Raw genomic sequence first — 72,089 nt, forward strand, 5'->3', positions numbered from 1 at the left:
GAGATATCACGCAGACATTTAGTCACGAATGTTTTCAAATAAGTGCTTACGCAACTTGCTTTTGAAAGAAAGCTTGCTCTGACCTTGTCTGATAGGCAGAGGGAGAGCATTCCACAGACGTATTGCTTGGCAAGTGAATGAGTTGAACAAGAATCCAGTCCGATGAGGGAGGACAGCCAGCTTCAGAGTTCGAGAAGCACGAAGAACATAACCAGGACGGGCTGTTATAAATTCTTTAGACCTGAGATAACTGGGTGCAGCTGGGTCAAATAAAATTGAATACAAAGTACATAAAATTCGCAATGACCTGCGTTCACGAATTGCGAGCCATTGGAGTTTACGGCGAAAAGCAGAGACATGGTCATATTTGCGGAGGTTAAAAACGAATCTGATGCAATTGTTGAGGAGACGATCAAGTTTGGAAAGCGAGGCCTGTGTAATGTTAGTGCAACACACATCAGCGTAGTCAATGATTGGTAATATTAGGGACTGAACAAGTAAAATTTTAGTACTTGCCGGTAAAAAGTTTTTATGCCTGTAAAGCGCCCGCAATGTATTGGTCACCCTGCGACTAACGTCAGACACATAATGTGATATGATATGATGCTAAACCTAATTTTCACACTCATTTAATAAAGAATAAACCTTTTTCTTAAATAACCCTAACGAACTGTCAAATATATCCGCGTTCATAAATCTTTCATTATACAACCGGCATGCGCGTTTAATGTACGATTGCTGTGCATATTTAGTTCGACATATTCCAACACTGAACAGCATTTTACTCCGACAGCTTCGTTACTCGAAAAACCTAGGTATATTATGTAGAAGTTCAGGAGCATCTACAAGATTATTAAATACTTTGAATAAAAATACCAGTTCATTACATGAGCGCCTTAATGACAGAGGTAGAAGATTGAGTCTTGAAATTGAGGAGGCATAATTTTCATAGTTACCCCTTATTCAGAATTCAAGAGCTTTAACAAATATTTTATGAATAGAATCGATCCCTGCATTCAAAACCCATGGTCCACTGACCGTGGCACTTAAGTTTACCACCACGATTATCTATGGTAATTACTAATTGCCGGCCGTTCTCCTACTTCAGGACATCACACTAAACGCAAATCACCGCATAGCCAGGTCAATCGTTACGGTCCTGATAAATCAGAGAGGCGCGTAACAGCTTCATTACCATTAATTAAAGACGACAGCCCAGCGGTGGGCGTTTTTGTTTATCGCGGCGTGGGAACCGCGGCCGGTACTGTTCTCATATGGACGGCCATTCATGCTGTCGCTTGTTTTAACGGGCTATTGCGACAGTTCGATCTATATGACTACGTTTATACGTATAAGGTTTAAGCGCTGACGGTAGTCTAGCAGTCTAGCGATAAGAGCGCGTGACTTTTAAACCCGCACGGTCATACCCCGGTTCGTTCCAAAGAGCTTTTCAGAATTTATGTATGATAATGATTTGATCTTTACCAGTCGATATTCTCTGAAGGAAATCATGATTATCCCAATAAGGCTTTTCCTTTCTGGGTGGGAAGGTTAGACCCAGTCGCTTTCGTAAAGACTAGTGTCCACGTCAATTCTTGAAATAGTTGCCAAAGGGACGCGGACGGAGTAGGTTTAATTCTGGCACTAGCATTTGCTCAAAACTTCGACTGCTCCCATACAAGATGCAAATTTCCAAGATAAAAGAACATAATCATCCAGATGAGGAAAACACATAAATACATCAATAGGGTTGACCGGTTGAAACCTTTTACAGATGGCACCGGTATAGGTTTCCTTGTCTATCCTACCAATAGTGTCAAATTCTTGTTTTTTGGAATTGTATGCCTAATCCATCAGAACAAAACTAGAAACATGGAAAACCTATGCATGCGCTATTTTAAAAAACACCTTTAAAAAAATCCCAGTTATGAACAACTTTGGCATTCACTATGTTATACGAAATTGTTACATGAAATAAATAGATCAGTAGCAAAATTTTCATTGATTGATGACCAATCTTCAGTTTTCTTAATCAATCTACCTTAATATAAAATTGGAAAATTCACCACCTGTAGTGCTGTCTATGCTCAAGCTTTAGTATTTAATTTATGTAGGTAAGATAAGTCAGACGCCTCTAAAAAATCGCATCGTCGAGCTATATTTAAAAAAGCCACGCATAGACATCAAGGCAAATATGTATTGTCTTATTTCTATAGAAACAACAATAATCTTTACTTAGGTACCTTAATCCTTGAAACTTTAAAATAAACAATATTTCAGATAATCCTTAGACCCTTTAAGCCTTTGAAAGCAAGAATCACAAATGGCACGTGCTAAAAAGCTTATTTTGTCGTTTTATAATACTATAAGTAAGTATATCTATTTGAGAATCATAAGGGTTTCCAAGATAGGTATATTTTTAGTCGTTATTATTGTTTTTGTTTTTTTTTTTGACAGTTACATATTACTACTTTCTTATGATATAAGAGGAAAACGAACAGACGAATCGCCTGGTAAACAATACTGTATCCTGTACCGCAGGCAACAGTTCATTCCACAGTTTAACTACCATCATCATCATGATCATCATGTCAGCCCTTTATCACCCACTGCTGAGCATAGGCCTCTTTTCTAGTACGCCACATGTCCCGGTTCTGAGCTAATCTCATCCAGATGTGACCCGCAATCTTCCGAATGTCGTACACCCAACGAGCCATTGGACGCCAGGGGCTTCTTTCATACGAAAGCAGCCACCAATTCGTTAACATCACTTTGCCTAGCAACATGTCCTGCCCAACTCCATTTTAGTTTGGTAGTGACGCAACCGACGTCTTACCACAGAATAATAATCTTACACCTTGCAGCGACGGATCTTGACATTCCTTACTCTATCTTGAAGTTTAACTGTGCGAGGCAGCAAGTAGACTATTGCAGCTCGTAATCAAAAGCAAAAGTCAGTCGCGTATATTGAACTGGTGGACTATAGAAAACATTTATTTTTGTAGGTACCGTATTAAATGCATCGTCGTCATCATCAGCCCAGGCCTTCTCTAGCATTCTAAATAACGACCATTTATTTACTTACTGATCCAACGGATTTTACGACTTAAACCATAGCAGAATTGTAAGTATACAATTGAAAGTATACTTACAATTCTGCTATTGATATAAAAAATTGTACAAAGAAAGTTCCCAAAATCGCAAACAAGACAATATCGTTTTGTTCCGCCCACTACGGACAGTTAAGTTTGCGTTCGGAATCGTTTTGGTCGGAATAAATTGACTGCGGGCAATAAAGGCTTACGACTAGCCCGCTCGAGCCTAATTGAAGACCACTCCGGTAGCGACAGCAAGCTAATTCGCGAATTAATTTGCATTTATATGTTTTTTCATATTTACGAATCGATTCTTGGTGGAAGAAAACATTGAGTGGAAACCGGACTACTGACTAGACCCAATAAGATTAAGAACACTGATTTAAACTTTCATGATTTGTACACATTATTAACTAAACGTCGGAGGTAAATTTAAAACTTATTACACGATTTACTCCCGTTTGTATTAGCCAATAAGATCTAGTTTTCCCTCTGGGGCTGGTGGGAGTTGGCAGGTCAGATGACAACTGCTTTACAATATCAACCTGTCCCCGAAGTTAACATTGTACGAAACATTAGTCAAAGAAATATGGCAGCGACATTAAGTCATTCATGAAAATATGACGTTTATAATGACACAATCTCTTTTTTCTGGTCAAGTGGGCGTAAAAGTAGCTCAGACGGCTTTTGATCAGCTTGGCGTTATTCAGCCAGCCTTAAAGCCATAAGTCCCGCGAGTTCTAACACGTCCTACGCTGCACTGGCAGGACAGTTATACTTAACATCTTTTCCAGCCAGAAGTTTCGTCCCAAAGACTCATAAGAAGAGCTGACACTCGAAAGACAGGTTATTTATATTTTACACTCGTTTTGCGTTTTCATAAACGGAAGAAGCCAGAGAGAAACCAAACGCAAAAAGCGCGGACTAATTTGCCAATTCTACACCGCCGCATCATTCGCGACTCACTGCGCGAACTAAATTAAATCAACTGCAGCACTTGCTGTCCCTACCAATATAGTTAGTAATCCGAAGTTATCTGTCAAAATTCGCCTCGCCGGAAGCTCGGCGTGGGAACGGGAGGCGGGCTGTTTTCTCAATCGCGCCGACTGTTTTAAATAGACAGCTCCATTCTTCGCGAGTGAGGCTATCTCACCAGTGATGGCTAAGCGTGTCTATGCTCTATGGACATAGATGCTTTACTTTTCCTGGGAGGATAGGGAACGGCCTTTCCATGCTAATGTAGCCCCCATTTTTTCTCTCTGGATACTGACATTATGGAAAATATTTTTACGTAATTTGATTTATATATATTGTAAAAATTAGAAGCGAAAAATAGATTTCTTACAATAGTACATTGTGATACAAATGTGCTAAGTTGATCATCACACACGAGGCGATATTGTGCGCGCGAGCTGCAAGCGAGCCGATGTGTGTAATGTAAAAAAGTAACTTTCATAATTAAACATTTGAAAAACAAACAAACGTAATCAAAGGAGCATAGCTGTGGTCGATATGCAATAAATGATGTCAAAATTATTTCGATAATGTTAATATCCAGAGAGGAAAATGAGGACTACGATTGTATGTAAAGGCGATATCGCACAGGTTCTCCGTTTTCGTCTTAAGAAAGTTAGAGTATTCGAAGTATGAGCCAAAACAACGTCATAATGCAATATTTAATAGGGGGCTTAAAGCTAGAAAATTTGAAAGAAACAAAAGATTTGGCTATCGCGCGGGTTTTAACGTTTTACCTGAATAAATCTGAAAGTATACTTCGGTTTATAAATTTGCTATCGAAATTCTCAGTTACATTATATCTAATATAATATTAGAAATCATTGGACTTGGGTATAAAATACCTATCTTAATTTGATTTTATGTTACGGTAAGTATATACTTATAGCGTTATTCTTCACATAAGTGGATTGCCAGCTTTATTTGGAATCAAGAGCAAACATTGTCCACCGCCTTCATGTTGAGGAAAGACCTTAACAATCTTTGACTAAGTAAATGTTTTTGTTCAAATCCGTTTCTAGTTCGATCTCTATTATGTTGATTTTTACTGGTTTCGGTAAATATTGAATCGATTGCACTTATTTTACATTTCTGCTCTAAATTACTTATCTTTTGTGTTTTTTCCTTCATTTGACCTGCTTACGTGTACATCTGCATCTGCACGTACTTGTTTCAGCTCAACTCTTTCATTTCACTGCTTGTTATGCTAAGCTAAAACTTAACTGTTAGAATGGTTTCCGTATAAGATCAATGTCATAGGGCAAGGAATCTCGTATCTATAGTTCGTGTCATCCTCGATGACGCACAGATTTGTCAAAATCTAACCTTAAGAGGATATATCTGAGCCCCTTTTCAGATTTGACACTTAGGTCAATATCTCCATCGCGCTGACGGGGACGGCTCCTAAAATTAGTGCGATAAGGACAACTGCAGCTCAGACGAAAATCCTGCGTAAACATCTCAGAAATCGAGGTTTCGTTCTCGACATTTTCCTCCTCCAAAACATAACCAATAATAACGAAATTTTGGGAACGGAATGAGAAAAAAGTTATCTGTGTCTAACCGTTTTGATTTTTGCGTTTATTGTTGCCAATATTGTAAGGCGTCTATTTACGGCGCATTTATTTGGCCGTCTTTAGCGCTGTTTTTAGTAACCTTGTTCTTATAAAAACAGAATATCAAAGAAAGCAAAACGTACAGACACAGATACTGGTAGTATTGAACTAATATAAAAAATATTAATCTAGGGCCAAAATTCCGAGAGAAAAATGTCGAGAACGTTTATATGGAGAAATTACCACTAATGTTTCCTCTTTAATAACATGACATGACAATACAAGTCAAGGCACGCGTCTTCGTGAATGACAAGATCTATACCGACCTTCTGCAACTGGAGTATCTGTACAAACGTAAAAGTTAGAAGTGACGAAAGAGCTTGTAGACGGTCACAACACTCTTAATTGATAGACGGTATTCTCCACATTGACCTTTTATATTTTTTTTATTAGAAGCAAGGAATTAGGGGCCCATTTTTCGAACGGTATTACACTAATTTTATCAGTCCACAAACTGTCAAGTCGTATGGGTATGGCGAAACACTATTAATATTAGACTAATATACCATTCGAGAAATGGGCCCCAGGTTAACTACCGTTGCCATATAACAATTTTATTGCTAAATATTATCCGCTCTCAAATAAATCACATACAATTTGCTGGACTAATCAGTGCGCCGAATTCCAATTCTGATCGTCGACTGCCTTATCCATGCTGAACTAAATGGCAGTCGGTATGTTAAGTAGAAAATTGACTAAGTACTTATCTTTATTGTTTAATTTTGGATTGGAATTACTGAGAGGTCAAGAGAATGTATTTAATGTGATGTTCTACGCTAATTAGCCATTTCTAAGCACCATTAACCATAATTTGTTATTACTTTACTCCCAAACTACCATTACCGCTATTTAAAATTAAAAAAAAACACGCACAGTCTTATTTATTTTATAAGCGTAGATAACAAATCGATTTAATGCAAATCTAATGGTCGTCAATGTTCTGGCCATGTTTTACCAGTAGACACTACGAGGTTGATCTATTAAGAAACGAATTGGCCATCGTTTTCTCGCGGCAACCGGGCAACCTGTCTGGTTTAAGAAGGCGTATGGCGTCTTGTGTTGTTAGTTTTGATTGGAGCTTGTTTCTTTGGCAGTGTAATACGGTAGGCAGTGAGAGGGGTGTGGTGGGGCGGAGGGGAATGCAAATGGCAGAGCTATAATACTCGGCCGCGGAGCGGGTCGGCTGCGAGCGTGGGAAAACTATCGCCTGTGGCGAGCCAAATGCAGAGACGGACTACGGAGAAACAATAATTCCATAAAAGGCGCTTAATAAATCAGCTGCCTCAGATTTAGATTCAACCTCTATTTTGTAACAGGGACACTGTTGCTGCTAAACCTGGCTGCGATAATATTGACTACGTTCACAACAATGCCGCTACGTGACGTTTATCTTGCAGATGAACCAAGATGGCATAAAATCACATACTCACACAATCATACTGTTAAATCTCAATTCTCACCATCATACGTAACGGTCGAATGACCTCCACCACTGAACAAAGGTTGCCCTTCAGCCCTGCAATCTTAGCCAGATCCGTTCACCTATTAGGCTTTGCTGAGTCCTTGGACCTCTGTCTATTAATTACTCGTATGTCTGAAACCGAAGTAACCTCTTTAAAACTCGAAAAGGTTAATAAGGATTTAGACATACATACCATGACGTAAAAATGTGTCCAATCTGCTGACACACGTCAGACCTTCTAAAGTAAAGAAAATCAGCCAAGTCCGTCCCCCGGCGCTCGTGCAGAGCGCACGGGCGCGTGACGGCGGCGCGCGCCGCAATCACGACTCGACGCGCGACTCCTTGACGCAACAAAGCCGGAACCCGAAAATGCCGTGTACGAATCTCTCAGGTAGAACCTGAACATCTCTCGATTACCTTAAAATGTGCGTCTCAATGCGCGACTTCTTGACGCAACGCTGCTGGAACCCGATTAAGTAGGCCGTGTAGTAGGTGCGAACCTCTGGACTGCCTTGAGGGCCGCTAGTTAGACCAGCAGTAGTGTGCGACTCGACGCACAACTCTTGACGCAATACAACCGGAACCCAATTATGTCTCGTGTATGAATCTCGCAGGTAGTCTGCCTTGGAGGACTTGAGACTAGATCCAATCGAGCAGTGTGTGAAGATAATTGATATTAACTGCAATTGCAATGCAAAGTAAACGATATTGTATTCGATTGTTAAGATGGACAGTAAGAAAAATATATGGAGAGTAATATCTCAGTAAGAATTTCTAGACTACTTTGAGGGCCTTGAGATCACTTTCGACTTTTTATACCAATTGAACAGTGTGCGAGCAATCGTAACCTTTCACCTTTAACATTTCTCGCCTTGTCTCATAACTATCACCCGTACCAGGGATATCAAATCACATCATCTGGAGAAAGACTAAGGCTGGCTAAGAAAGATCTAGAGATCTAGAAATCTATAACACGCTATTTGACACAATGAGGCCAAAACCCGAATAAGTGTCTTTACTTTCCGCTTCGAATAATCTTCTCACGGGCGAGAACCTTTATACTGCTGACCAGAACATAAATTACGTACTGCATGTTGCCACATAAATTTAAAGCAACTAAAGTTAAGAAGGACATAGAAGCTTCTGAAATTAAAGGTTACTTTTATTCTTTGGGAACTTGCATAGCTCACTGCTGAGTTCTGACTGACGTTGATCTTTCTAAATATTATCTGTGACTTACTTTCTGGTACCACACCACTTATAATAACTTGTCTCCCTTCCTTAAAGTTAAGTCTGATAAGTTATAGTCAATACCATCTTTATTAGAAACAAATGAAAATGATTTTCTACAAAAAAATAGTTTGTCGATTGCTGTTTCGTCGTCTGGCTAGTTGACTAGAACGCGATAGACTTTGTCTTGATCTACTATCGGTCGGGGACAATCCATATACTTAATAATCGTAAAATCATAAACATAAACGACGCAACGTGCACCGTAACTTTCGGTTGCTCGTGCCGTCTTCTTAGCCTAGTTACATGAAGGTCAAGTGTGGTCGTGCCTTTCTCATACGTTCACGAGTTCACGTCCGTGGCAGACTTATCTAGCTTAGTTCGACGGCTCTTAAATATAACATGGTATTGCTGTACTAACAGCACCACAAGTAACGCAACATGAGTAGACCTTAACTCGTTACAGCAAGGGTTACGAATGGTCAGTTAATTAAGACAATGGTACGTTTCCTTCCAAAGTGAAAATAGGTTAAAATGTCTATAGAACGAGGCAGTACAACTTCTGCTACTCGTGGTAATTTTCTAGTCGTTTTTACGAAATGGCCAATACATACATAGTCAATTAGGCACCTTCTTGCACCTATGTTCTTTTTACCTGACTTGCGAGGAAGATAATGTTCAAGTGATGTTTGTGTATTATTAATATTACCTGTATTTAAAAGAATCGTAAGATAGGCACATATCTGCTTATCTACCTACCAAACCTGACAACGCCACGTTATAAACTCATAAAATTTTATCATCGACACTGAGAAACAACGCGTGAAAACCCAAATTAGTCACTATCACTTATCGTAGAAAAATCTTTCAACACTCAAAGACAAAGAAACGTGATAGGTATTTATCAATTATTTGTTATAGTGTACTCTAAATGGAACAATACCATAGCAATTTTTGTTTTTAAATTATTGTTATCTTATCATTGTACATAGAATTTGATATTTATCACCGGGACGCTTCCTTACATTTATTTCATAGTAAACGTTTCCCTTATATTCTAATTGTTTAATCTGATCTTGGTTTGATATTACTTTCTTTATATCTTGCTCATGCTGATCCTTAGCAAACTCGGCGCCGTCGACTGGACAGAAACGTCTTTGGACAGAGAAGCATGGCGGTCTTTGGTGTTGGAGGCCGAGATCCACTTCGTAAGTCGTAGTAATAGTAAGTAAGTATATCTTGCTCATACTTATAGTTGCATAGTGCCCTAGAGCAATCTAAAGTGTTTTTACCTACCTGCTATTTACACATCGTCATCGACGATGTATCCATTAATTTTCTTGATAAAATGAGTAACGTCGCCGCTGCATTACCGCGATTATGACGTTTTATCAAGGAAAGGCAATACAGCGCCCGCGTCAAGGCCACAGCAGTAATGTCGCAACAATAATATAGCTGCAGTTGCCTTCCGGTCGTCACCTTTACTGTGACTAGATTGATTTATGAAATATTGTCCAATAGGTATTTGCTTATCTATCTATTCTGGAAGTATCAAAATTCCAAATATTCTTGATACATAAAATATTTTTTTGGAAAAAAATCATTTGTGTTTCAAGCTTTTGTCGCTAACTGTACCTTTATTACCAAAGGCAAGTAATACTCATCGAGATAATTCTAAACACCCCAAACACAATTAGGTTTCGTTGTTTGATCACAGAGTTCCTATGGGCACCTCCTGTCTCCATCATCAGATCAGCTCGATGGTATCATAGTATTGCATTGTCACTCGACTTACATATGTATGCAAATTGTCAGCTCAATCGGAAATCGGGATGTGGGTCAAATTTAGCTTCCAAAATTTGACACGAACAAATTAATATAAGTACCTACATACTAACAAGGCTAGTTAAATAAAAACTTGTAATGATGTCGATGGTGTACAACACGGGCATGCGCACCAACTTTGCGTATCACATTACACAATCCGCATCTCGGAATCTCTGCGTTCATTCCGCGAAATATTACTCACTCATTTATTGCTACCGGATGATTCAAAAACAGATCAACGTGCCGTGACGTCATCGATCGTGACTGCTTCCGTAAATTCACAGCTCTATTTCATGATTCATTATACATTGATGACTCCTTAACCAATTACAAAGTAAAGGACGGTACAGAGTCCGAATTGGACGGCGAGTAGATCATGCTTGCCGAGTTATGAATGTTATGATGCTCAGGAAAGCTGATGTAAGGTATCTTTCTACTGACGAGATGAAAGGCGAATTGAAAGAGTTACATAAAGAGGCAGATTCGATGCAGTGTTGGGCACGAGTTCAAGTCAAACTTTTACTTTTTATAGCATAACAAATACTTTGTGTAACTTAATTGTTTGAAATGACCCACGGTATGAAAGTAATTTTTAAATCATTATTTATTATAAGTACTGTTTTTTTCACCAAGAAGCCTCATCCCTTGCCTTCAGCAAGTTACTACATTCATCATACATCATCATCATCATATCAGCCTTTAATCGCTCAATGCTGAGCATAGACCTCTCTTCTATACACCACTTGTCTCGGTCCTGAGCTAATCTCATCCAGGAGTGAGCCGCAATCTTCCGAATGTCATCCTCCTAACGAGCCAACGGACGCCAGGCGCTCCTTTCGTCCGAAAGTTATGTCGTCGTTATTAATTTGCTGTAGGTACGAGTATAGGTACCATCCTTAATACGCGGGCAATAATGAAAGTTTCTATAACGAGCCACTTAGAGATTGTCCACTTCATCAAATGTCACTTTTTTAAATGTAAATGCTTGATTTGTTGATGAAGATACAAAGACCATTATATAAGTATATATACATATGCCTTACACATTTGAAGAGTTCCCTCGATTTCTCATGGATCCCATCATCAGAACTGAGTTTTGACAAAAACAGGACCAATCTGTATACATATAAATTCAATCAAAAATAATAATTTTCAAAATCGGTTCAGAAATGACGGAGTTATAACTTATGAAGTAACAAACCCCCTTTTGAAATCCTGAAGTCGGTTAATAAAATTTGTACGCATCGTCAGAAAGATTTAAAAAAGCGATTATAAAAGAAAAAGTTGCATATCTGCTACAGCTTTTCAGGTTATACGAACTTTCAGTACGACCTAAGTATTACAACATAAGAGTTGCTTACAACGAACAAATTAACATAGTACAATATTTCAGATGATGTGGCAAGGCTGCATGTAGTGTAACTACATCGATAAAATTAAACAGGATTCTAAATTCTAACACATTACCTACACCTACCGTACTAATGCTTCATAGAAATATTAAGCGGCATACTTACAGGCATTTTACGATGGCTATACTGACTTAACCTCCAACTAACGAGTAACTTGTAACTTTGTAAGGAAACGTGTAATGATGTCTCCAACTTTGTAAGCAGAACCTTCAGGAGGACATTTTTAACGCTTATTAAATAACTTCCCACGATATATAAAAAAAAACCGGACAAGTGCGAGTCGGACTCGCCCAACGAGGGTTCCGTACTTTTTAATTGTTGTTGTTGTAGCAGCAACAGAAATACATCATCTGTGAAAATTTCAACTGTCTAACTATCACGGTTGATATATTATTGATTTTCATGAATCATGAGATACAGCCTGGTGACAGATGGATGGATGGACGAGTCTTAGTAATAGGCTCCCGTTTTACCCTTTGGGTGCGGAACCCTAAAAACAAAACTTTGAGCCTCGAACCTGCATCAGCTCAGCTGCATATCACTCTGCTCTGATAGGGACAAGTAAAGTGTGTTACACCTGCTGGGGTGGTTACACGTTGTATAGGTCATATTGAACAACTTTTACTAATGGACCAATCCCGAAATCTCGAAAAAAAAAACTGACATATATTTTGGCTGGCTGGTTGATGTCTTGTAGGTGAGAGTCCATTTTTTTATCGCGATTTCGGGAGTTCTCGGAAGTTGCTCAGTTTCACCCATACAACGTATAATCACCCCTCTGTCAGTGGCTAATGTAACACGTTGTATAGCCACGCAAATGTATACGGAATTTTCTTTGGAAACTTATTATAATGCTTATCCATTATCGCAGTATATGACTGTATTTTTTATATTTGCTCTGTGCTTGAATTTGTCAACAATATTTGAATTGTATTTGTCCAACTTGTTTGCAGTAGTGTCAAGACCACCAGCTTTAAAAGAAAATCCTCTCTCATTTCTAACCTTACTTAGGTAACCCCTTCATTGGGTTCGGCTCTCATAGCGAGCTTCGGTCGTCTCGGCTGGTACAGTCAGCATCAAAAGTGGCGGATCAGACTTCATGTCAGTTAGAAGTATTCTCTTATAGCTTAAGAGATAAGTTTTTTGTAGAAATCGCAAAGCGTCTGGTTGCCGTAACCGGTGACCGAAGAGCTGGTGGCTTCCTCGCGCAACGTATCACTATGGCGATACAATGAGGAAATACCGCCAGCATCCTTGGTTCAATACCTCAAGGGCCTTATAAATTTAAGCTAGTTATAGTAATACCTCTGTATATATCCATTAACAACAAAAAGAGATATGTCTATATATTTATGTGGAACAATTATAGACTGCGACGGATACATTTGAACGTGAACTGTAGAGATATCTCACTTGGAAAAGTATTCCAGGGTGGAAGATACATCTGGTCCGATGTTTTATTCATTACTATTGATGATGATTACCTACATCATACCTACTTGTGATTTTTTTGAGACCAAGGCTAAAGTAGCATGCTTGGCAAGGTTTCTTGCCGCTTTAGCCGTGGTATTGCAGCATTTTGTGTCATGGCATGGTCTTATTATCAAATCCAATGTATGTAGACCCTACGAAAGATTAGCGCTGGTTAAAGCATTATACTGAGTGTTCTGTTTCTCCACTTTTGTTGTCTGAACATGTTCATACATGTTTGTGTTTGTCACAAATAAATGTCTTTTATCTTATCTAGAATAGTAATGTAATTTGTAATCTATAACTTACCTTCATGTTTGCTATATTGACAGTTAATAGTAATGTATGCTGATTAGTAAATAAATAATGGCAATTTGTTTTCAAATTTCTCAGTAATAGGCAACACTCTGAAGCTGTCTCGGATACGCCTTGTATCGGCCTAATTCGAACAATGCTTATAAGATGTTACAGCGATACGATGTCAATCTGTCAGTGTCAAAAGTGATATTTCTTCAACAATAAACGTCACTTTTGACACGGACAGACCGGTATTGTATCGCTGTGACACCTTATAATCATAGTTCGAATTGGGCCGTATGCTATGATTACTCACCATCCCCAATAGCCAGTTTCACTTTCTTCAGTTTGTTTATTCGAGTGACATTGAAATCTATAAAGCAACTTACACAACTTAGAACTTAAATAGATAGATAGTAATTACTATTATTGACAAGTTCAAGCAATTGAAAAGTAGTTACATTTTATCTTTCTTTTGCGTGCAACACCGTACGATTCTAATCGGGCTAAGGACCGAGCCCTACAATAGAATTACGCACCAAGGTGGGGTAAGAATGCATAAATAATCTAAGACAATAATTATCTAATTAAGATTCACTCTTTTAAAAAGGTCATAACAGTCAACTTTCGCGAAATAGCTTACGTCTTTTGTTAAGAAGGGCCTGTTGACTCGATATTGTTCAACCAAGTGTAACAGAAGTCTAGGAGAGCCGTGACCTATTCGTTGAAGCCCTGCCCGTCATTATAGTTAATTTAAACATCAAAGGCCATCGCAGTAGTTAAAATAATTTGAAATCGTGTCAGCTGGAATAATGACTATAATTTATACTTATATTAGGATCTGAGAAAGCTCTAAGACTGTGAGTAGACATTTTTAACTTTTAAAAATTTCGGGTCCTGTCCCCGCGAAGTTTACGGGTGCCTGGATCTGTGAGGTCTGTGGGATGTTTTACCTATATCTCTAATGAATTATGTGACACTCTGTTGTGTTGTTTTGATGATGGTGATAAATATTAAGATGTGAAGATGTTTTGGAAGATGAGGGGTATAGATTAGATTTATGTATTTTGTGTGAGTAGACTAAGTCTAAAACATCATATTTAGGTTCTCATTTTCACTTGTAAAAAATGCGGTAGAATTTATATCTATGATCTGTCATGAATTCATGATGAATATAAAATTAGGATCCAACTCGTTTCGCTATGTTGATCCTAATACTCATGTATCTATTAGGTGCACTTCTGCTAGTCTCCTTTATGGTTCTCTTTATATTACAAGTATGACCGTGTTGATTAATACGTATTAAATAAAACACCACTTCAGGTAGGTAAAAGTAACCAACAAATTGATCCATTATGGAACTCGGCTAAGAACTACTACGAGGCCTGAGGCTCCAGAAAAAAGGTAACAAAGCGCTTTCGGCCATAACTAAATTCAAATTGCGGCGATCCGTGGCATTTCCAGCTTCCCACGGCAGCGCACGCAACAGCACCCAATTACTGCCCGAACTAATTCTAGGTGCGCGGGAGTCGAGAGTGCGAGAGTTTAGATCGCGATCTTGACTTGTATCACTTGTAGACTACCCTTAGTAGATGTTGTACTTCGGTCCGTTTAGTGATAGAATACCTAACTCTGCACAGACTTTGCACTGACAAAGTAACCGTAATAAACGCGATATCTTCATATATATTTAATGTTTATGCTGACCCTTTGTCACGTGTCACGTCAAGTCAAGGTCGGTGGGTGAAGAGTTACCTTGGTCCGACTTTACACACTTTTTAATTAAACTTTTGTTTTCGTTGTTATTTCGGCTCCCAGTTGTAAATAAGTATACAATTTCTGTCACGGTTTACCCGTGACAGAAATTGTATTAAGGGTATTGAGATTAATTATTGTAATGAACTCAACAAAAAGCGAGATGAGATTAAGATCCGATCACTAACAACTTTACTGTACCACTAAATATGTCAGGAGTGTCGACATGTCCAAAATACGACCACACCTTATACGGGAAGATCGGGTGAGCAAGCTACCTAAAATCTTACTTATTACTTATGGCGTTAAAACCAGGTAACCAGCTCAGCGAGTGGTAGTGGGCAGATACAGAAAGGTTCTTCAACGGTGGGAAAGGTCCTAGCAAGGTAGACGAATGATCTCGTCAAGATGACTGAGAACTTTAGCCGTAGCGAAGGGAAAATCAAGGTAACCGAGACAGCTCAGCGAGTGGTAGTGATCAAATACAGTAAGGTTCTTTTATGGTGGGAAAAATCGAGAACAGGTAGACGGATGATCACGGCAAGAACAGAGAGAACTTCATAAACAAAAAAATCATAAACTTCTCGCTATAGATAAAATTGGAGAATAGCTTTGTCCAGCAGTTGATGTATTTTGGCTGTGAAGGGGATTTTGAAACTTACCAACTTGTTAGAAACATTTCAATAGTCTTAAATAATAACGTTAATTAGAATAAATTATGATTATGTTTAAGAATAGTTAAAAAGTATTTTTTACTTTTTAATCCATTTAATGCATTTTGAGTATAAAATATTACACACAGTTTTAATCAAATATAACAAAAGTAAAAAAAAATACTTCTTGATAAAGTGAATATTTTCGGAGATAATTGCTCCGAAAGAAAAAAAAATGTGTCCCCCACCCTCTAACTTTTGAGACATAGATCCAAAAAATATGAAAAAAATCTTGGAAGTAGAGCTTAAGAAAGACATTAAATGAAGTTCATCCCTTGGTTAACAATCTACCATACTTTAAGCTCCAGTTTAGCTTATTGTGACGGAAGAGTAACTACGGAACCCTACTCTGAGCATGGCCCGACTTGCTCTTGGCCGGTTTTTTCTAACTCGTATAAATATTATCGAACAAATCAATGTAATAACAATTATCATTTTCACCGGCTTCCCACGGCCGCGCACGCAACGGCTCTCAATTAGAGTGAAGCGAACTAATTCCCTGCGCCATGTCGAAGATAGCACCACGGTCATGGGTCTTCAGGGTTACTGCTTTTCAGGTAGGCGCGAAATTTAACTTCAAACTTAAAATCACTTATTGCCAAAACATGATAGGTTGACAGGTAGGTAGGTTACAGAAATATGATAGCAATACAAACAATATAAAAATTCTAGCTTAAATACGCACTAACAACATAACTACCTATGTCAAAACAGGACTTTAAATTGGCAGATTCAAGATAAAGTCAAAACTAATATTTTCTTTGGTACAGTCGCCAACAGATATATCGGAGCGGCCAAGGCACTCACAAATATCTGAATACGCTTGTATTGTCAAGGCGTTAGAGTAAGTGTTCAGATATTTTTGAGCACTGCGGCCGCTCCGATATATCTGATGACTGTACCTTGAGAATATCAATTGCGTCAAGTTATCAGATGAACAAGCAGAGATTATTAATGTATATTTCACAAAGTCGCCTTTAAAAAGTCGCTCGTGACAAATGACAATCGTGTTATCCGTTTCCTAATTAAACGACGACGCGACGCGATGCAAATGCAACCTATTCCTCAGCGATGTGATGCGATGCGGCTTTATCATTTATGCGCACTGATCTACACGACAAGATAAGACAAGTGACAGCCGTCTTTAATATAGTCGATGTATACTATATTTTCCGATGAAATTTATGGAATCGACTGATACTTTATTATTCAATGTGGAATAATTTTTTTTATGCAAATTATTCTATATAGGTTAATATAATAAATAACATAGTATTGCTACGCCCCTTCGTTAAATTTTTCTCGATTTTTTGATTATTTATAAGATTAGGAATGAAAAACAAATTTCATACATCATTTTAAAACATCTTAACACCAGCATGTATAGGTAAAAATCAAACGAAGGTAACATTAAATCACAATAAAATACGTCAAATTGCGTAAAAATATTTTTTTTTAATAGATTCAGGGAAAATCGGGACTTCTTTTGTATGAAGAAGCGGCCACGACACGTGGTCCCCTTTCCTAACATATTACGTGAATAATTAAGTCATAAAATTCAAAATATGGCAACAACCCCGTCGTAAATTACGACTCGTAATGTTATGCAACTAATTTTGTAAGAAGGTCTTCTTCCTCCTCGCGTTTGTCCCGGCATTTTGCCGGGGCTCATGTGAGCCTGGGGTCTGCTTGGCAACTAATCCCAAGAGTTGGCATAGGCACTAGTTTTTACGAAAGCGACTGCCGTCGGACCTTCCAACCTAGAGGATAAACTAGGCCTTATTGGGATTAGTCCGGTTTCCTCACGATGTTTTCCTTCACCGAAAAGCGACTGGTAAATATGAAATGATATTCCGTACATAAGTTCCGAAAAAGTCATTGGTACAAGCCGGGGTTTCAACCCGCGACCTCCGGATTGCAAGTCGCACGCTCTTACCGCTAGGCCACCAGCGCTCAATTATTGAAGGTAATAAGTTAATGATATATCCTAATCTTAATTTGTGATGATGATGACTTTTAAAAAGCCTAATTGATAATGACCGTTATTGGTGCTGATTTTTACGTTCCCAAATACCTATTAATTTGACACGTCCTGCCATACTACTTACTACCTCCTCTATTTATCTCACAGATCTACAATGCACAATATTACTTGCCAAATATCAAAAGTGGGACCAAAATCAGAACGATCTCAAAGTGTCATTGAAAGTACTGAATTCATAATGAATACGTGATTGCGTAAATAATCTTCCTAATGCAGTTTTTCGTATTATCCAGGCCGCTAAGCTTACGTTTTTTACATTGAAGTCGGCCGATTTGAGGCTAAAAAGTGGTCACATTTTTTTCGTTTGTATTTTGAAACTTTCACACCCATGAAATTCATACACGTGGTGACTTCCCTTTTAGTTACTTCAATTATCTTTCATTATTGGATTGGGCATACACTCCGAAGGGATCCTAAACACATACCGAGGCAAGCCCTAGACTGGAATCCCCAAGGAAAAAGGAAACGTTGCCGTCCAAAGCACACCTGGCGCGGGATTATAATTGCAGAGGCGAAGGCTATTGGGAAGACTTGGAGCGAACTCGCACGAATCTCAAGACCGATCCAGATGGCGGCGCACTGTGGACGCCCTCTGCCCCATCTAGGGGACATAGGACAATAAGTCAAGTAAGTCAATTATCTTTCAACGTAAGAGTTATACAGCTCGGTAATCCGGCAGTTAGCGTCTTAGATGGCCCGCTATACAGGGTGATTCATGAGACGTGAGCTGGACTAAGCCTACACAATCAGTAAATGTTAATGAATCGTTCACCATCATATTTAAGTAAAACAATCACGCTTTTTATCTGTTATTTAACTTTTTCTTAAGGACAAATTTGATTATCTACAATCATGGACACCCTACAACACTTAATTAACAAAGATAAAACCTCTTTAACCGTTATGACAGCACTTTGATTATGAAGAAAATAAAATGTCACACTTGAGTGAGATACGATTTTATAAAAGTAACCAGACTCCGATGACATTCAATTTGTCACTTATTATGGATAAAACAAAGAGGGTGACCATAAATATCGTAAATAAAATAAAACTCTTTTTTTTGAACACTAAAAATTAAATTAACGTTAATCTCACAAATACTGGTACGAAACAGTTGCTGATATTTTACCGAATATGCAGGCTTGATCCTGCTCACGTCTCCTGAATCATCCTGTATAATCCCGCAGTTAATACAGACAAACGCGAAAATTACAGAGCGGGTGCATTGTTCGGAAGTCCCACATGTTTGTTTTCGTATTTTCATTTCCCATACAAATCCACTAATCCGGCAGTTCCAACAATCCGGCGATCTCAAAGATCAAGTTCGCCGTAGATTTACTATGGAGAATTTGGTCTTAGAAAAGCGGGTAGACTATTATTTAGATTTGTGATTTATCTTGATGCTCAGCGCAATCTTAGCGCTACTGGGTGGGCAGCGCGTGAGAATGAGAACTGACATTTCGCTTACACAATGAAGTCTCCTTACACCATTTCAATTTCATCAAAGATCTATCGCCCTAATAATTTTATCGCCCATTGTACTGCAAGCTGTTAAACGACAGGCACTGGGAGCTGATAAATTAATTGCTGAATTATCATTGGATGATTACAGAGTTACTGAGAAACGGTTAATGATAATGATAACGGTACCTACCTAATTTATGTGGGATCGATATTAGCCAAGCCAAAGTAGGTATGACAGCAGATTATTCCTATTGATAATATTTAAAGTTTTGTCTAGTTTTTGTTATATTATTGTATGCCTCGTTTCAGCCTGAACAAAAATATGCATGTGATGTGATATACTTATAAAAACTATTTAATTTTGAACTAAATTATTGTTTTATATGTAATTTAAATTATAATTGTAATATAAATGATATGACATGTAAAATTATTATTTTATAAATAAATAGAAATAAAAATGATTTAGAAAAATCACGAAATTTATTGTTAAATGAATTTGCCAAAGTATTTTTTCTCTAAGTTAAAATTATAAAAATCTAATCGAATTATTACTTTTTGTACAAAACCAACTACAGTACTGGTAAATATTAGTCATATTTACCAGGGTTTTTTTTAAACATTTAAAAGTGTTTGCAATATCATATTCAGGTCGGTAGTTTGTAAATTGTTTCGTTCTCAGCCTTCTAACCGGTTATCATTTATCTTATCTTATCGGTATTAAACAAAACAAAAGTTTAGGAATCATAACAGGATGTTTATTTTTCTTAATTAACAATTGCGAATCAAACCTAGTCGTTACTATTTCATATTTAAAACTTTCCATGATTTAAGACCATTTAATATCACAGAGTTAACTTAGGTACTATCTAATCTACCATTAAGAGTCTATTCTATGTAACTAAACATGTATTAAATGCTATTTCCCGACGCGGAAGACGTGTTGAAGTAGGATATCAAATAACAAAATTATTAATTAAAAACAAAAACCTTATTTATTAATTCCAAACACAAACTTCAACAAGCGTAAGCGAGCAGAACGACTAACCATGCAAAGATTAACCATAACACACATCGGTTCTAGGAACATACAATAAATAAACAACAAAGTTCGTATCACACTAAACTTGGGTCACACAGTCCTGATGTCTTCATGCTTGGGCCGTCACCAGGGCCGCCACATCGACTGGGCGGGGTCGGGCTCGGAGGCGGGGCTGTGGGGCGGCGACGGCGGCGCGTACGCTCGCTTCGCAAGCGCCGCTTCCACGTCCACCAGCGCCTCTGCTGGCCTCTTCAACCCTCGCTCATGTAACGATGTCCTCTCCGGCCCCTGCTGAGGTGCTTGCGGTTGCTGTGTTTGCGCTACTGCTGGTAACGGCGTCGGCCGCGCGACTCCATTAGGCGCGATCGGCTGAGGCTGCACAACTTGGGGATTCTCCAACCTCCGTATACAACCACTAAGATGCTGCAACAACCTCGCCCCGGCTTGGGGATCCACTGGGCCTTGACGCTGCATCGCGTTAGCGGCCAACGTCGCGTTCGCAATAAACTGTGACACTTCAGTAGCACACTGTGTAAATCCAGCACGGAAGCGCTCTGCATATGACATCTCCGGTTTCAACACTAGCTGACCCCTCCTCTTGAGACTGTGGAGGTGTCGGACGGTGAGTTCGAGGATGTCCGCTTTTTCTAGTTTGGAGACGTTTTCCCCTTCCGCTTGGAGGGCCGTGACCATGAGATCTTTGAGCTCGTCGAGGCACCGGTTGATGCGGGCTCTTCGCTTCCTCTCGAGCATGGGTTTCATGACTTTGCGATACTGGTAGGTACGGGAGACAGGTTCCTCGTCTGGGTGCGCGTGCGGCGGGTGGAAGGCGCCGTGCGGCGGGGACATGGTGCGCGGGAGGATCATTGGTGCGGCGCGCGCGGCGGTCTGTGAGCGAATGGAGCGCGCGCCGAGCATCGCGTCGCTTTTATGCGCCCTACACCGATTGTGGCAAAACGCCCGTGATAAAAGCAGGGGTGCCACGCACGAGAATATTACTATTTTTATTTCACGATTTTAGTACCAGCTGTCTCACGGAATATTATTAGATATTTTGCGGTACAAAGGTCATCAGTAATTTAAGATCATGATAATATTTATTTTTCGAAAATAGTTTCTCTAATAATCTAGTAACGCGAAATAAAAACAAGTTAACTGAATAAATTGTGTACCTATTTACTTGGGCTCAGTACTTATTATTAAAAAAAAAAAACTAAATCTACAACATATAAAAATCACGAATAGAATAATGATTTTCAGTACTACTAGCTACCTATTTAATGGAGCTAAATATTTTTTTACATTGATGATTACAGAAAGTTGTTGAGTGTTAGGTATAAATAACTATTGGAGTTTTAGAATAAAACTAAAAAAAGGAAAAAAAGTAATACGTAGAAATTTATTCATTAATAAGTAATTTAAATTAGACGCCCACTTTATTTTGGTACACTTCTCATCATGTAAACATAATATTGAATACTCTAGTAAATTCAAAGTAATTAGGATACATTATTATTAGTAATACTTAGTTTCATTTTTTTTTAAATAAAGTATGATCATTCTATTACACGATAGCCTGGTGATTATTGTGGTGGTAATTTATGTTTTTTTTTCTAGACTTATTATTAAATCAAGTTTTAGATTTATTATTATTACGACATTCTCAAAACGTACCTTAAAGTCCAAACAGCTGTCAAGTCTCAGCTGGCCACGCGTTCCCACGCTGCGCCGGCGCGGCGCGCGATCCCCTCGCGACGTGATGTCACGTCCCCCAAGACAGTGACGTCACAGACTCGTGGCAATTTATTAAAGCACTGACAATGCACGCACTTCCCCTTCATACAAAAAGACGTTACAGTAGAATTTAAGTAAAGAAAGAGTACATAAAAAAATAAATAGGACTTAATACAATTATAATTTTTCGTCAGAAAAATGGTCCGTCTTTTGTATTTTTTCTTGGACATGGCAAGATAAAAAAGGTAAAGATAGAATTTTATAGTACTTTTAAAATCACACGTTAGTTACTATTTTCAGGCTATGTCGCTACTGCTTTTTCTGGTACATTTTTTATTGTTTCTTAAAAGGATAGGTCTCAATACAAACGTAGTCCCCATTTTTCTCTCGGGATATTGACATTATGGAAAATGTTTTTAGCTATTTTGTTAGGTATATATTAAATATAGATATGCCTCCTATCTTTAACTTATTTCGATTTATTATACAAAATTTAAAATGCTCCTTACTCTTATAATAATTAAAGATTCGAAAAAATCAATCTATCATATCTGTGGTTGATGTACAACAAACTGTGTCAAAATATTTTTAATAATGTTAATATCTAGAGAGGAAAATGACGACTATGTTTGTATGGAGACGCGGCCGTGGCTTATCCTCTTAACTAAACATTATACATTCAAAGTGATGTTATCAAATGTGTAGTAATATAGTACACGTTTCGTGTACAATGACACTTTGTCAATAATTTTAACAACGTGAGTGTGACAACCCTAGCGCTCGGCGGCAGGCGCAAGTCCGCGCGACACTACGTTATCGCCTCCGCGGGCCATACAGACAACGGTGACGAATAGAAACGCACTAACTTTTTACTGCCCTGCCTAGGCTACCCACTTTACTAATTTATAAGTGAGCGACCTACTAATAAAACTTAACTCATGATTGTGTTGCAACAACAATGTAGCGGCTATTTCGTTAGGTAAGTGCACTTTGCTTAAATTTCATATTGTAACTGTGATGCTTAAGATTAACCGGTATTATATAGATAAAACATCACTAATTAGTCAGTCAAAACAATAACATTGACTATCACCAGCGGAGGTGTGAGACTCAAGACCGCTAGTCGCTCGACATCGACCATTGTGCGGTCGACACCGCCGTGACGCTACTTACTCCAATTCTGTCTCACCAACCACAGACATAGAACGTCTTAAGTGTTAACACGCGCCTTTCAAGCATGTAAAAAGCAACGACTTCGCCTCTCTTACGTCCTTTTAGCATTGGGGATTTAAAAACAGCGAAACGCGATTAGGCGTAAGAGACGTGACTTCCTTTGGAATCTGAGACGTTCCGCGCCGCGAGCAGACGTCGTGGGAAAGCCCGTGCCGCGCGCGTTCCCACACACTCGGCCGGCACAAGCCAACCGATAAATTATCATAATTCCATTGTGAGTGAGACGGTACTAAGAAATTTTATACTTCATCAATCGCTGCGTTGAATACATTAGCGCGTGGGCACCGCTTTGTTGACACGGTGACGTAAGCATGGGGTCGGACCTTGTCTCCTTATTTTTTCTATCACGTATATAGTTTATGACTGAAGCTATAAATTCCTACGGCTCGACGCAATGGCTAACGCAGAATCTACAAGATCGAGGACATCGACGGACATCGAATCGCCCACGCGACCACTTGAATAGGTATAAAGATTATTTACTTATCAATGTAAATTTCGGATTGAAGTCAGGAATGTTATTCATGTATTCGAAGGAGTCTGGTGTCATCGCTCGGAATGGCGACGCAGCAAGTTCGGTTCTCACAGGAAAGTTTTAAGTGACTCATCCTTAAGTATTTATAGTGACAAAACAATGTTCAGTAAAAGTGACGTATGGTCCTAGCTCAGACTGCCAGTAGGCATACCATACCTACATTTCAGAATCCTATGTTTCTTCTTTTGTTTTTCTCTCTAGTCAACTTGGAGCGATTATTAACTTTGTGGTATATTTTTTTCTTTTTGTCGTTGTTCTACTTGAATTCTTGGATTTTTTATTATTATTATTGATTTTTAAAAGGGTCGTTTGCCTTTATTTTGATATTTCCCTTTAGAAGTAATTGGATTCCGTAGTGTAGGCAAAAGACGTCCAGCCTTTTAAAATTTAGTTGCATTTATTGGGGGAGATAATCGTTTACTAGAAGTGTTAGAGTACATACCTAACTCTGCACTGCACCGACTTCGCAAGCGACGGAGTGTGAAAGGGTTTTGTAAATGAAAAAGTCCTAATTTGAAGTTTACAGTAGTAGCAAAGTCTGTGTAGAGTGAACTTAGACGCACGCAATGTACCTACAAAGAAGTTGAAACTGCAGAGTTAAATTGTAAGGCACTATCACGCTGCCACATGCAATGTGGAGGATTGATTTCAAAGGGTTCCAACCGCTCGGGTAAAATTTCATCACATTCCTCGATTACTGTCACGGAGGAATGACAAGTGAAGACATGCAATTTTAAGTAAAGAAGAGACGCTTTCCATATAGATTTTCGTACATCGTGGAGATAAGGAACGAAATCTCCATGTACCAAAAAGTGTCATCCAAAAACTTTAAAATAGGTGGCGCTACAATACCTAGAGTACTTGAACAAAAAAATCAAATCATAGACAGCGCAATTCACTCCGTCAATAACGCCTAGGTTCTTAGCTACTCTAGCGCTACTCTGGAGAGATTTGGAACTATTATTTATAGCTGACAGCTGGACACTTTTGCAACAGTTCTACCATAAGAGATGCCACTCCTCTTAATTCCACACTCCATACTGGTATTATTATACTACTGTCAAGCTCGCAAAATTACATTGAGAATGGCACGGCATCATGGGCGGGACAGCAATATAATTAGGTATGCAAGTGCAATAGATAAATAAATAAATATTATAGGACATTATTACACAAATTGACTAAGTCCCACAGTAAGCTCAATAAGGCTTGTGTTGAGGGTACTTAGACAACGATATACATAATATATAAATATTTATAAATACTTAAATACATAAAAAACACCCATGACTCAGGAAAAAATATCCATTCTCACCACACGAATAAATACCCTTACCAGGATTTGAACCCGGGACCATCAGCTTCGTAGGCAGGGTCACTACCCACTAGGCCAAACCGGTCGTCAAATAGAGATACAACATTTAAAAATTTCGCGTTTTGAACACATATTTAAAACCGGGTACTTCTAATTTTTTCATAGACTTTTCCGTCGTGTTACACAAATCTCTGTTTAGACATTTTGCTGGGATATCAGTTATCCGCTACCACGACCAGTGAAACCTTCGTCGAAATGTCGGAAATAAAGGCAACAAAATAGACCCGGTTTTAAATATTTTTTAAAATGCAATAGATATGTCAACAGGCTGGTTAATGTACGAAAATCTATATGGTTACCTATAATGTAACATCCAGTCAGTATCTACTCTGTGTTCGTATCCAGTCCGTACTTATTTAAATGACCGAAATTTTCATTAAAACATTGAGTGCCGGGAACCCGCTTTCCTCTACAAAGCGGGAAAACGCTGGGATCGGCTACGCGTGTCGCGCTACGAAATCGTTGGCAGTGAATGCGTTAACGATTTAATTATTTTGGAGAATGTCTTGCCTTATGTTTTTTTCTTATGTTGAAAAACTAAACTTTTTGCTGATACTATAGCCTCAAGGATTTTTTTAAATGACGATAAAGTAGATACCGAAACTAAACAGCGTCGATACCAATTGGAACCATTTCAGATAACACTCATAAGCTGATGGCAATATCAACCAGACCACCAAATAATAACAAAAATAAAAACATAAATAATAACATAAATAATATCCTACCAGATAGTAGTCCAAGTTAGGATTGAGTAGGGGTATAATAAAGTATAATATCATCCAGTCATATCTACTCCGTATCCGTATCAAGTCCGTATCTATTTAATTTACGGAAAATTTTCATTCACGATTAAAAAAAATGAAAGATATCTTACTTTTTTTTCTTATTTTGGAAAAGTAAACTTTTTGCTGATACTATATGGTCTCAAGAAAGTTTTAAAATGACGATAAAACAGATACCTATACTAAACTGAGTCGATACCATTTGGAACCATTTCAGATAATACTCATAAGCTAATGGCAAGATAGCAGTCCAAGTTAGGCTTGAGTAGGAGCAACTAAAACCGTTTTCTAGTAACAATACTCAAATATTTGTATTTTCGGGTATTGAACTCACGAGCCTAGCGATTTGAGCGATTTTTTTATTGACTCTGCATACAATATCGCAGTATAAACTGTTAAAAATCAACACGGCGCTGAACCAATATTTACAGCCGGCACTTGATATGGTGAATTTATTATCAACAGGTATAAACTTAAAAGAATTTTGAAATAAACAGGTGTGCAGTCAAAATAGTAAAGCCGATTTTGTGAAAAAATAAAATACTAATACTCTTTATTGCACACCTCTATAAAAGAAAACAATACAAAAGAAAACAGCAACACAAGTAGAGGTAAACAACAGGTGGTCTTATCGCTAAAAAGTGATCTCAATAGGTGTTGCAAATGCAATAAAGAAACCTATCACAAGTACACAGCAAAAAATATACCATGCATAATAAAAATAAACAAATAAAAATTCGTTTTAATCCATAGCGTTAAAAGTATAGACCAAGATAACTCTGCAGCGATTTTGAAAGCCCAGTGCAAGTGTTATTTATACGTCATAATTTCAGGAGTAGTAGTTGGACGTTTCAAAGTCGCTGCAGAATTATCTTGGTCTAAATCTACACATACATATATCTCATGTACCCATAAATATTTTATTGGAGAGTCTTCATAGTGGTTGGAACTCCTCATTATGTCGTTGGTCTTAAAATTGTATTTAATGAAACCAAACACACAAAAACAAACAAACACTTGTCATGTTAAATCCGGATGATATACTTAAGAAAATTAAAAACACGCTGTTTAGGTTGTAAACTCAGCAATGCATAGGCATTACAGAAAGAGAAATAAAAAATATTATTTTTATTACTAAGTAAATGATAGCATTTACTTACTTTTTTTACCAGGAATTAGACGTCTATAATCTCATAGACCTCTTTTAGAGGAAAGAGCAATGAAAAACAATACCTACAGTTTCTTTTGCAAGGTAATTCTGTAAAAACTGCACTCGTTTTCGAGCTTCAATTCAATTCAATTCTTTATTAATATTATAGATAACAAGTTATCCATATTACAATATAATTATTAAAATTAAGTTAAAATAGTAATAAGTAGGGACAGTTAAAAATGATTCAGTTTAAATTTTCCTGCGTGTATTTTATATATTGCATGATACCTACTACCTTGACTGTATATTTAAGCTGCTACCGACCTTCAAACCTGAAAGCAGAGGTTCTAAGTGCACACACAGTACTGTTGTTCTCAATAACCTTACAGCGACGCCTACCGCCACGCCCGCGCAAACAGCGCTGTACAAACATGCGCTGCGCAGCGAATGTTTACAGACCGGCCCGTTGCTTTGCTACCTACATACTCGGAATTGTATTAATCTCTGGTGAAATTTATTGTCTGATTCTTCGAAAAACTAGAAAACTAGCCAATTATAATCTATACTGTTCAATATGTAGGTAGGTACCTAATTAAGTATCAATAACAAGACCAAGGGCGGGTTTAAATCCAGCAAGCTGTACCCGCACCTTTTTCATTACTTACACAATCAAATTGTTGCACATTGTTGAGATAAATATTTACCTACACCTTGTACCTAAGATGGACTACTTACCTACCTAATACATATTTGTACCTATGAACTGCTGTAAAAATTAATGAAGCAAACGTATTTGTATTTGTATTTTAACAATGTTCTTTTTTAGTCTTCTTTCATTTTATAGTTCTGTACCACAAACAAACAAAATGGAACCCTTATAGTTTTAGTTTACTTATTTCTCATGTAGGATCACCTTGTTGTCCGTCCGTCCGTCCCTCTAGCTGTATGTCAAGACCCTTTAGCGTGTGGAGGTACCGAGTTGAAATTAAAACCGTATACGCAGGTTTACAGGTAACGTAAAAAAAGACGGCCGTTTATGCCGCAAAAATAATATATTTCGACACTCAACTTTTATAGAGTTTCCATTGACCTAGAACTATGAAATTTGGCATGTAATATGGTCTTACACTACAGTCTTACAATACAGGGACAAATCTGAAATTAGTAATAAAAAAAAATATATGTATATATACGCGTCGACTTGAGAACCTCCTCCGTTTTTTTTGTCTGTTAAAAAATAAATAGTTAAATTAGTACGGCCCCGGTGGCGAGTCCTAGCTCTCGTCTGTTTTTTTTTTTCTCTTCCATTTATAAAAATAATGTTGCCTTAGAACTGTGTCATTCAAATAGGCCTACACGAAGATATTAGAGTTAGTTTTGACCATTAGTTGTAAGACTTTGAACTATAGTGTGTGATTTTACTTCCCACCTTTTTTATGTGCAAAATGAATAACATAAAACCACGTGCCTTGGTCATGGCTCTAGCTTTCTAATATCGTGACATTTATGACTACCACGAGGGAATAAATAATGACTACTGAATTTTTTTTTTTTAAAGGCAGTAATAAGTTTCTCTGCTTATTATTGGCTTAGACAAGAAGATGCCTAACACCTTTCCTGTTTCGATCTGTAATTAACTACGTATTCTTTTATTTTCAATGGAACTAAAGGTCTGTTTATTATCACTTAAGCTTATATATACATATTAAAATGTGACTGTTTGTTTCCTAAATAAATTAAATATATATATATATATATATATATTATGGTGATATCTACATTGCTATGGATAATAGTGTCAGTAGAGGACGTCTGAGTAACTGTGCACGGGGTTTGAAATAGCAAATTGTGGAAGTGAAATTCATATGAAAATCATTAAAACTCAGTGCAGAGTTAGTTTGGTCTAATTTTACCAGAAAAAGAGAAAGATTCAGAATTAATCACAATTAATCTCCCTCCTCTCGGTTAAATGGAAGGAAAGCCTGTGATTATACAATATACCTATAAATAGAGTTTGCAATCCGGATCCGAAATGCAAACCTTACCTACAGATGAACATAGATTCCAAAGCCGTAATGCCTGAACACTAGCACGTGACATATTATAAATTATATCAACCTCGCTTGCACTGATTGGTGATAACTTCGATAACAAATCTGTATCATACTTATTAATGAGTCATAGATGGCAAGACAACTCTTTCTGCCGACCGACTCATTATAGCTACTTTATCATGAGTATTTAATATTGTGCTACTCAGATTTTAACTTAGACATGAATCTTTATAAACGTGAACACTGGGTAGCCCAAAAATACGCTGACAAAAACATTTTGGCATGTATTTTTATATTACAAGTCTTTTACATAATGTCAAAAAAAATTAATGGTACATACTGAATCAAAACGTATTAATCATCTTAAAAATATTCTTTTTTGGCACAAATGCAATAAAATTATCAACCATATGTCGGTATTTATTTGTGTGATAAGCACGGATATTCGTTCCTGAGTCATGGGAGTTTTCTATGTATTTAAGTATTTATAAAAATTTATTATGTACCTATTTATATATATCGTTGTCCCTCAACACAAGCCTCTTTGAGCTTACTGTGAGACTCAGTCAATTTGTGCAATAATGTCCTATAAGTAATATTTATTTATTTATGTTTATATGCACAGTAAAAAATCTTTCTCAATGTATTTTTGGACCACCCTGCAACGCTTATATGTATGGTATCGGCTTAAATGCGTCAAAGGCACTCACTAAATAACGGCATTATTTTACTGATAGAGGTATTTATTTATTATAATAGAAATATATTTGTAACCATCAATAGTGGAATTATATGTTTAATACACCTTTATATGGTTGGTTTATTAAGTCTTCAAAACCCTCATTGAAGACTTAATTGCTGCTCTTAAATGTTTTCCATTAAATGTGTTAATCCACGGATTTATAAACCTATTAACACGAGTAAGAAATAAATGTTGTTTTTTATACTTGTACTTAACGTGATTTCTAACAGGTATTACGAATGAAATGGTAAAAAATAACTTCTAATAGGTATTAAAAATCATGTTTTTAATGTTGGGTTAATCCGTGATATAAAAGTGTCTTTAAATTGCCATGCGACAAATAACACGTGTAAACGTATATCTCCTTTATTTTTAGGGTCCCGTGGCTAAAATGGAATTCTTATAGGTTCGTCACGTCAGTCTGTCCAACCGTTCGTCCGTCTGTCTGTTCGTATGACACAGCCATTATACTAGGAATTTAATTCTTATAAAATTTGGAGCATAGGTGTATTTTGTGACCCCCTTATTCATAAAAATTTACGGGCCTGATTTAGTTAAATTATGTTTTATCCCTTTCTTACAAAACATAAGTCAAAATGACATACATACATACATATAATCACGCCTATTTCCCGGAGGGGTAGGCAGAGACCACGGATTTCCACTTACTACGATCCTGACATACCTCTTTCGCTTCCTTCACTTTCAGGGCATTCCTCATACACGCACGTTTACTTTTTCGGTTTAGGGTGCTCTTGACCTGGCCTTTCTTCAGGATTTCCCCGATTTGATCAGAGAAAGTCCGCCGAGGTCTACCCCTTCTAGTTCCCTCTTCTACTTCTCCCTTATACACTCTCTTTGTTAACCTTCTTTCACTCATTCTTTCCACGTGTCCAAACCATCTCAACATACCTTTCTCAATTTTTGTCACTATATCTTCATTCAGTCCACACTTTTCCCTTATCACACTGTTCCTAGTTAATTCTATCTTGTAATTTTACACCACACACACTTCTCAACGCTCTCATTTCCACTGCATTCACTTGACTCTTGATATTTAAATCATTTAAACTACTAGGTCAACTTTGGTTCCGTTTCCGTATAAACGAAACTCACCACAAACACCTTCTTGGCTCTTTGAGTTCATACAGCTTTGCTGACTAGTAGTTACTGGTCACAGCTTTCTTTAAAAAAAAAAAACGTTACTTTTGACACTAACATATCCGATCCATATCGTATCTAGACCTAATATTTGAGGTATCTTAAAGTTCAAATCGGTTCGACTAATTAATAATCTACCCACGTATGCAGTAATTGAGTTTTTATGTGACTGTGGACTTTGTTTGTTAATCACATTTTGTTCATTTAAGAGGGAAGAATAGCTTTGCAATCCTAACGAAATAACGGTACTTATTCTATAAAATTCCAATTCTGGAGAAAACTGTTTCTATTGACTATTCACTTTGATTTTGAGGTTTCTTTTTAACGATTATTTTTGTTTTGCAAATTTAAAAAAAAGGCAAATCTTTAAACCTAGTTTTTCATTGTGTTAATAACATACTAAAAAACCATGGAGAAAGTAAAATATTTAGAAGTAGAAAAACATTTTCGTTCTTTGTATGGGCGAGTATGTAGTATACTTTCCTCTTAATCTCCTTTAATGGTATATTGGAACTCGAAATATCTATCAAAATATCACATACACATTATGTAAACCTTCTTCTGTATAAAAATATGATCACTCCGATTAATATATCAGCACTTGACTATTAAGACTGTAATTGCTGTATCAAGCTATAGCAACAAACGCTTAGAATATATTTCCAATTTATTTAAATTAATATTGTCGGGACAGTATAATAAAAGCGTGTAAATTTTTATCAGTTTTTAAAGTGGGTTTCTGTAGTAAAGTACACAGGATATCTGCTTTCATGCCTCGATGGTTCTTGTTCTGAACGTGTGAACAGTGAACACCGGCTCATTCATTCTATCTTACACTTCCAAGTTAGGTATTAAAATTGACACTTAAGTTTGTGTTAATAGAGATGAAGAGATGATGTATATCCCGAAATTAAAATACTATTATTACAGGTTCAAGGAAGAGATTAGAAACTCCGCACTAGTATTTATAAGGTGATAAATCAGTTATTGTAAGTGCGAAAAACAGTTAACCCTTATTCATCAAACTTCAAGTCTTTACTGAATTTGACCCTTTCCAACAAACGCAAATGTCAACATGACAGATAAGGACAAAATATTATCAAGGGTTTGCTAGACTTGACAGGCGTGACGTTCTGACGTTGATTAGTCATGTTCCAAAACTTCTGTACATTAAATTAAACAAACCAATAGTGACCGAAAACAAAATATTCGTCGGGTGTACATTTGGCTTTGAGCTGTGATTACACAAGTGACGCATACGTATGTATTTATACACATTTAAACAGTAAATACCTGTTCATTCCGTTTAATTTGCTGATATTAACTGCGAAATAAATCTGTTTACAGTATTAGTATCTTATCAGCGCTTAACATTCCATCTATTTGCGTAAACAAATAAGGTAAGTACGACAGAATGATAATGATTATCCAACATAACATAGGTATAACTCACTACTTTGAAATAAGAACCATACCAGAAAAAAGTGTACATAGACAAAAACCGTATACATGATAGAACTATGTAGCTAAGTCACTTCAAAATATGTTACGATTTAAAATAAAAATTAATAAATAAAATAAATATTATAGGACTAAGTCCCACAGTAAGCTCAACAAGGCTTGTGTTGAGGGTACTTAGACAACGGTATATATAATATATAAATACTTAAATACATAGAAAACACCCATGACTTAGGAACAAATATCCACGCTCATCACATAAATAAATGCCCTTACCAGAATTTGAACCCGGGACCATCGGCTTCATAGGCCGGGTCACTACCCACTAGGCCAGAGCAGTCGTTAAAAACGATTTGTAATGAAATATTAAATTCAACTCGATGTTTTATATTTTTCCAGGATGCCGTTGATCGGAATGACACTTTTTACTGGTGATTTCATGTGCACTTAGGCACCTGCTTAAGATAACAAGTTTTATATGTTTTTAATTGGTTTCATTACGGAAATTTTCTCATATTTAATTAGGCTGGTAGTCGATTTTTTAATGTACCTAAATATTCACGTGTCATTCGAACTATGGACTCAATCCATTTATTAAAATAAATGGAATTTGAATAGCTCGAATAGTTCGAATTTCAGCTCACTCACAGCTCACAGCTCACAGCAGCTAACTAAGAAAAATAAGTAGCTCATTTAGTACGAGGAGTTTTAAAGTTTCAACCTATTATTTATATTATATTTTCCAAAAATCTTATTTTAAGTATAATTATTTTGCAATTTCAAGAATTCAGGCTTTGCATTGTCTGTCAATATAAATACAGCTTAATATGTACTTTCTGTGATAAAAAATAGTCGTGATCCGTTTGAGGGCATAGTTGGTCTTGAACGTCGAATAGAAAAATATGCTTTTACGCATTTTATTCTTAAAATTATAACGAATAAACAGATGCATAAAAATTATGTATTACTATTACTGTTTGCTAGCATATCGTTTTCAAAGTATTTTTACCTTTTATAAGTTAGGTACTTAACGACTTAATACTAGCTCAGTTATAAAGCGATTCGATATTGCTCGTACATACGAGAGCAAGAACAAAGTCGTTAACGATCCCTATCTGCTCTCTGCTCACTATTTACGCATTAAAATATAATGGCATTCGACACAGGGCGGATTTTCTCGATCTGATAATACTAGTCTAGTAAAGCTGGTGTACACAGTAAAATATGAATACTGTGAAACTAATGTAGGTGGGTAAGTAATAGAACGTATACAAACCTATAATATATCACTCTGAATGTATAAATTCAATTTGTATAATTTTGATCTGAATAACATTCAATTGCAATAACATGCAATATGTATAACAACGAATTCTATAATTGTAAATTGTATAATAAACACTACATATATCATTGTTTACGATAACATTAGAAAGGTATAACGTTGAAATAATATAACATACAAAACAAATATCAAATATAATTTAAATATATTTTTGTGTGTTAGTTAATGAACAGATACAGTTTTTAAATTATTATGAAATGAGCAATATATTTGAAACATCTATACTATGCGAATTTATGTTTCAACGTAGTTTGCTCCGTATTTATCTATTGCAGCTTTTTTCTGTGGTAATTCTGGTGCTAATTTCTTTATCTAGAGGGTCACAGTTCTAACCTAACCTAACCCACTTTTCTGTTAACAGTTTCTTTTTCCGAAGCCTCAGAGTTCTAACCTAACCTGCTACCTATTCTGGAAACAATTTATTTATCTAGGGGGTCACAGTTCTAACCTAACCTAACCCACTTTTAGCAGTTTTTTTTCTAGTAGTGTGTTCTATGAGGTTTGAAATTCTAGGTCATCCTACTAATTTTACTACTTAATTATATAAGATGATATTTATATTTTAATATGTATATATTATGACAGTTATATGAAATGAGCTTAACTTATATATTGTATATTATACCAAACAGCCATATGTATGTCGTATGTTATATTATTTTTATGTTATACTAATTGAAAGTATACGTTTACTTTATTATACATAAGATTAGTATACATTTTTAACGTTTGTAAACTGAAATTATTCCAAAAGTGCGTATATATTATAGGACGCACCCAATGTAGGTATCTATTTAAAATTCGATAACACTGCAACTGCACGGTTACCACGAGTTGGCATTTGACATTACGTTAGCGTCTGCGTGAACTCAATCGCAGTCCATCTCGCTCGCACTGATGAATTGGTGCAATAGAGAGAGAATGCGATCGAGTTCACGCAGAGTCGCAGACACTGACGTCAATGTCAAATGGCAACTTGTGGTACGGCTACTCATTATCAGTATATTACTCATTTTCCAGTTAAATACAAGTAACAAGAGATAGAACCATGAAATAAGAGTACATTTTATTCATCAATAAAGTTAGATTTGTTTATGCCACAAAAAGGTAATCTAAATCGCTAGTTTACTCTATGTAATTTTAAATAGGTAGTATTTTCTTTACAAATCTTCAATGCCTACGTACTGGGGGTTATTATGGTAGTTATCCTGGTACTGGATAAGAAAACATATTACCTTTTATCTTTTTCGGAAGAACGTCTGAAATGTACACCGGGCTTTAAAGCGCGGTGGCATATCCACAGGGCTAAATTCCTCCCTGACAAATTGCCCCTAAGGGCTGCAGTACCAACACCAACGCTAACATTTACATCAGGCTTAATGGCCCCATTTCCATAAGTAATGCGGCGTTGGGAATGTCGAGAGGTGTCGGGAAGCGGCTAATGTGTGAACATTCGTTTTCTAACACTGTGATATGTGAGGAATGAAAGTACAAGCATTATGGATTGGTGACAGCTTTCCGTGGTCAAGTATGTGACTGTTACACCTTAGACGGTATATCTTTTAAAAACAAATGAGATTATTCAATCGAAATTTTTATGTAAAGAAATTCAAGCATTTCCAAAAGAATCAATATAAATAAATCACAGTACTAACTGGCACACGCTTGTCTAGCAGACATAACTAAGAGTGATAGTGTACCTACTGTAGTTTGTAGCCTTACCACGACTGCCTTAGCAGGGTCAAACTGACGTCTACGCTAACGTCTGCGTAACTTACTTTCTATACATCTCACTCGCACTAATATGCGAATACACGCTAGCCATTATATCAGTGTCAAACTGGTGGTAGCCGTAGACTCTTATCATAATATATTTTTTTACTAAGTAAACCAAAAGTTAAATTGTTTGTGTTTTACTTTATGCAATATGCAAGGTTCAAGGTTGTAATTTCTTCTTGTTCTAGTTCCCTTCAATATGTGAAATTGACAGACTAGCAGCTACTCAAATTTGGCTTTGGAGATATTCGAAAGCTTCGCGTCTCATCTGGTCCACTTTCATGCGCGGCCATGATTTATTTCTGCGACTGCCACAGTTAGGTAAGTTTCTGCAAAAAAAACTCCTAGTTCTTACTGATAGGCAACGAAGCTTGCTGAGTTGCCTAAGTAAGGTATGAGATTGAAAAGCTTGATTATATTATATCACTCTTGTACACAATACTTTTTCTACATCGGAGCGCGACGGCACGCGACTACAGCGTATCGAAATTAATATTATAGTGGAGTTGGGGGTCCATAAATGAAAAGTATGCAATTATAGTTTGGTATACGAAATCTTAATTCAATCATAACAGTCGACGAGTATAAAAAGTATTTCTACATCATCTCAGCTCTTAACTCTACAAGTTACAATTGAGTTATCTCCATAATGTGATTTAAATTATGCACACGCATTTTGACAGCAAGAAGCGTACTCGTATGCAGCCGGTGACTTATCGTATCGGAGCAAAAACACGCGTAGTATTGATAATGGCGCGAAGCTGGATGTAGATCGCTTGTAATGGGGCTGTGTGTGATTTGCGTCAATTATGGTTGTTGAGAACTTTTTGTTGCATGTGCGTATTTGTGATGATTATATTATCAACGTGCACTCGAATCTAATTACGTTATTACGAGTATACGTTTGAATTTAAATTACATTGCTATAAAGGGTTAAGTAGGAATAGTATTAAGTGCATATTTTACTTTATATCTTTGTTAATTAGTTAAGTAGGTACTCACGAAATATAAGTGCGAATATTATATAATAATGTACAAATAACTTTACCTACTTTTTTCGACCTCTCTATTTACCCCACCAAATGGGGGTAGGTAATATCAGTCAAATGAATCCTTGCAATCGCAGCAATACATATTCACCTTCCCATACAAACGGAGTTTCGTTCTCAGTTTAAAACTACGTGTTGGAATGTAATGAAACTTTGCACATACAATGACATGAGGAATATCAATGACTGTCATTAGTTTATATATCTCCAGCTTATGAAACAAACGAAATAGAGAAAAAACAACTTAAGCTCTTAAAGGCCGTTTTCCTATCTACTCCGCCCTCATTTACACACACTCTTCGGCAGCATTTATTTACCTTATTGTTTATTTAGCTCATTTCAGTGGGAGTACGGTAGATTGACCTTATAGATTATAAGATTTTCCTGTTGCGGGCCCTGATAAATACCTAGACAAGGTCATTTCGTTGATCCATCATCTGTAATGACATCTAATGAATTATGGAAACTTGGTTCACAATCTAAAACGCCCATTACGCAAGACAAGAGAGAACTAAGCTAATCGCTATTAACGCTCTTTTATTATGAGAAAGAAGCTTAGTTACTTTAAAAAAATATTGTTATATTATTTATTTACGTTCATGCTCTGGCGCAAAATGACTCCACATTGAACAATACAGGTCAAACCTCAACGGCGATTTAAAATGCAAAAGAATAATTTCACCCCGATTTTCCAAATAAACCGAGTTACAAACTCGCAGCTCTGTCACGCATGAAACAATGTTGTACAATTCAGTAGAAAAAAGACGTATAATGTACAGATGCCACTGAGTGTTACCGCATTCTAATATTATGACAGAAGCGCAATAACGGTGGTGAATGACGGAAGCCCCGCTGTAAGGCGTGCGTCTTTGCAATACCTGCCCTGAAACTCATTGGTACGAACCAATGAGATTCGTGGAACTAATATTCTAAATCGTCAGTTGACAACCAAACTGAATAATTGCAAAAAAAAATCGGAGAAGTGCGAGTCGGACTGGCCCACCGAGGGTTCCGTACTTTTTAGTATTTGTTGTTATAGCGGCAACAAAATTACATCATCTGTGAAAATTTCAACTGTCATGAGATGCCTGGTGAAAGACGGACAGACTGACGGACAACGGAGTCATAGAAATAGGGGGCGCTTTACCCTTTAGGTATGGAACCCTTAAAATAATAATAAACCTTGTTTCGGTATTAGTACTATTTACTAATAAATAAAGAAATAAAGTAAATATTATAGGACATTATCACAAATTGACTAAGCCCCACAAAAAGCACAATAAGGCTTGTGTTGTGAGTACTTAGACAACGATATATGTAATATATAGAATATAGCCATGACCCAGGAACATATATACGAGTAATAATAATAAATTTTCTTTATTTCGGACAAACAATGTATCCAAGAGTACAACAAGAAAATATCTTAACCTAGTGTTAGTATTTATAAATAGAATTTAAACATGCTGAGCTAATTTATCATATATATACCTACACTAATACGTCATATATCTCTATTATAAATTGTGCAACACATTTAATTTGCTCGGTCCAGTGCCTTAAGATCGGACAATCGAACGTATTAGAAATTTCCTTTAGAATGCTGTGGGGACTACATCTCACACTACTTAGACTTAATGAGACTATATTTTTCCGTAATATAGTCTGAAAACTATCCGTGCGAGCTGCCACAAACATGCCCGATGCAGAGCATCTGCTAGGCAACCCCATTAAAGGTTGTAGATAAGGTAAAATACCTGGGGCATATCCTCACGAGCGATTTAAGGGATGACTTGGACGTCGAAAAGGAGCGCAGGGCGTTGGCGGTTCGGAGTAACATGATTACCCGCAGGTTTGCTCTTTGCTCAAGTGATGTACAAATCACGTTATTTAAATCTTACTGTCAATCCTTGTACACGAGCAGCATGTGGGTCCGGTACACGAAACGAGCCTAAGTACAACGCCTTGCACGTACAGTACAACAATGCCTTTAGATTAGAGTGCTGATGACAGCAGATACAGGATTGACAGTAAGATTTAAATAACGTGATTTTTACATCACTTGAGCAACCACCAAACCTGCGAGTAATCATGTTACTCCTAACCGCCAAAGCCCTGCGCTCCCTTTCGACGTCCAAGTCATCCCTTAGGTCGCTCGTTAGGATGTGCCCCAGGTATTTTACCTTATCTACAACCTTTAATTAACCTGAGTTCAACAAAATAGGTGGTACATGATATGGCTTGATTTTACCCGCATTAAACACCAACACCTCACTCTTTTTAGTGCTGTACTCTAGTCCATGGGTCAAGGCGTAGGCTTCACAGTGGGCAAGCAGCTGCTCCAACAACGCACTGACAGACGGGCTCAGTAGCACCATATCAGAGGGATAACTTAGGCTATTGAGACAAGTACATACATTTATGCTCATCACACAACTAAATGGCTTACCCGGAATTTGAACCCAGGACCATCAGCTTCATAGGCAGGGTCACTACCGACTAGGCCAGACTGGTCGTCAAACATATGGCTCTGAACTTGTTGTAATTTGTGAGTTTTGGTTGTCACCTAACAAAATATTCTTGACATTACCTGTAACTCTCCGTTGACAAGAAAACTCCTCTGGTTCCAACTAGGCAACAGTTTCATATGTCAGTTTGCGCTTTGCAGTGGTTTTGGGAGGATACTTCAAATTTTGGGATCCTCATGTCAAGCGGATCCCGGAATCTTACGATTCAATTGGAAAAGAGATATATGGGAGAAATCATAATAACGGTAAACATTGAACAATAACGGGCGAGTATCCGCACTTCAGCGTTCTCGCGGCTATTAGCTCGATTTCCTGCAGCTGCCAATTGCGCGAGGTACAGGGTGATCTCTGAAGAGACACTGAACACTTTGATCACATTACATTCAGCATCAATAGTAAAACTACGTGTCAAAAGTATCTATCATCCTCTAATAGCTTTACGAGCAGCTAACCTACTCGTACATACTCGTATTGCAATTATTATGACAACTTAAATTATATATATACAAGAAAGGAATAAATCAAATTATTCAGTTTTTAGGTTAAATTGCGTCTTAGGTCCTAGCTCGACCACGACACGATGATAAGATTTAACTGCTTTTTAGTGCCACCCTTCTCATGACCACTCATCTCTTGTGTCATCTCACTAATATCGTGTCGTGGTATCCCAGTGCAGTGGTAAACCCTAAATTTTACAACTACTCATCTATTTATTTATTAACTACTACTATTAAGTTTTTCTTTGCAAATTTTGGCTGCTATATCGATTTAAAGTTGCATATTTAATCATCGCCCTTGACCATTTTCCCATTTTTAACTAAAGTTTCTTGTCCATTAACTTGTTGTAGCTTCAAAATGTATGTAGTACCTAAGTAAAAATCACTTGAAGCCATAAAATTCGCAAGTGTAGGTACTTCGTAAAATGACGCTCTCCTGTATAAAATCGATCACGTATACCACAGGATATTCTGTCACGCAACGGATAATTGCCGAAAAATCTCGCGTATCATTCACCGAGATAATCAGTACAAACCGACCTTTTACATTGGTGTGCGTACATGTCGCAATACGTCTTTTTTAGGGTTCCGTACCCAAAGGGTCAAACGGGACCCTATTACTGAGACTCCGCTGTCGGTCCGTCCGTCCGTGCCGGTGTCACCAGGCTGTATCTCATGAACCGTGATAGTTAGCCAGTTGAAATTTCTACAGATTAGGTATTTCTATTGCCGCTATAACAACAAATAATAAAAACAGAACAAAATAAATATTTCTTTCCAATCTCGAGGTTCTCATCCAATCACCGAAGTTAATCAACGTCGGGCGGGGTCAGTACTTGGATGGGTGACCGTTTTTATAGATAATGGTACGGAACCCTTCCTGTGCGAGTCGGACTCGCACATGGCCGGTTTTTTTTTTGCCATTTACTCCCGCTCATACCCTCACTTCACTCCCTTTTAGGGTTCCGAAGTCATCTACGAAGTACAGTTTCATCACATCGGCCCTGTCGGCCTGCATAACTTCACAAGTTCACATAGGTACTGAACATGCCGCTTAAGAGGAAAGGGGACGGATATACAAAATATTTTCAATAATGTTAATATCCAGAGGGGAAAATGAGGACTACATTTGTATGAATAGGTCCTCTACTGGTCAAAGTGGAAAAAATTCGCATGCACGAAAAGTCTACGCGTTATTCCTCCTCTATGTTACAGTGTGACAGCTAAATTGAAATAAAATCACAGCAGGTAAAGTGAAATTAAATCATGGTGCAGACTGCATTCGTTCTAATTACGTCTGTAATTACAATGTAATCGTGAAGGCAATTCAAAGTGTCGATTACACCTACCCATTGAAAGTATTAGCGGCTACGGAACCCTACACGGTGCATGGCTCAACATATTCTTGGCCGGGTTTGAGCTAAACTTACACACACAAAAATATCCCAGCCTTGCGGTTTGTGCACGTACGTAGTTAAAGGGAACATAAACGTAATCACGCCAATAATTACTTCCCAATTACACACTGGAGACTATTCTTTCGATAACAAGTGGCGTCCGGTTCGTTCCTTCATGGAGTTGACAATTACACACTGGAGACTATTCTTTCGATAACAAGTGGCGTCCGGTTCGTTCCTTCATGGAGTTGACAAAATATGAAATTATCTGGGGTCCAATTAAAGCCTGTACCGCGATTAAACGGTAATAAGCGATCAAATAAAATAATTAGCACGTTTATCAACTATAGAATCAGTAGATTGATGACGATTGATCAAGTTATTAAAACGCGAGGAATTTATTTATTTAGTGAACCAACCCGGCCGGACCCAGGTACGTCCTTAAACTACGTCCAAAAGAGAGGTATGGGCATTGTGAATTTCATCTCGCTTTGTGTGGTAGGGTACAGCCAGTGGATGTCATTCCAGATCTAGAGCAGAGCCCAACTGGGGAAGTACCTCCACCTTATAGAAAACAGCAGCCAAATAACACTAGACCCTACTCATAGTGCTGTGTTCCTGCCGGTGAGTAAGGTTGCCAGAGCTCAACTAGGGGGGGCGGGTTTAGGGTCGGCAACGCGCATGTAACTCCTCTGGAATTGCAGGCGTACATAGGCTACGGAGACTGCTTACCATCAGGCGGGCCGTATGCTTGTTTGCCACCGACGTAGTATTAAAAAAAAAAAACATGTAGATAATTAAAATCAATTTTACAATTACAAATATCATTGCTGTAATTATTTTTATTTTGGGTGGACTTGTAACTCTTATAAATCAGATCTTACAATAGCATTTTATATTATATTATTATTATATTATTTATTATTTTATTTATTTCTAATAGGCAGAGACAGTTTGGAATCGACATAGTAAATCCCAACATTTTATTTAGGTATTTTATCCACACCTACGTATGTTCAAATTTGAAGACAAAACAGTTGAATTGACACCTATTGAATAATTGTTTCTATTTCGACCAGTTAAGTATTTAATATGTATAAGCTTTCATAACACTGGAAATGAAGCAACACATACTATAGTACTATAGTAAACGAAACAAGTAGTGATAGTAGGTAGTACATTCTGATAGGTGAAGATATTTCGGTTAAACGCCCGTATCAGGCACTCGGTCGTCAGAAATAAAGTGGTAAGATAAAGTTTGACATATCTAAATAGCTATATAGCGTGATAAAATCTCAGAAGTCCCGACACATCTGTTCCCCGATAGTTGATCAAAATTCATAGAATTATGTGATCTCCATAGATTAGATGGAATATCATTAGATAACCGGAGAATTTAAGTAATCTTACGGACCATTTCCGGGTCCCGTCTATAGCATGGGTCGGCTGCAGATCAGAGTCATTTTTAATAATATCTCACTGTTTACACTTATTTATCTTTTTGCATAATTTTAATACATTTAATTGGCCTTCTTACTAATTCTCCAAAGACTTTTGCTCTACAAGTGTATAGAAATAATACTTCATTTTACAACCTATTGTAAGAACGTGCCGTCAGTACAACGACCTGGTATCTATTATCTAAGCATAGTCATATTGATATTTTTAACACGAGATTTGCAATCTTTCGGAAACAGGTTATGGAAGTTCTTTGCCATCGATCACCATTACGTTTAGTTTCTATTAATCTTATATGTGTGTTCCAATCTCACTTTCCTTTAATCTATGTACAGTCAGCGTCAAATACTTTGTAGCAACCAAAGTAGTCAAATAGTTCGGTACACCATATAATTATTTAGTATGGTGTACCGAACTATTTGGCCACTTTGACTGCTACAGAGTATTTGACGCTGACTGTACCTGTACTAAAGTTCTTTGATTTTTTTTTCTCTTCTTTATGCCAATTATGTTTTGTGTCTAAAATTGTTTTATTGTGTAATTAAGTGTAGTGAGTACAGTTAAAGTTTTCGCTCATCAATATGCATTTCATGCTGCGCATAAATGCTTTGGATGGCATTCCCAACCAAAACCTGTACTTTGAAACTTCATCTAAATCGGTTTAGTGGCTTAAGCGTGATGAGGTATCAACAACAGATAGTATACTTTCGTATTTATAATATCAGTAGGAATAATTAGGTATATCTCAAAAATTACATAAATAATCGTGTTGAATAAATTAGATTCCTTAAGATCAATTTATCAATGAAACCTTCATCACACTGTCAGCTTCTTAGCACTTTGCTGGCATCATTTTTCTCACTAAAGGCCCTGGACCACAGTTCCATTGGAGACATCCATCAGCCCATAAACGGGTGCTTATCGCTGTTTAACGACTCCGTAACCGCCTGGTTTACGACGTTTCATTTGTTTCATTCAGCGCGTTATCCCGTACCGACAATTGCACAGATTGCAGCAGCAGTATTCAGGTGGACAATAAAAAATATTACAATATACCTAAATAGTAGTTTATGTGACTGTTACATAATAAAAGTCATTAAAATATGAGTGTGGGTTTATGAAACGGGGCAAGAGGTGAGCGCTTTAGTGCCTAATCAATAATGAGAAGTTGGGTTTGTCAATTAATGTAAACATCTTACAATATAAATAGACATATATTTTTAAAAGTATATCGGCTTCTATATATATATATAGTGACTAGGGTGACCTACTTGGTATTAGATTAATAATCACTTCTATATCTGACTCCGTATATTAAATAATACTAGTTTACTGTAAAATGGTTCAAGCGGAACTGGCATCCCGTTGCTATGTAAAGCTATAAAGCTTTTGGCTAGTTAGCTCATGTCGCGGTACACGCGCACTTAAATATGAGCTGACATAGCTAAACTGTTCCTATATTTTATTTTTATTGATAACATGCATGCTCGAACAGGTTCCCATATAGAAAGGTATATAACTAAAGCTCAGGAAAGAAAGGTTCAATTACACTAGTTACGGGATTATCCGATTTTTTTCAGTTCAATATGAACAATCATCAGGCTGGTTGTGCTAAAATATATAGTTAAAATAACTGTAAAAATGCAATATCTGACATTATGATCTAGATTTTGATCTTGATTATGCTGAGCATTTCTCGAATGAATTCAATTCGATTATTCAATCTTCGTTTCTTTCTAAGTACGAGTATATTGAAGTTTTTTCGCACACGGAATACTGCCACAGGATGGGTCACGACATGATTCAATCGTACGGCAATTGGAATGAAATTGTAATTGCAATTAAATTACTGTTAAATTAGACGGCAATGACCTTTGCAGCCCATATTGGTACAGCGTGGGACACGCTACGATTGACTTTCACGAGGGCATCGGAATTGTCTCATCGCATGTCTAAGTTGAGTCTAGGACTCGCGTTATTGTCAACTGCCTAAGTCACGCGACTTACGGGAAAGTTATTTACGTGGGTGCAGTTACACGAAGTAAAGTTTGGCAAGAGTCGCTTGTACGTGAAGCTAGATGTGTAAGCATATAAAAAGGGATAAGTAAAGTCTTTTAAACAGTAATCTATATGTTATGGACCAAATTCGTTTGCCAGACAAGATGCTACATTTTATTTACGATAGAACATAGGTGCGGACTTCCTAAAATCTAGTAAAAAGTTACCATTGTCTTACATGGGATAAATTCCGGAAATACAAGACGTTAGAATTTCATATCTAGGGAGAAAAAAAAACACTTATATAGGCTTATATGTTATGTTACGTTATGTTACTTGTTGTTTTCTTTTTTATTTTGCCACGAATAAACGCTCTCTACTATACTCTACTTATACACGGTGAAGTTTAATCAGTGATCAGGAATCCATTTTACTAGTTCAGTAATCGGGACTAACTTGGACCCCCCATATAGATGCGGTAGCCGGCAGACTAGCATCGGCGTGCTTCGCCCTTTCTAGACTCGCGCCAACTCTAACGCCTCAAAATCTTAAAACGGCATACTATGGGTATTTCCACTCAATTTTGATTCAAGGTGTAGAGCTGTGGGCCACTGCAGCCGAATGCAATAGACTGTTTAGACTACAAAAGCGTGCCCTTAGGATAATTTCGGGCAAGCCCAATGATTATCCAGCGCAGTCGTTATTTAAGGAACACAGGATCCTCACGCTGCCATGTGTTTATATATTAAAAGTCTGTAAATATGTGAAGGCAAATCTCGGGCTATATACAACCCGCGGGCAGAACCACGGCCGCAACACGCGTGGCGAGCACCTCCTGCTGGTCCCGCGCTGCCGACTGGCAAAGACTCGGAAGTCACTCGTTGTCATGGGTGCAAAGATTTATAACACTCTACCGAAAGAAGTCATTAACTCAACTAGTGAGGCAATATTTGAAAGTAAACTTAAGAAAATTTTAATTGGGTTAGCGTGCTACACAATAAGTGAATTTATGTTAAGGACCACTGATACCTCCAACTGAATGATGTAATCATAAACTATGTACCTAATTATACTACTAAACTAAGATATGAAAAAGTACCATTATAACTGACCAAATCTGCTAAAACTGTACCTAACGATAACAGCTAGTAATAATAATATGTTGTGATACTTATGTATATACTACTGTGTGACATGTAAAATTATTTATAATTTTATTAATAAATATCTTAATCTTAATCTTAATCTAATCTTAATCGATGGCGATCAGAGTTATGTTGCACTAACACAAACAATTTTGTCAAATTATTGCAAAATTTTAAGTAGATATTTAATTTTAATTTGTTTTCACTATACCAATGCTTTAGTCTAAGGAGTTTAAAACCTCTTTCCAAAGTCACAGCCATAAAAAAAAAACTAAAGACTTATATAAGCAATAAGCTGTCAATTTGTCATTGTCAAAGTCATATTAAGCACTTGCCGTATAAAACCATTAAAAGTAGGGAGTTCGGGCGATTTTCCGCAATTCGACGACTGGCATCTATTTTGCGTGACAGGAGGGGGGTTCTAGACCTGTCAGCCCAGCTCCTCGAGGAATCCCATCAAACCTTGGATGTTGAGTAGGACCTCGTGGAGGTCTCTCGAGGATCCGAAATGTTTAGCCCTGTATGGAGCCACTCCGCTGCATTCCAGCACCACGTGAGAGGCTGTTTCTTCTGTCTCCATGCATCTGCGGCATAGGGGACTGTCTGAGACACTTGTCATAAAAATATGTTTGTTAAACAATCCATAAGCTGTTATGACACTGCCACTGGTTACCATACTCAGTCTCCAAGTTGAAGAAGCGCCCTTGTGAGCTTTCCGTTGATGCCAGGCATGGCTTGTTTGGGTGTCCATATATCCAGTAGTAATTTATTTTAACCATATCATTAACTGTAATTAATTAAGACACTAAAGTAAATTGGTATCTTGCACATTTAATTCAATTTAGGTTGGTAAGTAATTAATATTTTTCAACTCCTGACCACCGATTAAACTTCACCTCAGATCCTATATGATCTGAGAATTTCACCTATTGCGTGGTAAGGTATGAGGAGAAGTCAATCACATCTAAGTGGGAGTCCTTTCTATAGATCTGATATAGCAACCTAGTTATATAGGTCTTGGGACAGTAAAACACAGTGAAATTTTCTTTGTGGATGTAGATGCGTTTAAGGTTTATGGTTCAACAGTTTCAACATCCAACAGCCACTTCCAAACAGTTTTGGTTACGTCAGTTTATATTTACAATAAATAATAGGAGATGAAAATTTGTATGGGAGTAAAAGACTTACAAACAATTAAACTGCACAATTATTCAATAATTATAAGTTCATAATTGTAGCAATCTTACAATGCAACATCACGCTCCAGCATCATAAAAATACTATATATTATAGTATGAAATCCCTGCGGCGAACAACCGCCCAATTAACTAACTGCTCTATGGCTTCCGAAATGATTTATACTACGGCCCTGCACGGTGGTCCGATTTCTTAACCGAAACTGTAATTAATAAAGAAACACCTGTAGGCCGCTAATGATGAGCTTCAATTAATGTTATAATACACTTTTCGTTATTGAAAAAAAAGTGTGGATTGTAAGATGTAGTTTGAAAGATTTTTATAAAGTAAGAATTTTTAATAGAAAACAAAACCTTGATCCGATCCACATAATGTTGTGCATTTCTTAGACTTATTCCGTAACAAATAAGTGTTTGTGATTAATAAAAAATATTATTGGGTACGTATTAGATTGGATGATTTTTGTGTTTTTAAGCGTCACTCTACTGTTTACCTGCTATAGAATATGAAGGCTATATAATAGTATATATATAAGTTAGTATACATAATCGGTAGGTATTAGCAACCAGTCAGTGGAACTTTGCTGTGATCTATTGAATTCAAGTAACTCACATGGCCTGAAGACGTGTTACACGAAACATGAACTTAATGTGCTTTTTTGGTTTTAGGAAGCTTTGCAAGCGTGACGATTTGTATGTAACATGGCAAGATTGACAAGTTTAGGTTTATTATTAAATTTGTAAGTAGGTATGTACCTACACAATTCAAACATTGACATTTATTACTATGTAAGTATTCAGCATAATTCTATAAACTGAACTGTGCCAAATTAAATATATTTATGCCCTTTGTACCCATCGTCAAAAAAAGAATCCACACCACAATTGCAAGTATCAGTAACAATCACCACATTCACCATCTTATTGCAATTAAACAAATTGTAAAAGTACCTATGGCACTCTCCCAGAAGTAAATCCTTCTCGCATGTTTCTGATAACGTGACAAGCGACATCCGCTCACTGTGGGAAAAGTAGACAGGTGTTGTCACTTATCGCGCCAGCTACCGCCAACGTCTTAATTACAATCCAATCTCAAGTAAAAACATACCTAAACGTCTGCATTTTATGCCTCACAATTCGTTGAATACGCACTGAGATAAGAGTGGTTTTTGACGCTTATTACAATAATTAAAGGCTATGCGCATCAACGTATCAAAACAACCATAAAACTTTATTGAAAAGTGAAGTGCGGAGTTAAGAGAAACCATTTAAGTTCCTTGGGATTAAATCACAACCACTTCCACTCTCGTCCTTGAATATTGGCGTAAAAAAGGGGATTTTGTTACGGAATAAGCCAAAGAAGTGCAAAGCGTTATGAGCAGGTAGTTTGCGCTAACGGTTTATTTCATGTCCATGAATATATTGCGTAAGGCTCATATTATTTTTCCTGCACTACGTACAGTTTATTTTTAAAACGGGCAATAATATAATTACAACAAACAATAGGCGGTTCTCACTTTCATGTCTTGCTTTAAAACTTCATGGATATCGAACGAACATTATCCTGTCTAAAAGTAATTCGGCAGTTCACATGAATACCGTTTAAAACTTTGCTTTGTGTTTCTCAACAAAGGCTTGTTTACAGTTTTCATTACGATCACAGTTAGCGAACTAGACTCGTGACAAGGCAGTTAAGTATAACCCTTACTTGGGGAGTCGACTGAGCTATTTCACTTTTGGACAAGGCTTGATCCACATAAACCGTAATGTGTTGCTAATTTGTAGAGTACCTGCCTTGTTAGCTATACATAGCAAATTGACAGCATAATATAGCTAGCTATGGAACTTTTCCATTTAATATGCATTAATGTTCCGTAGTTACTGGTTTTAGCAGCATTAATAGTAAGAAGTTATGTTTTATAATAGCCAAGTAAATCATGTAACAGTATGACTGTAGTCATGAGCCGGTTGGTTGAGTGTTAAAAATTCAAAATTCAAAATTCAAAATTCAAAAATTTATTCTGCAAGTAGGCCTCAAGGGCTCTTTTACAAGTCAATACAACATTTATAGTAACATCATATAGTGACATGAAAAATACATAGGTAACAACATTTATAAATACAACAGCCAATACCTGGGTAAACATTACATTATAATAATCTTAAAATAAATAATTAATACAATACAATAGAGATGTATAGTCTCTATGGTTAAAAACACATTAAATCTGGAGATGTAAAAGGTCCCCAATGTCAGAGTACTAATACTAATAAAATTTGGAGGTGTAAAGTCTCTCCAAGTGTCAAAATAAAATTTATACTAAATAAATAAACCGCGTCTGGACTGTTAAAATTCCTAAGCAAGTATCTATTTTTATTTTGAGTTTTAATGTTTTCAAATTATGATACACCGATGACCTAAATTATTATCTTAATTATATGGTTAAAATTACAAAGCGAAACATTGAATTTTGGTGATTGAAATAGCTCGTAGCTGTGAGTAGATTCTTCGTTGTTTCGACATTTTTATAAATATATTTGAAACTATAAAAAAGCAAACATGTCAGTTTGAAATTCTGTCATTATTTTACACAAAACAAGATCCAGACTGTTATCCTTAAGTTCGGCTTTATCAAATAGTCATCATAAATTAGGTACTATATTAGTGAAACAATTGCCTACCTTTTTGGAAATTTTATTCTAAATTGTACTATTGGGCAGCTCTACATTTTCTCGTTTCAAAGCGTATAGTATAAACCATACTAAAAAATTTAAAGTATACCTACCTACTTCATCAGTACTTTAATTCAGGGGCTTGTTTGTGGCGTAAGGAGGTAATTACCAGTACGCTAATGCGGCTAATATCTCGGGCCACGTGTGCAGACCGTGGGAACGTCTCGCCGCGCGAGCAGGGATATTGTTTCTTGAGCACATGCCGGGCGCGCGCGCGCCGTATGGATACGACCTTAAGATTATATGACTATAAAATACTTATGTATGTTTAGTATTTTATAAAATTTAGATTTATGAATGATCGGTTATTTGATTTAAAACATAAAAATATTTTGCGCCTGCAACTACGTCCGCGACGAAGTCGATGAAAACTTTGATCTATTTATAAATGTCGTAAAATAGTTTTTTAGTAGAAGAACATTTAAAAAATACATGTTGTGTGTTTCAGATTCAAGGTCTTAAATTTAATGGTTTAGGCTCTGCGTTGCTGTAGAAACCTTTATATGTACTTATTTTAAGGAGTCTAACAAATTTTAGTTGAAATATTCTTCACTCAGCAATTCTGTGGCCATCCGTATGTCAGTGTACTTAATCTTGTCTTCTTTTTTAACTTCAAAAATGTAATGAAATAATAGGTATCCAATTGATACTTCTTAAATGTGGTATTTTAGAATAATATTATAACCCATAATACTTAACGTACATACGTTCGAATTTTTATGTCATAAAGCCATGCTAAATATTATAAAATTCTATATTTTAAATGTTTTTGCTGTGAACTATAACTGTAACGAGAATTATGGTCTTATCCACGTTAGTCCCGCCTCACTCCCGTTTGATTGAATGCCCGTCCCGCATAAAAGGAAGACTCGCCATCTGCCGCCGTACGGGCTTGCAAACAACACACTTACATAAACCGTCAGTCGAAAACAACCCTTAAGTCTGACTGCTTAAGGTCCTTGTCATGTTTTAGAACGTAGACTACTTAGAATTTTAAATAGGCCAAATTTCAGCTAGTACTTATAAACAAGAACTGACGCGGGCAAGCAATACCGAATATTTTATTTTAGGCCATAGTGTTATAAAGATAGATTGAGTAATATGTTTTAGCCATAATCAAAATACATAGTAATTTCACCATACAACGATCTCACGATGAACTTCACTCATACTTTATATACCAATTTCCGCAGATCCCTTAAAGAAAAACTTCGTAATAATTTTATTTCTGCTTAAATTAAGAATCAATAATATTTTTCTAAGTCCAACTGATTCTGTGTTACCCCGCTAAAAAGATGCCAACGCACAAAAAAACACCTGAAATTATTATCTAGGTATATATATATATACATACTCGTAGGTATATTTGTAAATTGTGTAAGTAGGTTTTCTCGAGCGATTACGCAGTATGGGGTTCTTCAAACAAGGAGTGTACAGGTGTTTAAAGGATCGGCAACACACATGTAACACCTCTGGAGTTGCAGGCATTCATAGGCTACGATGACTGCTTATCATCAGGCGGGCCGTATGCTTGTTTCTGGTTTACCACCAACATGGTGTAAAACAATGTTCTATTCGCATCTCCTTACATCGCAAGACCTATAAACCTCCTCATAAGACTGAATACTACATACACAATTATTTCAGAGGTTTTTATCAAGTGCTAAATGTAATTCATTTAAAAGTTTCCTTAAGTGAGACCGAAGCATTAAACGAAACCTTTTTGGCTGTGTTAATGTTCATTATAAAAAAAAAATGTTTAATTTTAGAAAATTTAATTTTTTAATCAAGTACAAGGCACAGGTACTGCTTTTGGTAAAAGATGACAATTAAGTTTTGGTTTTTTGTATTTATTAAGGTAAAAATATACATATTAAAAATACGGAAGTCATTATAAGATAAACAGTATTTACATTTAAGTTTTCATATAGAGTTCACCGCTACCTCAGAATAAGTAATAGTGCTCCTGATTAATCACTAACTTTACAATTGCTAAATAAAACCAAGTCAAATAAACCACAATTATAAGTAGGTAGGTACTTTTCCTTGTAAGCCTCATTGGCTCATTTTACACTCGTTGCCGCACAACTATTTATGCATACAAACCATTTAACGACGAGACATTAATTTTCTTAATACCTACGTTTTAGTTATTAACACAGTAAAATACATATAAAACCACAAACTTACGCTTACTACGGTAAAGCAAATATTCAAGTACTATACTACAATAACCGTAGATGATCTGTACCCCTAGTGTAACTTTGATCGACATCATAACGTGACGAACGCGTTTGCGTTAAGTCTCATTTTGTATAGGATTTTGAGTTTCCAAAACGTCCCGCTTGGCGCGCTCTTTCGAAATCCAATACAAAATGAGACTAAACGCAAACGCGTACGTCACGTTTGGAAATCGAATTTAGTTACACTAGGGGTACTGTGTTTATAATCTTACTTCTTTTAAGCTTCAAATAAGTATCTTTCTCAATTTCCGTACTATAATTCGTTGGATTTATGTAAGAAAAAGTCTTAAGTAATATTCAGACACCTTAGCAATTACCATACCCATCTACAAGTCAAGTGTATCAAACTGGCTTCCACAGTAATATTGCCTATTAATTTAATAGCGGCAGCACAAAGCCATATTAATTACTGTTACGGCCATTACGTAATGAATCATTAAGCAGCCGCATGACTCAATCGATCGGTTTGATGAGAGATAAGCCCTGGCTACCGCTAGTCGGTGCTTTTGCTACCTATAGTTTGCTACCGTTGTGTCGAAAAACCACTGTAAGCTTAATATTGAACACCATATTTTTTAAAGTATTTTTAAGACCTCTTATATGATGGTTATCGTGGTATATTTTAGTATGTAATTTATATGTAAATAATAGTATATAGGAATCGATTGATTTGATGATAGATGAGCCCCGGCTAACGCTGGTCGGCGCTTTGCTAAATGCTACCTGTAGTTTACTATCATGTTTTTTTTACAGAAAGCAAAGGAAGCTTTCATTTTGGAAATAGACAATTTCGATTCCCATACAAGAAATGGGAAGTTTCCGACATATTTTCATGTGGAAATTTGGAAATTAAAGAAAATTTCGGACAGCAAATTAGTAGTAGGTAGTGTAGAAAACCACTGTACGCTTAAATATATTGAAAACCATATTTTTACAGTACTTCGGACCTCTAACGATAGAAGATATTACGGTACATTTTATTTTAGTATGTAATTTAGGTAAATAGTTTATAATACCTGTAGTTTGCTACCGTTGTGTCGAAAAACCACTGTAAGCTTATTATTGAACTCCATATTTTTTTTAAATTATTTTCAAGGCCTCTTTATATGATGGTTATCACTACTAAATAGTATACACCAATCGATCGATTTCATGATAGATAAGCCCTGGCTACCGCTGGACGGCGCTCGGCTACCTATAATCCGATACCGCAGTTTAAAACTTGACTGTTAGACTATTTTTTTTATATAGATTACCTCCTATATAATATGATACCTAGTTCACTATTATCGAGGTACGATAATTGAAGAATATATATGTTATTTACATACTTAAAAGAGTTGATTGATTTGATGATAGGTAGATAAGCTTCAGCTCCCGCAGACGGCCTTTCGCTACCGTGGCTTAGAATATTTCAGAACTGAAACCTACCGTGCTGAACAAGAAAAAGGTAACAACATATATATTATGTTTTTACAGTACGTACATCCTCCTTATACTTTAGTCCAGTTACAGTAACAGTATGTAAATTACATAGTTTTTAAATAAGTTTAACTATTGATCGATCTAAAGATAAGCTTTATCGCTGCGCTGACCGGCGTTCAAGCCGCTACCGTAACTACGGTAGTTAGGTAACTACTGGAAATCTTCCGTCATATCTCAGACCTTTTTTGACGCTGTTTTTGAGTGTATTATGTATGTTAGTATATTTAATCATAAGTAGTAAAATATGTTGATGGTAAATGAAGTTTTTACATTAACATTTTAGTTTCTCAACGAGCTCGGTGTTTATGGCATTTACTACAATTACCCTAATTATCGTAGCGCTACGAACCGCGTAGCACACAGATAGTACAGTTTAGGTTAAGCACTTGGAAATGGGTACCAACATAAGTAACACTCGCCTCCCTCACTAAATAATTCTCTCTCTCGTAGCTCATGTTCCAAACAGGTAATTTTGGGATTAATTATTTATAAATCAAATATAGCTAACTTTAACTACCTGTATTTGTTTTATAAATCAATTCAGTTCTGATCTACAAATGGCCCTAAACATGCCAATTCTGAAGTTCCTCTTTGCTTGATGTAATTGTTTTTACCATTATTGGTGAACAGTTAAAAATTCCAAAAAAGTCATCGCTAACGTTCAGTCATATCATACGTAAATCGACCATCAATGAACATAGCACAAAGATGCCCTAAAATACTGTTACAATTTCCTATTTCCCTAAATTACCTCAAACTACGTTTAACATGTTACGGTAATCATCGGCTATCTATTGTCAAAACCACGCGCAACCACGTGTCTAATAAAGAACTATTATTACTCCGATAGGTAGCCGCGTGCTCCAACTGTATTTAATCATTCCCCGCGACCGGCAGACGTCGATTTTCTTTAACAAAGTGCTCTTGTTTGTTTTTTCGTAAGGAAGGCGAACCGTGGGAACGCCAGGCGGGTGCACTTCCCAAAACATCGACGCACAGCAGCGAGTCCGACATGCGCCCCACAGACAAAGACGAAACATTCAGAAACCCCCAAGTATGACCAAGATGCAGAATGTGACGTGTGCGCGCCAAGCGACAGCTTACAATCGCGTGATCTACAAGAAATAATAAAACGGCAATAAAAGAAACACGAGACGGCGCGAGCGAACGGCTCGCGAGCGAGCGAGAGGGAAACAAGTGGTGAAGGTGTGCGCGCGCGCTCGAGTTACCGCATTTGAATTTTCAAAGATCAATGATCGATGCGATAAGAGGGACGCGCGCTCAAATAAGGTGGTGAGAGAGATAGATGCGGCGCGCGCGCGGGTGAAAGGAGACGCGAGATGGATTGGCTCGTGGCAGTTTCAGGGCACGCTTCGGCAGTTGTTTCTTCGATGTTTGTAGAGATGGCGCTGTCGGCTAAACTATAGCTCTACTTTTGCACAGATTTGTTGCGACATTGATATTTGGATATGGTTTCTTTAGCAAGGCAACCGTTTATAAAAATAGAAATATAATTCGATTAAAGCATTTGAAATAGGTATACAAAATTTTGAATCCCATTATCTTCCCGCTATAACACATTTTTTTGTAACACTTTTTTTTAAATCAAACAAAAATAGAAATAAAAACGACTTTCCGTATTTCCAAAATTTTAGGACTTATGAACTTAATGTAAAAGGGGCTTTTTAGCGACGCTAGCGCCCGTGGTTGATTTTGATAGCATTTTAGTTCATCGCCACCCTTCTAGATGGCGCTGAAAACACAGCTTTGGCAGCGATTTTGATATCCCAGCTTGTGTTAAGTAAAATTCATAATTTCGTAGAAGTTTGACGTTTAAAATAACCCTGATCCTGATTTGGCAGCCCTATTAGGGCTGCCAAAATGGCTGCCAACTTATGTTTGTCTGACTCTAGTATTGATTTTTTCCAGAGTATGAATGAGTAAATTAAAGTTTTATCTTACTTATGTTATTTTTCTGATTATGAATGTGATATAAGTATAGTTGGCGTTGATTGACCGGTTGGCCCAGTTATTCTGTAGGTAATCAGATATTTATTTTGCCATTATTAGGCATCATAAAAAAACATATTATTATTTGACAGAACCGTGAGGGATGTGTTTTACTTTGATGATCTTTGACACGATAATTTTGAATAATGATGTAAGTAATTAGTCGGAATTAAAAAAAAATTTAGGACTATTTAGATGGTGCAAGAAATCGCATGCGAGTTTCATTACATTGCGATATTAGTACTAGTGCTACACCAAAAAAATCTGCAAACGATGTTAAAAGCATGAAAATCAGAACGATTGATCTTTAGGCCATATGAATCAATTTAACCCGTGACATGTGAATCAATTTAATTGATAGATCATACTTTGTAATAACGAAAAAGTGGAAAGAAACACTAAATGTAAGTATTGTCAAAATTGCTTTCTTGGGGTTAGATATGAGGATAGTAGGTATCATTTTAGGTATATTTCACAAAAAATGATTCAATGGTATCGTATCTGAAGAAGCCCAAACTTAGTATGTTTTGAAAATTATTTTAATTAGAACAAGTGACTGAAATGTAATGATGTGATATATTTTAAAAACCGGCCCAGAAACCCCTTTCATTGAATACCACACACGATAGATTTTAGATTTTTTTTTTCATATAAAAAAACATGACGTCATAACTCCCCTCCTTATTTTTTTATGCTACGGGTCAAATTGACTTATATGGATTGATATTTAATTTATCGTTCCGATGTTCATGCTCTTAACACCATTTGCAGCTTTTTACTGAATTTGGGGATGTACCGCTAACACTATATTTGTGACTGCAGCCGGAAAAACGTCCTACTCTGTCACTTGCCATAAGGACGAGATTTGCATGTATCTTTATACAAATAACTTGTCAAGGCGTCCTTATGGCAAGCGACAAAGTGGGACATTTGATCGGCCGAATGAAGTTAAATTGGATGTATCTAACCTCAATAGTCCGCAATGTAACTAAGCTCGCATGCGAATTCACGCGTCGTCTAAATAAACCCTTCCTTGTTCACCTACAGTCTACACACAATAAAACTATACCTACCTAAATACATAGTACTCTTATAAGAACCTACAACACGTAGGTACTCGTGGACCGCAAAGAAAGGTTTCTACGACGTGTATGTTTTCAAACACGGAAGTGTTATCGGTGCCGCACGGGTGTCGGCGGTTATTATCACAACAAACGTTCGCGTTACTGATGGCTGCCAGTGCGCGACAAATACGTTTTGGAGTTGAACCAATTTTAAAACTAGGTTCTGTGAGCTGCAGGGCTTCGCACACTATAAAAATCAATTCCACACCACTGCGGCACCAAATGAACTCACTTACTGTTTAGATTAGTATACACCGAGTGGACGACGCGTAGACCACACGTCATATGTACATATTTGTTCCTGAGCCATACGTATGTGTATCGTACCCATAGTACAAGTTTTGCTTAATTTGGGGCTAGATCGATCTAGAAGATTGTACCCAAATATTTATATTTTATTTAGTTATAAATATTCGTATAGCTTCTATAGCCAAGTGGTGTTTTTATTTCATAAAAGAATATCGCTACATGCAAAGAAAAATTGTAGAAATTTTAACCGATAAATGTGACCGTCCATAAGAAAAGGGTCCTTATGGCAGTTTCTAGTTACGGAGATATTGCCGTTTTTGTAAAATGCTTCAAAATTATCGTTTTTTGTTGTATGCAAAATAGTAAAATATACAGATAGACGTGTATTTTTAGCTCGGTTTCACTAGTGTACGTTGAGTATTTCTATATTAAAATTGGGTTCAAAGTTTTTTAGAAAAGGGTCCTCATAGCAGACCATATACATACACGAATGATGAATCTGTTCATAAAAATTGTTTAATAAAATGTAGTTGTAACTGTATGTGTGTATGTATGTATATACTTTATTGTACATATAAATAAAAACACGAAAAACACAGTTACAGAGTAAATTAAAAACAACAAAGGCGAACTTATACTATCCAGTTAATCTTTGAGGTAATTAGTAGAACAGAAGTAACGATGAACGAATGACAAACACAAACAAACGTGTACAACGACTGAAATTATTGAAATGCAAGTTTTGAATACACAACTGTTTCTTTTAAGGATGTTTAATTTATATACAAAGGTATACTTTATTTTACGGGTAGGTACAAATTTTTTTCGCTGACGTCAAATCTCACTTAGAGCGGCGGCGTGGCAAAATGTAGCCGTTCTTCCTTTGTCATTTACTGCCGCTATCACTGTCTCTCTCTTACACGCGACAATTCACTGGCCGCACTCTTCACGCGTTGTTCTTACGTAATTCAAGACTAGCCCATTAGTGGTTACTGAGTGGTGGTGCAAATGTGTTCACTTTAGTGTCCGACTGAAACATGTTTGCCGAAACCGAAGGTTCGGATTTGGCTCTAGTTTCGGCGGAAACTTTTGTAGGCTTGTTCAAATCGTTGAAAAAAATCTCATAAAGACCACTTTTATACATATATTAAGACTGCGTCGAGTGGCGCGTTCATTAAGGGAATTGTGTATTCTTAATTACTGTAACCATAAATCAATATATATTTTTTTGTCCTAGTTGTTCCCCAACTTTTTGTCTTTATCACATAGTTTAGTTTCACACAGTTTAGGCTCAGCCGAAGGGTCTGCCGATATTTGGCCGAAACCGAAACTACGGCCGAAACATTATTTTTTGGCCGAAAATGGCCGAAACCGAAACTTCGGTCGGACACTAGTTCACATCCGAGATAACGTAGTACTGTGTGAATCATTTAACAACATTTATGAAAATTACTCTTAAGATGATTTGTATTAATCAAGATTTTGAGTAAACTTATGATAACACTTTTTCTTCGGTATTATGTTTTAATACAAGATTAGTAAATAAATAGTGTTAATATAGTGCTAATATTTGCCTGTGATTGGTCATAAGGACCCTTTTGCCAAATGTATGGGAGTGAATTAGAGATTTTTATGTAACTCAAATCGTTTATAACTAGAAAAATAAAACTTGTAGAATAATAATAACGCTTTTGTGGTACTCCTATAGACTGATTAAATATAACTATATACTAGGTATAGTGACGTCACTCACGAGGAAAAAAGGCTGGTCGACGTTATCGGTCACGTGAAATACAGATAATTACATTTTGAGATTATTCAAATTTTACAATAAATAAAATACGTATTTCTTATGGTAAAAACTATATATGTAGATAATATACCTTCATAATTTGTTGTACTGTTAAAATACGACATGGCTTAAGTCGAGTGCCTGTTGAGTTGTAATAATGTCCACCTGTCCACCTCGAGGTTCCCCAGTGCTCCACCATTTTGAAATTTTTCCAAAACTAAATCGAATAAAAAAATTAAATGTCACAAAAATTTACGTGAATCCGTTAAGAAATGCCAACTGCCGGTAGAGGAGAATAGGCGGACATACATATGAAAACATTTTTGTTGAAGCTGAAACTTCGCTGTCGCTTAGGTAAGTACGAGTACATACAAATTGATTGATACCTACATACACATACATACATATAATCACGCCTATTCCCCGGAGGGGTAGGCAGAGACCACGGATTTCCACTTGGTATGATCTGGACATACCTCTTTCGCTTCTTTTGCGATTTGTAGTACCTATGTTGTTAATACAGTTACAATAGTTTCTGTATTTAAAATAAATTTTATATAAAAATATAAAATTTAAAAACAAAAAAGCAGTAAATACCCAATAAAGCATATTATTATTAGAAAATCAGCTAGCATGTATATTTTGACACAGTTTCAATAATAAATCGGATAGAACTAAAAAAAGTAGGTGATTTGACCGTGACGTCACTATAGCAGTTTTCATATAAATTCCATATTGGCAAATCGTTTTCACAGTTCTAACAAGGAAACTGATTTGAATAGTATGAGAATACCCTATTAATTAATACAGTATATAGTAAGCGATACATTTGTAAGTCAAATGAGCTCACTGTGGTTGATTTATTCATACGATATTTGTTTTGGTAACTCATCTAAATCTCAGGAAACTCGTCATTAATCAAGATAACTAGGTTAGGATGATACAAAATGTACCTTTTAATCAGAGCTCAATTCTGAGATGAGAAATTAATTCAAATGTTTTAATTTAATGGAAGAATTTGGTTTCATTTGTAGTTCCGTTATGTTTATATTATATAAATCAGACATGCTAAAGATAGGTCTGATTTTTTTTGAAGTGAAAACTTCTTTAGCGGCTTTGTGCACTTTTTGTGATGGGGGAAAAATGTTAAACTCGAGACACGTGACCGACAGATTCGTCAGATTGAAAATTCGTAAGACGGACATGTACGTGACCTGATCGAAAAACTGTTAAAATGTCATTGAAGCCAGTAGACCGCAATAAATGAATATTGTATTTTACCACATAAATGATAGTACTTTTATACTGATAAGCAGTGATCGGAACTATGGGAGTAAAACTTTAACAAAACTTATTAAGCGGACGTAAAAAGAGTGTTTATAGTCTTAAAAATATTCGAATATCTATCAATGTAAATATTTTTATAGCTGTAAGTACTATACTATTCCTATCCCTATGGACATGAATATTTTTAGGGCTGTATGCACTATTTTATGTCCGCTTAACAAGTTTTGTTTAAGTTTTACTTCCATAGTTCCGATCACTGCTGATAAGAGTGATAATTAAAGCAATTCGTGCAAAATTATTTCCTAACCATTCCAAAATATCAAAAATGCACAACGTTAATATTTGAGTTTTCACTTCTGCCGGCACTCCCGGAGTGCAGCCCGTTGTTTTTTGTATTGTACCTACAGCAGATTAACAACACAATTATAGATCTTTTGAGTTAACGTTAAGCCACGGGTAGAATAATAGGGAGTGCCACAACGTTGCCAGACTTCGTTCGACATGTTATGTCGGGCGACATTACGCGCCTTACATATGATGTCGCCCGACATGGCGAGCGAAGTCTGGTCCGGCAATGTCGCGGCATTTCACCCGATGTCGCTGGCGACACGCGTCGTGGAACAATGATCACTAGTCTAGCCGTGGATAAGTGTAATACTTACGTAGTCATTTTATAAGATTTTCGTACGAAAAATACCTACTTACTGTTTATTATGAATTGTTGGTTATATAACAGATTGATTGAGAAAAACAACAACAAATTTAAGAATATTTTATTCGTAGAACTAAAATATGTTTAATAATTATTATCAGCTAAGTAACATCAAAAGATAACGTTCAAAAATATTTTAAGTATCAGTATGATATAAGAAAGTAAATACATCGTGTCATCGTGTACAGGTACAAATTACAAATCCTATTCATCTCCCACATGCCCTAACAAAAGCAACCAAATAACCGTCATCCGTTATTAGAACAAACGCATCTATTCAAATTCAAAAATAGAATCGTGAGGGCGTGCGCGCGCAACGCCTATGGGCCGAATTACGTTTCTATTGGCTAACGGGCCACCAATCACGGCCAGAGGATGGCCGTACCGCTTTTCCTAAGGCCGGAAAAAGGTTTGTAAACCGATTTAAACACTTCATTTAATAATAATTAATTAATTTTCTTGATTAAGTGTTACCTTATGTCGATATGGTAAGTAAGAGGTATTTTTTCCTACGTGTACATAAAGGGTTCTAACAGAAAATGCATTACCTTGATTTAAGTGGGCGTGGTTTGAATGGAAATCGAACAATACGCCTACCTACTACTTATTTCGATAGGTAAGGTATGCCTTTTGTGTAATAAAAACTGTTTTTTTTTCTTATAAACTTCTTATGCATTATTGTAGATTGTTTTGTTAAGTGTCATTTTATTCTGATTGTTTAGTGTCAGTTGCATCAAACTGTCTGTCACCGTTAAAACATTCACTTATTTTGTATGATCAATTTCATAGTTTACTTTTTAGTGTCGTTGATCAATCCGTCAAGTGTATTAAGCGCGACTGGGGGGCCAGCCAAGTTGACAATCGTTAATAAAAAACGTCAATCGAATTATAATGTATGGAAATATTCATGTGACTTTTGTATCATCTGTCATCCCAATTTTTTCTTTTGTTTGTTGATGTACGGTTGTCACCTTAGCTTAGCCCCCTGGTAGGTGCCTACTTGATATTTTGCATATTGCTTAACATTATTTGGAAAGAGACCAACTTAGATAATTATAAGTTGAAGAACTTTCGTTTAGTTTCTGAATATGTACCTATTAAAAAAAAACTGAATCTGAATTTTGTCACTGTTAAGGCATTGATATCCATTACTCAATTCAGTAGATACCTAATAGGTATCCTAAATGACTCAGTCATTCAATTTAATAAGCGTTTAGCAAGTAGATAAGCAAAGTCAGCATCCTAAAAAGTAGCCTAGTTGGTGTAGTCCGACTAAACTAACTAGGAACTTTTTTTTAGGATGGTAGTTAGGTAGACTAAATTAAAATTAGGTGTTAAATTAAAGTGTATCAAACACGTAATCGATATCAGAAAATTTATAATACCTACTGCATTTTCATCCGAAAATCAAAAGCCATTATTTATACTTATTAGAAATGATTAATTATTGAAAATGTCCCTTTTTCATATTTGAAATGAAAAGTGTGCTAAAAAAATTAATGGTAGGTGAATGAGACATTTCAGTAACGAATTCGGTGTTAGATGAAACTACGTAATACCTAACACACTAAACAAACACCTACACAATATGGGTAAAACAGACAGCCCCATGTGCAGAGCGTGCACGGAAGAAGAGGAAACAACAAAACATATTGTCCTAGACTGCAAACAGGTAGAAGTATACAGGAACAAATACCTAGGGACTCCGTGCACACTAAGAGAGACAGCAACCTGAAAACTTTGCTAGGCTTCATGGAGCAGCTAGGGTGGATAGAGTAGCACTACCTCGTTGCACGCAATATAGGCACAATTGGATGTCGATTTGCGGAAAATGCCCAGAAGCACTATAACTAATTTGAAGTAATAAACAGCTTAGTATATCCTGGTAATAATTTAATAAATAGCATACTCAGTTTATACTATCATTCTTATTCAAACAAAATAAAGTTCAAATTTGTAGGTTTTTCTATTGCGGTTAACCCATGCTATGCAGGCTCTTTGATTTTTTTTAAACAATGATTCGAGCAATTATCTATCAGAGCCGGTCCGTGAGATTGAACTTGTCTAATTGGTATTTATACCTCACGATTACCTACTTAGAATTTTCTGGATCGATTTAATAATCCATAAATTCTTAGCACTTTGCGTGCTTGAGGTTTTTTAGATCTCGTTTATTGAAAAAATAGACATTTATTTTTACGTAGATAGCAATGGGTTATTATAGAAAAATAGTTTAATTGAGCATTATATTCCTAGCCAATTACACACAAAAACCTGTTAAATTCAAGATATTTTAGAATGTCGACGTGTTTATTTACACAGTTACCTACCATGAGGAAAAAATCCAATAAGTAGGTTTTATTTTGATACCTGTTTTGGTATATAGGTATAGGTATCGAAATTAAGCAGTTTTATTATTTAGTACGTACGTTTTGTTTTGTTTATTTGTACCTAGTTAATAAATAATAAAAGTTATAAGTTAATCTATAAACAAGTAATATTCTGGCCCCCGAGTGATACTTAGCTAAGTTTTCTGTGGAATATCGTTAAAGCATTAATCGTCCAACTTAAAATTTAAATACCCGAATAAAATAACATAAAATATAAGTAGGTGCATTAATTAAAACGACCGATATCCAGTCGTGATACAGCACTATGCAAATTGACTACGGCACTTAAAGTATGCTACAAAATTGTCGAAAGTGCTTAAAAAATATTAAAAGAAAAACAAAATAAAGTCACACCGTGGGAGTATGAAGCAGGTGCGGTTGTAAGGGCGGGCACACACTGGAGGACAATCTTTAATTAACACTTTGGGAAGAATGTGGTTCAGATATCGGGACAATTTACTGGTTTGTAAATTATATGGTAACACCACAGATCGTGAAGTTGACGCAATGGGTAATAACTTATAACTTATAGTTCGTCTATAGGTGGGATGGATTCGTCTGAGATATAGTAATATTTGGAAAATACAATAGTTGTCTTTTTGTTTTGAAAATAAGCACTTATTCTGTATTTCATGTTCTCAATTCGGCTGATTTTTTACTGTAAGAATAAACTTTTCTTTGTTTGAAATTGCACTTAATTTCTCAGATTTTTAAGGAAAGAGCACATACTCTTGATGTATACATATTTTAATTATACTGCCTATTGATTTTCAGTGTTTTGTGATTTCAAGATTATTATGGGATACTAATAGTGAATGATATAATTCCACCACAACTGACAAACTGCAGTTTTGAAACTTAATACTGATGTCTGTATTACCTTCCCAGTTTTCTAGAATATTTTTAGTTCTTGATTTTTAGTTTAATTATATTGTTAACATAATAATCCTTAATTTAAAATAAACACCATGCGTTCATCTTGCAAACATTGCCTGGTGATATTATCTTTGTAATTAATGTAATTTTGATATACACAAAGAATAAGACATAAAAAATTACCCGAAGCATAAAAGCGACAGCTCTTTTTCGCATAAAATGGATTGTCATATTTTCACACGGCATAACACGAATGGCATAACGCAATTTCGCATAAAATTTCTAATATATTATGCGCATAATATTCTTTGGCCGTATAGAAAAATGACTAATGTCGTATTTCTATAACTTCAAACTGCATAATAAATTATGCGCTTAATATTCTTTGGCCGTATATAAAAATGACTAATATCGTATTTTTATAACTTCAAATTTCATAATATATTATGCGCATAATATTCTGTGGCCGTATACTTATAAAAATTTGGATTTTTATAACTTCAAACTTTTATTCTTTGGTCGTATATAAAAATATCTAATATTGGATTTTTATAACTTCAAACTTCATAATATATTGTGCGCATAATATTCTTTGGCCGTATATAAAAATGACTAATGTCGGATTTTTATAACTTCAAACTTCATAATATAATATATTATGCGCATAATATTCTTTGGCCGTATATAAAAATGACTAATGTTCGGTTTTTATAACTTAATTCTTCTAATTCATGCTTCTACTAATGTTGAAAATCCTAACTTTGAAATTACTAATTTAACTGACGTTATAGGTGTATTTATCTTTATCTCTTATATCTTAATAAAACGTTATCCTTTATATACATTTTACGGTTATCTTAGTGATCCGTTTCTTTTTTTTGTAAACGATTGTCATCTTGGCTAGACTCCCAGGTCAGGAATGTTAATCTCAGTTGAGAACCTTCACAAAGATCAACTGTTTTCATAAAAGCAGAACATTTAGTGGTAAACAATACGTGTAAAAACATTGTATCGTTTACAGTTCATATTTTTATCTCGGAGAGCATTGTTGTTTGCATTTAGCTTTTCCATTACATCATACATTTTTATACATCATACATTTTTATTTTCCGCGCAAATAATGTAAGTAAGTAAGTAAATATTCTTTATTGTGCACCAAACATTTAAAAATAGACAGGAAATGAAAAAACACGTAAAAGTTAGGTAACAACAGTTTTAACACAACACAGTTTTAATGTAACACAGTTTTTAAATTTATGATATAATATTTTAATCATAATGTTAGGTTAAGTAAATTCTCTGAATAAGTGTTAACTATGGGACATGGTCTAAGAATTCATATTAAATGATAATTTAAACAGGATCATAAAGTTTAAGGACTTATTTTAAGCTTAAATCGTTTAGGCGTCGAGTGCGAAAATGATATGTAATAAAATATGCAGACGGCCTCACTTTATTTTACAGGGTGATAAAAATAATAGCCTTGTACAAGTGGCAATGTTAGCATTCAGTGCAGGACATTAAAAACACATAATTTAACAAATTTATTTACTAATTTTCATAATATTTAAAAATTATGTGTACTTTAATATTATTTTATAAATACATATAAAATTATAGAAATAAAAAAATCCCGGTAGTTATCTATGGGTTCAGATTCAGATTAAAATATAATTGAGTATTCCTCCGACTCTCTTTGAAAATCACAAGAAATGAAACGTATTTTAGTATTTATTTATTTATTTATTTAAACTTTATTGCACACATAAATAAAAATGTACAAATGGCGAACTGAATGCCAAAAGGCATTCTCTACCAGTCAACCATTGGGTCAAATAGTAAAGGGTCAGTAGTATGGTTAGATTTTTAGGGTTCCGTAGCCAAATGGCAAAAAACGGAACCCTTATAGATTCGTCATGTCCGTCTGTCTGTCCGATTCTGTCACAGCCACTTTTTTCCGAAACTATAAAAGCTGTACTGTTCAAACTTGGTAAGTAGATGTATTCTATGAACCGCATTATGATGTTTACACAAAAATAGAAAAAAAAAACAATAAATTTTGGGGGTTCCCCATACTTAGAACTGAAACTCAAAAAATCTTTTTTCATCAAACCCATACGTGTGGGGTATCTATGGATAGGTCTTTAAAAATGATATTGAGGTTTCTAATATAATTTTTTTCTAAACTGAATAGTTTGCGCGAGAGACACTTCCAAAGTGGTAAAAAGTGTGTCCCCCCCCCCCCGTAACTTCTAAAATAACAGAATGAAAAATTTAAAAAAAATATATGATATACATTGCCATGCAAACTTCCACCGAAAATTGGTTCGAACGAGATCTAGTAAGTAGTTTTTTTTTAATACGTCATAAAAATTTAATTTTTTTTTTTCATCAAACTCATACGTGTGGGGTATCTAGGGATAGGTCTTCAAAAATGATATTTAGGTTTCTAATATCATTTTTTTCTAAACTGAATAGTTTGCGCGAGAGACACTTCCAAAGTGAAAAAATGTGCCCCCCCCCCCCTGTAACTTCTAAAATAACAGAATGAAAAATCTAAAAAAAATATATGATATACATTACCATGCAAACTTCCAACTAAAATTGGTTTGAACCAGATCTAGTAAGTAGTTTTTTTAATACGTCATAAATGGTACGGAACCCTTCATGGGCGAGTCCGACTCGCACTTGGCCGCTTTTTGCATTTGTAATGTATCCAAAAAGCTGACTCTAGTTATATGTATGTAAGTAACATAATTTATACTTAATTAGATTGATATTATAGTTTTTCTGTACTGTATACAGCCCAAAAAGCTAAATTTGATTATGTGCCCTTTCACTTGTGCCACTAAGTGCGTTTTCCACATACCTCTAGTATTTATTTTTTGGGAGAAATATGTGTATTTAGTTAATTCTATATTTAAGATATATTTTAGTTCAGAGAATAATATTACATACACGAAAATTAAACGCAAAAAAGCAAATAATAAACGTATTATTTTCCGTAAAATACGGACTGCTGAATGTCTCTTATCTTGCCTTGGCAATTAACCTCGACAGTAAAAATTCATCTCCAGGTAAAGAAAGACTACCAACGTCAAATAAAACTACCCCTGTAAGCAGACGACAAATAAAAGTGCCCTTGTGGCCTACTTTCAAAATAAGGCTCATTATTCCATTATCTACCAACATTGTAAAACAAAGTAGTGTGAGCGCCGCCTGCGCTGCACGGGACTTCCAGAGCCGACGATTTGTCACAATATTGTCCGCAGCGGGTCTGGTAACGGGCACCGTTACCTCGTTTTACTTTATTTAGCCTAGTACTCGTAATTGCTAGCAGGTCGGGACAGGTCTGGCCGCTCGTCAATTGTCCTTTATTTGTACCAACTTTTGTTTGTTGTTTGTACGCTAGCCGAGCGTAAAACATGTTCTCTTTTTAATGTAACTGTAACCTTTTTATATATGCACATTTGCACAATGTTGTCGTTAAGCTTGCTTGTGGAATAAGATAAAAATAGTAGCTCATTTATACCTGTTTATTTATAAATAATGGTGTTTACTGTAAGTTGTGCATACGGTATATTTTTTAATCGCAATTTTATCCATCTTTCGAATTTATAGGTACCAATTTAAAATCTAACACTGCTTCAAGCATAACACTTACCTAAATGTGTTTCGTTCAAATGAAGCAGAGGAAACAAATGGAAAATAAAATAAACAAATTGCATTTATTATTCTACCTCTGTACTCATCAATTTCATTTTAGGTTCCGTACCAAAAAGGTACATAAAAAGAACCCTTATGGAGCGACTTACCCCCCCCCCCCCCCTAATCTCCGAAGTTTACCGAAGAAAAATTATAATTTTTTTACACAATATTAACATTAATTTAAATTTTACAGGAAAAATAGAATCGTACCTCTATCTTGGTCACTTTTTTTATTAACAATCATTTCCGAATTCATTTTGCAATTTAACCAACTTTACCTGTATTTATTGAAATTTCTATTCATCATGCATCATCATCATATCAGCCTTGTAGCGCCCACTGCTGAAATTTCTATTAGATACCTTTTTCAAATAAAAGAACAATTTTTGAAATCGGTCTATTGATGTAGTGAATAATCCTTTCCCATCGTATTTTCACGGAAACGCACGAACGTGTCTTGCTATTTCAGTCAGTCTCGATACAAAAAGTACTGAGGTTGATTGAAGTAACACGACAAATACGAACGATTCCGAGAAAATCACATTCGGAGATCGCCCACGTAGGACACTTCCATAGGTATTAAAGGATTGAATTCACCCGCGCCTCTTCGCGTTCTCGAGTTATTCGCTCAGGTAAGACACTGTCTTATTCACTAGATCTGTACCCCTAGTGTAAATTTGATCGACATCATAACGTGACGAACGCGTTTGCGTTAAGTCTCATTTTGTATAGGATTTTGAGTATCCAAAACGTCCCGCTTGGCGCGCTCTTTCTAAATCCAATACAAAATGAGACTAAACGCAAACGCGTACGTCACGTTTCGAAATCGAATTTATTTACACTAGGGGTACAGTACTTACATGATTGCATTACGCCTAAATTAGTTAGACAATTTGCGGATAGATGGCGCTGTACATAATTATACTTACAATTAGTATAGGTACTTCTGATCAAAAGTCTTTCGCCTTTATAGTTATACGAGATAGTTCAAAATTTGTAAGCAACCCTCGGTGCGCGAGTAAAACGAACTCGCACTTGGCCGGTTTTTTTAAGTTATTTGCCACTAGGGAATACAATCTCGATCTCGCAATTTGTATGAAAATTGTCTGTTCAAATATCGGTCGCAAGCCTATGTGAAAATGAATTGTTATTTGGTAGCTACAAAACTAAAGCACAGACGTCATTTAGAAATGTTACAGAAAAGTTTCCACAACTACCTTACAACTAATTAATTAAATAAAAGTAGTGTAGAAAATATATATAATTCAACGCTTTTTATGGTTCCGTATCCAAAGGGTCAAACGGGACCCTATTACTGAGACTCCGCTGTCCGTCCGTCCGTCTGTCACCAGGCTGTATCTCATGAACCGTGATAGTTAGCCAGTTGAAATTTCTACAGATTATGTATTTCTGTTGCCGCTATAAATACTAACAACGGAATAAAATAAATATTTCTCTCCAATCTCGAGGTTTTCATCCTATCACCGAAGTTAAGCAACGTCGGGCGGGGTCAGTACTTGGATGGGTGACCGTTTTTATAGATAATGGTATGTACGGAACCCTTCCTGTGCGAGTCCGACTCGCACTTGGCCGTTTTTTTTTAAAACGAGTTCATTACCTGTTTTTTTTTCATCATTAAATTCATTACATTCGCTAAAAATTTACATCAAAATCATAATGCAAGCTCGAGTATTACGTAAATTACACTAGTCTAACTAAACCAGACCCTCTTTGAGAATACGACTAGGTAATAATTGGACAGGTAATGGCTAATTTACAAAGTGCGCCCGAATGATTACCTATTGGGAACTTAGTTGATGCTTATTAAAGAGGGTCTTATTTGTTCTGTTTTTATTTTATTGTCTCCAAAATAGTGTTTAGTTTTTAAGTTTATGAAATGTATCGGTCTATAAGGTTTATGTAATATGGGCCTTGTTGTCTGACTCAACAGTTAAAATAAAATAAATGAGCACCGTGTTAGTAGGTACGCAACTAGTGTAAGAAGACACTAGTTACGTACCTTACCTACTAACATGGAATACCTTAGTTACAAGGTAAGTTACTTAGTTTAGTATTAATGTAAAATATTTTAGAGCCAGTTAAAATTTTTGCTTACAAGATTTTATATTTATGTTGAGTATTTTAAACCATGTTTTTATTTTTATAGTATATATTTTTTAAATAATACATTACTTAACTTTAAGTTATTTTTTTTGTATAGGTAGAAAATATGATTCTGAACTTGCCATATTTCTTATTTTGTTTTTCACGTAACAACACTAAAACATCTGTCTTTACGTAACAATGATTAGTTGACCATGTAAATTGAAAAATTTTATTGGAACTGACATATAAGCTTCGTATTTTTAAAAAGCAATGTGTTTTACTATAGGTACAGTATTTAATTACTAATTCAACGAATTATGATTGTTATAATTTTTTTATCTTTTTCAATGAAATAAACTTTATCTTATCTTATCCTATTATTATAATAATATGTGCGTATGTAGTTCTGAACTAATTCTTACAAGCGTGTTCGAAATTAATCCATATTATAATAGTAAAAGAATATATTACGGTGTTTAATGTCGTACAATCATAATTAAGTCGCATTTCAGAAGTTGAACGTATAGCAAAGCTTAATCGACTACCTATATAAAAGAGTTCAACGCGTCTAATAAAATGTAACGTCAGGTTTTATTATGTACCTCTTTCCGAACGTCAATAACATGCTTGTCTAATTAATTGACGTCAATAGCTCTAAAAGGGGTCGTTTGACGTCTATGTCGCGTGACGAGAGTGCGCGTACGTTATTAATACCCGAGTAATCTGTATGCAAGCAGCGCTCGCGCACCCGAGCGCCGCCGGAGACGCCCGAAGACGCCCGAGAGCTTCGTGGGAAAATGCGGCAGGTGTTACCGATCCGAAGCACTTCTTACTGAGTAAACAGAAACACTCAGCGTATACAAAATTATAACCGCCTCGAAGCGTCTGTTTAAATGGAAAACATATTTTGTGTGTTTAATGATACTGCTTACTTTTTTGGTGTGGGTCGGTTATCAGACGACAAGGTTTTTTGCGGTTTATATTTAGTTTAAATTTATTGAGTCACCCTTAATTGGCAGTAAATGAAGTGTGCTCGTAAAGATAGATGTGTGACCTTTTCATCTCTGCGGGGTTTGATAGCATACGCAATTTGTAGGCCATTATAGAGATACTACTGGTTTACATTAAGTATTCATGGGATTGAATGTAAATAATTGTTAATTTACTACATATAGGCGCTTATAGGTAAGAAAATTGATGGTTGATATTTTTATAGTCCTAGTTAGGATAGCAAAAAAATTAATCGATCACTTATCGAAGTAAATAGAGAGTTAAATATTTAATGCCGATTTTTAAAACGTAGCAGTTTTTTAATTTATCTATTCATAGTGAAATCATTTCAAAATAATCGCATAATACTACAATGAGCATATTAAATTAAATATATGTATCTCTTCACCTACTAAGGAAAATCGTGTTAAGTTTAAGTGTTTTTTTATTATGTTTTATATGCTTGTTTTTCGTTGTACATATAAAGTGTTCAATTTTCCAATTAGATTTACTCATCTTAATATTGTTATTAATTGTTAAATCAATTGCCATGTTCTCTTACATTATATCAAATTTCTACTGTTTTACTATAATTAATAGGTATTTCAAATCCAGCATGAAATAATAATTTCATTCCAAACAACTTCTGATAAGAAGAAGGGTTTCTTTAGGAAGATGTTAATCTAGTGTTAGACTTAGAAGTTCTAATTTAGATCAAAAACAGCAGTTTCGATTCAATTCTCCATTCCAGCATTTTAGAAAGAAACATAATTATTAAATCAGCTCAATAAAGTTCAAGAGAGAGTCGAGAATTATACGGCCTGTGCAGGAGAAAAGCCAGACATACATAGATTTTTTTTTTCGCCCAAACTGTGTAATGCTTCGCTCGCTCGGAAAACCAGCAATTAGGGGGTGGACTCTTGTTTTTCCGGTGTAATGAAGTCTATACTTTGCGTAATTAGTATAGTTAAATACGGCACGTATTTAACCAATCTATTTCATTTAAAAAAACACAGCTAAGTATAAACTTCAGTTGTATTTCTTTGGGGTTCTTTCAAATAACAATTAAGGTAAAAATATATTTATTTATGGAAACTAATATTTTCATTACTTACCTTACTTATAAAGTTCAGTGCTCTAGAGCAGAAACGTGTTATTTCCTGCACACTTCTTAGAACAACAACGACCCATTTTCAGAGCATGAGAAATGAAATTTGTATTTCGACAATCATTACTTCAGCTGTTATTTTAAGGGTAGAAAACTTAAGAGGAAAAGGGACGGCCGCTTCTCCATATCAACGTAGTCCCCATTTTCCTC

The 72,089-nt window shown here is 36.0% G+C and overlaps 1 protein-coding gene and 1 long non-coding RNA gene across 2 annotated transcripts; one reads left to right on the forward strand and one right to left on the reverse strand.

The window, feature by feature from the left end:
• Nucleotides 1-20,138: 20,138 nt before the first annotated feature.
• Nucleotides 20,139-21,658, reverse strand: LOC133526286 (enhancer of split mbeta protein-like). Its single transcript, XM_061862838.1, has one exon. The coding sequence runs from the start codon at nt 21,360-21,362 to the stop codon at nt 20,568-20,570; it is 795 nt and encodes a 264-aa protein (XP_061718822.1). The 5' UTR covers nt 21,363-21,658; the 3' UTR covers nt 20,139-20,567.
• Nucleotides 21,659-22,637: 979 nt separating this feature from the next.
• Nucleotides 22,638-56,198, forward strand: LOC133526287 (uncharacterized). The gene is made up of 3 exons (XR_009800712.1): nt 22,638-23,157; nt 35,987-36,119; nt 54,471-56,198. It is a non-coding gene; the product is annotated as an uncharacterized LOC133526287 (long non-coding RNA).
• The last annotated feature ends 15,891 nt before the right edge of the window (nt 56,199-72,089 follow it).

This window comes from Cydia pomonella, chromosome 16 (assembly GCF_033807575.1).
Source record: "Cydia pomonella isolate Wapato2018A chromosome 16, ilCydPomo1, whole genome shotgun sequence".
Taxonomy (NCBI): domain Eukaryota; kingdom Metazoa; phylum Arthropoda; class Insecta; order Lepidoptera; family Tortricidae; genus Cydia; species Cydia pomonella.

Excerpts from the sequence above, each read along its gene's own strand:
- LOC133526286 (XM_061862838.1), bottom strand. The coding sequence starts at position 21,362 with ATGCTCGGCGCGCGCTCCATTCGCTCACAGACCGCCGCGCGCGCCGCA.